The sequence below is a fragment of the Sus scrofa genome, chromosome 8 (assembly GCF_054392235.1).
Source record: "Sus scrofa isolate SSC_HxYL_T2T_F1_AM1 chromosome 8, Sscrofa_HxYL_maternal_Yorkshire_Landrace_v2.0, whole genome shotgun sequence".
NCBI classification, from domain to species: domain Eukaryota; kingdom Metazoa; phylum Chordata; class Mammalia; order Artiodactyla; family Suidae; genus Sus; species Sus scrofa.
In genome coordinates this window covers 74,050,739-74,112,365 of record NC_139390.1, presented here as the reverse complement: position 1 = coordinate 74,112,365, position 61,627 = coordinate 74,050,739, and the positions used below count along the sequence as shown (strand labels likewise).

At 40.2% G+C, this 61,627-nt stretch overlaps 1 protein-coding gene across 3 annotated transcripts; it reads right to left on the bottom strand.

The window, feature by feature from the left end:
* Window positions 1–4,276: 4,276 nt before the first annotated feature.
* MOB1B (MOB kinase activator 1B) lies at window positions 4,277–58,893 on the bottom strand. 3 transcript variants are annotated; one of them, XM_021100593.2, is made up of 7 exons: window positions 58,698–58,893; window positions 46,983–47,111; window positions 32,389–32,555; window positions 26,026–26,119; window positions 18,169–18,302; window positions 14,109–14,272; window positions 4,277–10,716 (listed from the first exon to the last, which is right to left on the bottom strand). In XM_021100593.2, the coding sequence occupies exons 3-7, from the start codon at window positions 32,441–32,443 to the stop codon at window positions 10,639–10,641; spliced, it is 525 nt and encodes a 174-aa protein (XP_020956252.1). In that variant the 5' UTR covers window positions 32,444–32,555; window positions 46,983–47,111; window positions 58,698–58,893; the 3' UTR covers window positions 4,277–10,638. The 3 variants fall into 3 exon arrangements, with proteins under 3 accessions (XP_020956252.1, XP_003129121.1, XP_084828581.1); XM_003129073.5 differs by lacking the exon at window positions 46,983–47,111; XM_084972455.1 differs by lacking the exons at window positions 14,109–14,272; window positions 46,983–47,111.
* Window positions 58,894–61,627: the final 2,734 nt, after the last annotated feature.

Here is a 61,627-nt window from a genome sequence, read left to right as displayed (position 1 = left end):
CACCTGGAGTGGGCTGGGTTTCGGAGAACTCCCCTCCCCTGTGGGGCCTGTGGACTCAGAGCATCTGGACCGAATTGGTTGGGCTTTTTTGTCTTTTTTTTTTTTTTTTTTTTGGTCTTTTTGCCTTTTCTAGGGCCGCTCTGGGGTCATATGGAGGTTTCCAGGAGTCTAATCAGAGCTGTAGCCGCCAGCCTACGCCACAGCAACGCCAGATCCGAGCCAGGTCTGCGACCTAGACCACAGCTCATGGCAACACCAGATCCTTAACCTGCTGAGCAAGGCCACGGATGGAACCCGCAACCTCATGGTTCCTAGTCGGGTTCTTTAACACTGAGCCATGATGGGAACTCCGAGTCAGCTGGACTTTAAACTTGTCAGAGGGAAGCAATGAGTAGTAGAAAAACGGAGTCCCAGGAATTCTCAGCCAGGAGGACTGTCGCAGGCTAGATGGCGCTAGGCACCCCAGCCCTCAGGGAATGTAATTGCATTCTTGCGTGTAGACGGTATTTCCAGCGTTTTTCTTGAATTAACTAGCAATCAGGTGCCACAGATCTCACCATGAGCTCCTTTATCAGTGAGGAGCCAGGCACTGAGGGGCTACTGTTAAGTCTCCAAGTCAGTGAGTGGAAATGGGATAGAAAGTTAGGTTTTCAGATGCCACCTCCTGATCTCTCATATCCTGATATGGATGGCGCTTTGCGTTGAAGGGGTTGGAATATGCCACCCTGAATATGCCACTCTGGCATATTATTTTGGATTAAATAAGAACCTCTGACCCTTTGTTCCTACCTGAAAGCAGGAAATAAATCTCTCATGTAAAAGGTACCCTCCCTGTACCAAGAGGGTAGAAAGCATCCTTATTATCAGAGATTGGGAATTCAGGGCAGAGAAGGCTGGATAAATAAACCTTGTTACTGTTTCATCAATTTACTACAACTGGCCCAAACCCTTCCTCTTGTGGCTTCTTCACAAATTTATTATTTGTCTAAAAGGTATAAAAGCTTCCCGCTTTGGTCATTTCATTGATTCTCATATTTTTAAGGGGACTTTATATGTAATTAAATGCTTTTCTGCTATTAATCTGTCTTACATCAATGATTAGGTCAGCCAAAGAGCCTGAGAGGAAAAAAATTCTACACTCCTACAGTGATGAGAATAAGTCACCACACTGAGTAGGTTTCTTTTCAGCATACTATAAAACTAATTAACTTTGCTTGCCCTACACCTGGTGGTTAACAAATGTATGTTGAATATTTGAGTGCTTCCTTATATGCCATGTCCTCTGCTGGATGACTCATCTAATTGGGGACAAATGCAGACACACCCAGAGGAATTCATTTTCAGTCATGGTAAAGACCTAGTAAACAGGTCACTGCCCGGGCTGGAAGTGCCCAAGTTCAAATTGTCTACAGAAACCAAAGGCCCTGTTACTCTTTTCTACCTTACAACTGTCAATCAGATCTGAAATGAATCTAAAGGTGGAATCACAACAAGGAAGATAAATGAAGCTGTTCTGAAATAAAGGGCAGAAATCAAAATGTGACTCGAGGATGAAAACAGCAAAAATCATTTTTTGTAACTTTCCAATATTGTGTTGTTATGCTATTATTTATGTATATTGCCTTTGTTTATCCCTATAGTGCTTAATAGCAGGATTCTTAAAATGAAAAAGGCCTGAATAGTCATTTGTATGGCAAGGAAGCCAGAGAAGCTACTGGGTGTTATATTCTACATCCCAGCTTGAGGGAAAAAACCCTGAGATAAATAAGGCGGGGTCCCAGAGACCTTCAAATAGGAAGAAAGTGGAACTGAATAAATCCCATATGGATCTGATGTTTGAGGTTGAGAAGCACAAATCTCTGAATATGGTTCCCCCTCCCCCCAAAAAACCCAACAAAAACAAAAACCACAAAAAAAGTACTTGTACAGTGATTAAGAGTTTAAGCACTGGAAATTTAAAGACTGGTTTCGAATTCCAGTTCTGCCAGTTTCTGCTGTGAGGACTTGAGTTCCTCCGAGCTTAAAGAGTGTACCTCAAAAATACAAATGAAGTAAATGTGGAAACAAGGAACCTAACTCATTTAACATCAAGTTCAGGTCAATTTCCCATTTTCCTACATAACCAGTGGATAACACAAGGAAGAGACAAGAGAAAAGCACATTCAAAATCACCTCCCTGATTTTTGTCCCCAATGCCCTATCTAAAACCCATGTAGTCAACTGTTTCCGAATTTTAAAAAATTTAGGTCACATACTAGCATATGCTATATATATACATAACCATTCTTTATCCTCCTGCAGAAGTGCTAAGTCAAATACACTAATATTTTGCAGTGGGGCATTAAAGTGTTCACATTAATTGGGACAGACTATTAACCTCAGTTTGAAACCTCTGGTTTAACTGATTTTACATTAAAAAGTATTGGTCTAGGAGTTTCCATTGCAGTGCAGCAGAAATGAACCCAACTGGGAACCATGAGGTTTCAGGTTCGATCCCAGGCCTCACTCAGTGGGTTAAGGATCTGGCATTGCCGTGAGCTGTGGTGTAGGTTGCAGACATGGCTTGGATCTGGGGTTGCTGTGGCTGTGGTGTAGTCCAGCGCCTATGGCTCCGATTCGAACCCTAGCCTGGGAACCTCCATATGCCGCAGGAGTAGCCCAAGAAATGGCAAAAAGACAAAAAAAAAAAAAAAGAAGAAGAAGAAGAATTAAAGGAATAATATTTAGGTTTTTTTTGTTTTTTTGGGGGTTGTCTTTTTTTTTTTTTTTTTTACTTGTCCTTTCTAGGGCTGCACTTGAGGCACATGGAGATTCCCAGGCTAGGGGTCTAATCGGAGCTGTAGCCACTGGCCTATGCCACAACCGCAGCAATGCAGGACCCGAGCCACATCTGCGACCTACCCCACAGCTCAGGGCAATGCCGGATCCTTAACCCACTGAGCAAGGCCAGGGGTCGAACCAACAACCTCATGGTTCCTAGTTGGATTGGTTAACCACTGAGCCATGATGGGAACTCCTAAAGGAATAATTATTTAGAACTCTTACCAAAATGCATCATTCCACACAATACTGTGTAATAATTAACTATTTAAATTTAGTACACTAGAGGCCAATGAACCTAATTATCAAAATAGTTAATTTTTATTTTTCTTTACACACAGTAGATGCTTTGTACATACTATGTATGCAGTATAACAAGGTGTTTTATTAAAGCACACAAACATAGTCCACATCAGCATGGACTAACATTTTCTACTCCTAGTCTTTATCTCAGTAACTGACAAGTGACACTGGGCTACTGTAGCTACTATCATCAAAATATTCTTGACCTAATGGTCCAAACATAAATGCCTCTAAACATAAATACCTCTAAATAATGATACTTTAACAATACTCTAAAACACATATTTCCTTTTGGAACTTTGGTGTCTGGATAAAATGAAGATTATCTCATACTGTTTATTAATACCCCTTAATAGTCTATAATGAAGACAAAATACGAGAAAAAATCTTAGCTTGATGGAAAAACAATTATTCTGCTAACTGTTCTCATGGTAATAATATATTTAAAGAAAATAAACAAAATCATTGGCTTCAAGGTCAAGCATTTTTGTTCTGCCATACCTGCAGCATATGGAAGTTCCTGGGCCAGGGAATCCTAGCTGCAGCTGCAACCTATGCCACACCTGTGGCAATGCTGGATCCTTAACCTGCTGTGCCACAGTGGGAACTCCCAAGGTCAAGAATATCTGGATTTTTAAATCCTAGTCCTAATCAGTGACTTACACAATTTCTGAACTTTAGTTTTCTAGTATGGAAGACACTGAAATACTAACTTCTAGGGTTGTTGTGAACATCAAAAAAATTATGCCTAACAAGTTTTTTTGGGGGTTTTGTTTGTTTTTTTGTTTCGTTTTGTTTTTTTGTCTTTTCTAGGGCTGCACTTGAGGCACATGGAGATTCCCAGGCTAGGGGTCTGATCCAAGCTGTAGCTGCTGACCTACGCCACAGCCGCAGCAACGCAGGATCTGAGCTAATCTGCAACCGACACCACAGCTCATAGCAATGCCGGATCCTTAACACATTGAGCAAGGCCAGGGATCAAACCGGCAACCTCATGGCTCCTAGTCAGATTCATTAACCATTGAGCCATGACAGGAACTCCAACCTAACAAGTTTTAAATGTTCAACATAGTTCATACACCTTAATAATTCTCAGAGTGTGTTCAGTGTGGGAATATCCATAGCAAAAATAAACAGTAACACAAAGTCAGGATTCATGGCCAAATGAAACTATTTATTATTTTTTTAAATAAACATTGTTTCTCCCTTTAAAAAAAACCCTAGAATTTAAATATTTCCAATGCCATCACATAGAAGTCTGTATACATTATTTACATCTCTCAATTAAAACATATTGCAGATTTTCTAACATTCAGTATCCCCTGTTAAAACAAAAATGATGAAGTGTGATCAATAATAATTACAATTCGAGTCATCTCGGCACAGTTTACAATGTAGCGCCCATGTTGCATCTCATGTCTCAGACCATTTTTCCCTCTTTCAGCTACTCTGATATAGCGGGAAGCTGTCTGTCTCCATAAGAGCAGGAGCCTGTCTTTACTCGTCCTCCACAGCACGTGGCCAGTGTGAACTCGGCCTCACGCTTCCGTTTACGGCACTGGCAGTATTCTTCAGGTTTTGTCCTCAGAAATGATTCTACTAAAACCTGAAGTAGTCCCATGTATACTGTATTCTCTCTCAACCTAGATTTCATGATGCTGTTTCTAGATAATTTTAAGTTGTAATGTATAGGAAAAGTTCAAATGAAAGAAAAGTTAAGTTTTCCTTACAAGCTTGGTGCCCTGACCACCCTAGTTATGTGTGTACAAAAATAACAAATACAATTTAGTGCCTGTAAAAAAAAACCACTTCCCCTAAAAATAGTTATCTCTGCAGAGTAGTTTTAAGGAGAAAAGTGTTCTTAGAATGAAAATGCGCCAATCTATTTTACAACCTGCACAATTAAGTAAACGAAATAAAAATGAAAACATGTGCAAACCTCTAAGAAACACACAATTAAGAATATATAACAAATTAAATATTAATAAAAAATTTAAACATATCACTAATAACCTTAGCTTCAGTGACACAGCTTAAAGGAAGCTGTCAACTGACACAAACCAAAAATGCTTTTGTAAGTTATATCTTTCCAACACTTCAGCTGCAACCTATGTATTGACAACAATTACTTTACAATCACTAACAGTGAGGACCTACATAATCAACCTGTTTTATTTTCCACCTATTGGGGGGATGGGAGGTTGGGGGGAGGGAGAGGTCGGGAAAGTCATTACTGAAAGGAAGTAATTTATGGAGAAGGAGATGACAGGTAAATATACAGCTTGGAAAGGCTAGGGATTTCACTATCTTTGAGAATTCTTCAATTTTTCTATTATATGCAGAAAAGGAAATCCATATCACACTTGCAAAACTGAGAATACTCAGTATTTCAGTCTGTATTTTCTCTTTTGTCAAAATTTAAGTATCCGTTCAGCTACAAGTGGCGGACACAGAGCACAGTTTTACACCTTCAAAATGAATTTTTCTCTATGATAACCTCATTAGGAGAGCCTCAAAAATTCAAACTGTCTGCAGTCACAATTGTTACTACATCTTAAAATTAAATTTTTCCATTAAATCTTGAAATAGCTTTACCTCTAAACAGCTTAAACGGATAGCTGAAAAATAGTAATTCCTATGATAAAACTTAACATTATGACAAAACTCTGATATTTAAATTATTTTAGGAGTGGTCCTTAAAGTACAGATCTAGAGTAGTGTTTCTAGGAAATGGTATATTCTTTAATATCCCAGATAAGTTTTAAAATAAGTTTTCCTCTTGGTATGCAGTGACATTTTCAAATACACTTCTTGTCTATATCTTTTAAAAAAAGATTGAAAATGTTAAAGTTATAAATGACCTATGAAATGATTATACAATTTGAAATATTTTATCTGTGATACACAGACTTAAATTCAGCATAGTTAATATAAAAGTTATTCTAATTTCTTTGTACAATGATCTCCAGTATTTAAATTCAAATTGTTCATTTGAGTAAAAATAAGTTTAAAAAAAAAAGGATGGAGATAAAAGGCTGTTTTTTTAAGCTACTTCTATCTTAAATATTGGATCCATTAATTTTTTTTAAATTACCCCTTCAATCAAAACTACCCTACAGCAGTCAAAATATAATCCAAAAGTTATCAGGGAAAGGAACCAAAATTAGAAAATAAGAAAAAGACTTTGATTTTTTTAAATTATTAAATATAGCTGTAAGATAAACTATATTTAAAAAATAAAATAAAATAACACATCCAAATGATACTGTCTACTTCAAAGTAGTCACATCAGGAAACTATTCCTTTATTAAATGATGCTACAGGAATTCCCTTGTGGCTCAGCAAGTTAAAGATCTGGCTTGTCACTGCTGAGGCGCAGGTTCCATCCATGGCTATGGAACTTCATGCCGCTGGTATGGTCAAAAAAAAGATGTTACAAATCAATGCTCAAAACATTCTTTTCTGCAAATTCAGAGCCTATGGCATATTCTTTTGAACTTCTTTAATAGTTTAGTTCTAAGAAAACAACCAAAGTCATTTTGATGAATAATCTAGGTCATTATTTTATTTCATTTTTTGGCTTTTGTCTTTTTAGGCCACAACCACGGCATATGGAGGTTCCCAGGCTAGGGGATGAATAGGAGCTGTAGCTGCCAGTCTACGCCACAGACACAGCAACATGGGATCCAAGCCGTATCTGAAACCTATACCACAGCTCACAGCAACGCCAGATCCTCAACCCACTGAGCAAGGCCAGGGATCGAGCCTGCATCCTCATGGATAATAGATTTGTTTCCACCGAGCCATGACGGGAACTCCAATGATATAGGTCAGATTAAGCTTCCAGAGAAATTTTTCAGTGCAACTAAAATGATGAAATAGATTTTCTTGCATAGTCACCCACTGATTCTCAAGCATCTCTGAAAGCATCCCAGGAACATCAAACCTTTGCGGCACAGCTGGAATAAGTAGTGCTCCCAAAGAAACCACTCTGAAGATCACTTCTCAATTGGATGTTTAAGGTATGACAAATTTATTTTAAAAGAAAGTCCTACAACTTAATAATTGTATCTCACATATGTTACCATTTCAGTGGTTAGTAAAACCTCTCTTGGAGAGGGTGTAGACAAAGGTATAAAAGAAGTCTGTCGTTTTTCTATTTTCCCATAAGCAAGGAAAATGCTAATACATAAAATGGAGTGCGGTGATCATGTGTAAAATATAAATATCCACATTATCTGTAATTCCTGAATATAAGAGATTATAGTGTTTTATCTTTCCTGATAAGCCAGGCAGAAACTCAGGTTTCAACATACTTATTATACACTAAATATGTCCTTTCCTACCTAATTTTATGTTCACCATTTAGCATTTACAAATGACAAAGGTAGGAAGAGATAGTAATCTAAAAATCTTTCAATTTAAGATAAAATGACCTCCAAAGCCTCTACCAGCTAACACATACTTACTATTTCAGTGCAGCCTGATGCTATGGTTTTTATGGGAAACAGAATAATCAAGCCAGCAGATAAAAGCCAGTAGCACCATCTACAGCCAATGAAAAGATTTTCACTCTTTCTATAATTAATTTCTCTCTACACCCATTACTCCATCATTTCAATTCCTAAAACATGCTTCACATCAACACTTAACCAAAGCATTGTGACAATAAAACTATGTTAACTTACTACTTTATATTCCATGCTTTCACCAGTGGATGAGAAAACCAGTTCTACTTTATATCTCTGCATGAAGAGCAGGGGGGTGGGGAGGGGATGACCATTATCCTGGTTATTTATAATTAAGAGATGTAGAAAGAATCCAATAGACTTTTTTTTTTTTTTGTCTTCTGTCTTTTTAGGGCCATGCCCATGGCATATGGAGGTTCCCAGGCTAGGGGTCTAATCGGAGCTGCAGCTGCTGACCTACACCACAGCTCATGGCAACGCCGGATCCTTAACCCACTGAGCAAGGCCAAGGATCAAACCCACCACCTCATGGTTCCTAGTCAGATTCGTTTCCGCCGTGCCATGACAGGAACTCCTCCAATAGACATTTATAAGCAAACTCTAATGCAAAACTAAGATTTTTGATCCTTATTTTATAAAAGGCATTTTACTAACACCTGCTCACAGGAACCAACTGAAGCAAAGCAACTTTTTACTCTATCAGTTATTTCTCACGTGCTCTGGTGTTTCCTTACTTGCAGCCATGTAACACTGTGTACAATGCCAGGCCTCTCCCTGGGAGAATGTCTCTACTTTGTTACTACCGTATATACACAAACATATCTCCTTACTTCCCAATACCTCTGTTTAAAGGAATATTTAGAAGCAGGCACCTGAGATTCTGGCACAGTGACAAGAAACTTCTATCTACAAAGAGTGGAAAAGAAAGCGCTATGACTAAACCTTAATTTAAAATAATTTTAATTAACATTGGTACAGTGTACTACTGTATAAGGCTTAAATAAACAAAAACAATTTTTCACTTTTCTCTCCACACTTGGCTATTGCAACCCCTCTGTTACTAGGTTGGTATGAAGTCAAATAAAGTATATGGAAGACTACTGGAATAGTTACATGCTTCACTTTGCTAAGTAGACAGGACCCCAAATCACTAAACACCAAAATTCATTTCTGAATCAACTCACAGTGGCTGAATTATATATCTGAATACTAAAAGATTTCTTCTAAGGAAATCAGCTAGTTCTCACTGCAGTTTACAAATAAGTATTACCAATGAATGTCCAACATATTTGCCTCTACTAGGCTCTCCTTTTACTTCCCCCATTCGTACTTGGAGACTGATTGCGAGAAATGAAATGGAGAAAAAGGCAGTTCCTAGTGATCATAATTATAACGGCATTAAACTGTATCACTAATCTACTTGCTAATGGCCAAAACAAATTGATTTCATTCTAGATTTTCTACTATGTTTTTAGTCTATACAATTTCAGAGCAAGATTTCTATTCTACAAGGAAAAAGGCATACATTTCTTAGTGAAGGAAGAATATATACTTCTAACAGAAGGAAACATTTACCAGATATGACAAAATTAAAACTGGAAGTCTAAAAAGGATATTTCTCAAGAATAGAACTGAGGTGGAAAATGTTAATGTTTTAAAAAATTAAGTTTCTGAATTTTTTACTTATGGGAATAGTTTGCTAGAATGTCATAAAAAAAGTAAAAGTTAATAACTACTAATTTAGCACTTTCATTGTTTGATACCGCCATAAAGAGAAAGATTTCCTTTCACAGTGGAAAAAATCAGAAGTCAGAATGCTTCAAGTTGGGCTTATAATAAGCAAAGAAGGTACTGCATCATTTTAAAATGACAGGCAAACACCAGCTCCATTCACTGAATGGAAATGCTGAAAAGTGATCAATTTCCCCAAATAGTTCTTAAATTCAAAGTTTAAGTCTATATCTAAAATTAATAATTTATTTTTAACTTCTCATGGAAGTTCATTTCTAAAAGGAGAGTCTCTAAGACTGTGTTTATAAGATATTGATTAAAATCTTCATGCCATTCAAGGGTTTTGAGACAAGACTTTCTTGAACTTGACTCCCCATACTTAACACCCCATACAAACTAACCCCCCCACCCCCAACCAAACACACACTCCTATCCCCTCCTCTTCAAAGTAGAAGGGGATTCTGCAGACTTATGGCTCATTTGGCAATTGCTAAGAAACCTCACAGTTCAGCATCACCTCTGAAGATGGCAAGCCTATATATAACCTGAATTTTTACACCTACAGTGCAGTTAACATGTAGAAAGAAGCCAAAATGTAAAAGGTATTACATTTCAACATCTTCAAGTTTCAATATCACAGATATCAAGAGATGGAAAAGACCTGCTTGTAGAACTTTAAGCATCTGTTGAACAGAACTACTATCAATATCAAAAATAATTAAGAAATACTAATTTTTTGTGCTCTACATGCAAACCTTTACAAACTGTGTTTCTTTAATGTTGTAAAAGCTGGAGATCACCAATTTAGGTAAGCTATGGCTTTTATCAATAGGTATTTTAAAACATGCACCAGTAAGTGCCCTGGAGAGTAATCCTAATATTGTTTCAAGCCCTGTTCAGTTCCATGTCTGTGCTTTGCACCTCAGAAGTGAGCCTGCCAAGGCACTTAAAAACATAACATTTTTGGGGACTTCAAAAATCAGCCACAATTTACACAATGGAGAACCGCCATCCATCAGCAGTCCAATTAATAAGCATTTTCTCTCTGCCTCTAATATTATCAAAAATTCCCCAAATTAAAAAAAAAAAATACTGTATGCCACTAAGACAAAATTTACCCTATCAAGTGTACGGAGAATGGTTCTTGGCTTCCTCTAGCAATAGGATATGGTTTCATTTATTCAGAATAAAGAAAAAGGAACCCAAACAAGCCCCCCAAACCTAAGACAAAAGCAACCAAGATAAATATAAACAAAATCCAAATGCACTCCACACAGCCTCATTTAAGGAACAATTTGCGCAAGTCTGCATCCTTTTATCTGTCCTTTGAAGTGAGTTTTTCAATCAGTTCTTGGAGGGGTGCAAGTTCTCTTCTATCAATAAGGTTGAATTCCTATGCATGACAAAGGCAGAAGAAAGAGCAAAAACATATTATTTACATCTCATTCCAAAACAGATTCCTATTAACATTTGTTAGAAATTAGCTTTTGAAATAAACAAAAGTCAAATCTTTTTTCAAAAAAATTTTTTTCTATTCCCTAGTTCTGTGTTTTAGGCAAATTAGTTAACCACTTCTGATGTATGTTTTACATCTTTAATAATATTAGGGTAATAAATCCTCCTACATCATAAGGTTATTGTGGGATCTAAATGTGATACTATGTGTTAACCACTTGATGTAATCCCTGGTTCAAAGTAAATGCTCAGTAAATGGGAATTGCTGCTTCCTATTGAAAGGAGTACAGTCAACCTAGTAGGGACCAAAAAAATCTAGTATCTCAGGCAAATTTCAGCATTATATGAAGAATAAAGGAGTTAGTTCAGCATAGCTGCAAGCTACCATAAGATGTGGTATGAGAATGACATGAATAATGTGGAGTCCACAAATGATAAATAAAATCCTGTAAAGAATAGGAAAGCCTGGATTTATTTGTGCTTCTGCACCACTGTCATTCTGAAATTCAATTCTGAATAGATTTCCCCTGAATAGTAAGTTATAAGCCTAATAAATACAGGCTGTCAATACTTCTGACCTTTCGATATTGTCACAATGGGGCATTCAGAGCTACTAATCTCATTGATTTATTAGCATCCATCATGTGCCAAGTACTATAGTAAGTACAGGGGAAAATAAGGCATATTTAATAGCAAGCCTACCACTAAGATTTGGGGCATCCAGAATTCCCACTGCAGCTCAGGAGTGGTGAACCTGACTAATATCCTAGCCTTGCTCAGTGGGTTGAAGCTGTGGTGTGGCTGTGAGCTGTGGTGTAGGTCACAGATGTGGCTTGATCCAGCAATGCTGTGGCTGTGGTGTAGGCTGACAGCCTTAGCTCTGATTCGACCACTAGCCTGGGAACTTCCATATGCCACAAGTGCAGCCCTAAAAACCAAAAAAAAAAAAAAAAAAGATTTGTAGTATCTGGACCAATAACACAAATGGATGTATATCATGTGACTAAATTATAATATTTTACATTAAACTAATTTATTGTTATATATGTTCAATGCTCCTACCTTGACAAAAACACTTTCATAGTAGCCAGGAAAGCAGATTCAAATTTAGAATTTTAGATTCCTCAGGATTCTGTACTGGAAGGTAGTAACATGAGGAGAGACAGGCCCTGGTCCCTAGTAAACTTACCTACCCTATCAAACCCCAGCTCCATCCTGTACTTCAGAGGGTTTCACATGAAGGAATATGGACACACTGATTAGCTTATAAAGGCACTGTCCTCAGACACTCATGAAGAGCTGCCATCTGGTTATCCTTTGGGTCCAGAGACATGACCTTCCTTTAAAAGCTGGACCAAAGGAAAAGATCCATGCAAACCCAGGAATACACTTAGGACCATGTCAGCAGGAGATTCTGCATCTCAGGTGCCCAAGCACCTATGGGAAGGGATCTAGCTGGGTATGTTCTTAGCCCTGTGGATTCCTCCTTCTGTAGTGATAAGTACCACTGGAGAAGGGCCAGAGCAAAACCTCTCAACTGGGAGGCCCGGGGCAGAAGCCACTCTCATTCAAATAAGAGGTGACACTGAATAATTAATAGACCCACCTTTTTTTTTTTTTTTTTGCTTTTTAGGGCTCCTCCCATGGCATATGTAAGTTCCCAGGCTAGGAGTCGAATCGGAGCTACAGCTGCCAGCCTACGCCACAGCCACAGCAATTCGGGATCCAAGCCAAGTCTGCGACCTACACCACAGCTCATGGCAATACCAGATCCTTAACCCACTGAGCGAGGCCAGGGATCGAACCCACTTCCTCATGGATACTAGTAGGGTTTGTTACCCCGAAGCACAACAGGAACTCCCTAGACCCAATTTAAGAAGGTGACAGTGTCCTGCGATGTAACTAGGCTCAGCTGTGGTAAATGCCACATACACGGTACAGTAAGATAAAAATGCCACATACCATCTCTTACTATTGGCTAGGTGTTCTTTAAGATCACACGGTACAGTAAGATAAAATCTTCTGGTGGCAGAATATCCTCTCCCAAACCACTAAAACCTCAAGCAAACATGTTCTGCCTAAACCGCAGCATAGATGCAAATTTTAGGATAACACTTTCTTTGCTTCTACTGGTGTCCGCAGAAGGAATACACTGTAAAATAACTGCCCAAAGCAACAGTTTTGGCAAGTTATTAGATCCTAAAATTTGTTTACATAGGTGAAATTAAGACACAAAACATGGAGTTCCCATCATGGCTCAGTGGCAATGAACCCAAGTAGGATCCATGAGAATTCGGGTTCAATCTCTGTCCTCAGCTCAGTGGGTTAAGGATCCGGCGTTGCTATGAGTTGTGGAGTAGATCACAGACGAGGCTCAGATCCTGTGATGCTGTGGCTGTGGTATAGGCCGGCAGCTGCAGCTCCAATTCGACCCCTGGCCTGGGAACTTTCATATGCCTTGGGTATAGCCCTAAAAAGCAAAACAAAGAGATACAGAATGTGTGCCCTCAGTGTACAGAGGGAAAATAAACACGTTCTTCTTTATGGAGGGGGCTGTGGGGAAGGCATTTATAAGTTCATGTCCACAGCTACACAAAAACAACACGGATCTCAGCCTTGGACTTTTGCCTACCATCTCCCTTCTCTAACCACCACTGAAAAATGGCTGGTCAGCTTATGCACGTCTATCTCTTTTTCATTCCTGCCTGTCAGTTCTCTAATTATTATAGCAGGGCAAGAACAGCCTCACTCCTCTTAGTCTACATCCCTAAGGCCAATTCTCTGAGAACTAAAGAGAGAAAGAGGAGGAGGTCAACTGAGGAGTCAGATTAAAGATTAATGGACCTCTGAAGTATCAACACTCTTTGGGACATTCCTCCCCCTTTGGAATAACAGCCCCTAATGCAAAAATTACTCAGAAAATGGTTTTTAAAAGGAGGGGGAAAAGGTATGATATTTAAAGTCCATTTCCATGTCAGAGTTTGCTGAAAAAATATCCAGAGTGGAAAGATCCAGGAATTGAGGGTTAAGAGGAATAGGAGAAGTGCTCAGAGACCAAGTTCATCTATATGTCCACCAAATTAGCCAGGTTCCTTACTCAGCTCCTCCATTACGATCTGTTAATTGAACCAAATCCCAGGTAAGACCTCTCAGATTCACTGTAGGCTTGCAATGGAATTCAGACACTGAAGACCAGTGGCAAGTATTAAGGAGGATGAAGACTAGCGAGACAGGGCAAATTTTATCCCGACAGTACGGATGCAGTATTCACTCATAACTCTGTACATAACTGCCTTTACTGAGCAAAAACGACCTCCTTATCCAACTTACCTGGACAAAAAAAATAAAGTGCTTGAAAGATGTATTGAGATGCGCTTCCTCCTGAAGTTGGATCACAGGGTCAAAATGCTGATGATAAATGTGAGCATAAACCCTAAAGAGGCGTTTGAGTATAGTTTTTGCCACAGACATGAAATTCTTCGGGAATGGGACACCTAGTAAATAGATAAACAACCCTCTCTATTAACAAGAAGAGAACAAGGCAGTATCAGTTAGTTAGCAAATGGAAACATAACTTACCAAGACAAGGCTGAAAAGAAGTACTGATGAATTACTACTGATATACCCACTGTACTTTTCAGAAGCTCTCAACATATCATGAATGAAACTAAACTTCAATGCTTCTATAGAATAAGAACTTGTCTTCAATTTAGCCCTTTGGCCTCTAACACACCACCATTTTACCAAAACGAGGCAAATGCCTAAGATGGTAATGGAGCTAAAACACATACTCTGATCCTCAGAGTTCTTATGCTGAACACAAAATCACCATGTTCAGTTTTGTTTAAAATGCCTGTGATAGGAGTTCCCATTGTGGCACAGAGGGAAAGAATCCGACTAGGAACAATGAAGTTGCAGGTTTGATCCCTGGCCTCGCTCAGTGAATAAAGGATCCGGCATTGCCCTGAGTGTGGTGTAGGTTGAAGACGTAGCTCAGATCTGGCGTTGCTGTGGCTGTGGTGTGGGCTGGCAGCTGTAGCTCCGATTAGACTCCTGGCCTGGGAACCTCCATATGCCGGTGTGGCCCTAAAAAAAAAAGAGATGTATCTTTAAAAAATAAAATAAAATGCCTGTGATATATTTTCACATTTTTTTCTACACAAATTATTTCTTTACTACTGCAGGTCTACATGTATCATGAAATCAGCTGTGGTCTCTGCTCAATTAGAGATACTTATTTCATGAATTAGAGCACTTTTACAGCATTAAATAAATAGAAAACTAGAAAAATACAAAATTCTACATCCTTTGTTAAACTGACCACATGAACCAGGTTGGCAAAACCTAAGCCAAATACTGGTCCTACTGGGTTCAATATCACCACAGTGCCTACTGCACATTTAAAAATATCACAGGTCACAAGAAGACGTAAACAAACCAAAATAAAGGGACATTATATAAAACAGTATGCCAGAGTTCCCATAGTGGCTCAGTGTCTAACGAACCCAACTAGTATCCATGAGGATTCAGATTCAACCCCTGGCCTTGCTCAGTAGGTTAAGGATCCAGCATTGCCATGAGCTATGGTGTAGATCAAAGACGGGGCTCAGATTCCGAGTTGCTGTGGCTGTGGTGTAGGCTGGTAGCTGCAGCTCTGATACCACCCCTAGCCTGGGAACCTCCATGTGCTGGGGGTGTGGCCCTAAAAAGACAAAAGACAAAAAAACCCAAAAAAACAGTATGCCTACACTCTTCAAATATGACACTATCATGAGTTCCCTGGTGGTCTAGTGGTTAAGACTTGACACTTTCATCTCTGCAGCCCAGGTATAATTCCTGGTCTGGGAACTGAGATCCCACATCAAGCTGCTGCATACCATGGCCAAAAAAAAAAAAGTCAGTGTTATGAAAGACTAAAAAAGACTCAAGTACATATATTTTGCATTAAAGAGGCTAAAGAGACACAACACTGAATGAAAACAAATGCCAAAGACTTTCTTATGCTTTAAAGGATATGACTGGGAAATTTTGAAAAACTGGAAAAATTAGACAAGAGTATTGTATCGGTGTTAATCTCCTGGTTTGACAATTTTCCTGTGATTTTCTAGGGAAATACACATTGAAGCACATATAGATAAAGAAAGGGGTTTCATCTATGCAACTTACTCTCACAGACAGACTGTGAGGAGGGGAGAAGAGAGGGAGAGAGAGCAAATGTGTTAAAATGTTGGCAACTAAAGAACTCAGAAGAAGGAAATAGAGGGATGCTGTGCATGATTCTTACAAATTTTCTAAGTCTGAAATTGATTAAAATAAAAAGTTAGGAGTTCCCGTCGTGGCGCAGTGGTTAATGAACCCGACTAGGAACCATGAGGTTGCAGGTTCTGTCCCTGGCCTTGCTCAGTGGGTTAAGGATCCAGCGTTGCCATGAGCTGTGGTGCAGGTCACAGACAAAATCGGATCTGGCATTGCTGTGGCTCTGGCGTAGGCTGGCGGCTACAGCTCCGATTAGCCCCTTAGCCTGGGAACCTGCATATGCTGAGGGAGCAGCCCTGGAAATGGCAAAAAAAACCCAGTTAATAACAGCAACTATTTACACTGCTGTCTCCTGCTATCTCCTCTACCACATCCTTCTCTCCAAAACTAAAAAAGCATAAAGTATAGTCAAAAAGTTGAAAAAGGAATTCCCGTCGTGGTCAGTGGTTAACGAATCCGACTAGGAACCATGAGGTTTCGGGTTCAGTCCCTGGCCTTGCTCAGTGGGTGAAGGTTGGGCATTGCCGTGAGCTGTGGTGTATGTTGCAGACGCAGCTCGGGTCCCGCGTTGCTGTGGCTCTGGCGTGGGCCGGTGGCTACAGCTCCGATTAGACCCCTAGCCTGGGAACCTCCATATGCCACGGGAAGCGGCCATCGAAAAGGCAAAAAGACAAAAAAAAAAAAAAAAAAAAAAAAAAGTTGAAAAAGAGCAAATTCTTAAGTTTTTTAGGAAACACAGTTGTAAGGAGTTAATACACAGTAAAATCATATAAACTATCTAAATGTAAACAATTTCCACTTGAAAGGTCAGCCCTTCCTAAGGTCAGCAAATAAAAAAAAGCAAAAGTCACTCAGCTGATAACAGAGCAAGTCTTCAAATCTTGTTTTCTTCTCACCTAGTTTGATCTCACAGTCTATTAAGGTTCACACTGTGGGTCTCTTTGCCACAAATATAATTGGTTTTAAGCCATATAAATTGGTTTTAAAGCCATATAAATTCCCTTCCTAAAAAAGAAATGGATATGACTGCGGCAAATAATACCACCTACCTACCAAATGTCCAGTCTCTTTTTTTTCCCTAACACAGGCCAGATTTGCTCTATCCGAGATACACTGATCTTAACTGTTTAAAATTATGAGGAGGAGTTCCTGTTGTGGCTCAGTGGAAATGAATCCGACTAGTAACCATGAGGTTGCAGATTCAATTCCTGGCCTCGCTCAGTAGGTTAAGGATCGGCATTGCCATGAGTTGTACTGTAAGTCACAGATGCGGCTTGAATTCTGTGTTGCTATGGCTGTGGTGTAGGCTGGCGGCTATAGCTCTGATTTGAACCCTAGCCTGGGAATTTCCATATGCCGTGGGTGCGGCCCTAAAAAGCAAATAATAATAATAATAATAAAATAAAATTATAAGGAGGCCGTGAGCTGTGGTGTAGGTCACAGATGTGACTCAGATCTGGCATTGCTGTGGCTGTGATGTAGGCCGGCAGCTACAACTCCAATTTGACTCATAGTTTGGGAACCTCCATATACCGCAGGTAGGGCCCTAAAAAGACAAAAAAAGAAAAAATAAAATAAAATTATAATGAGGTTTACCTTAATGTTCCTAATAAATTTGGTATGAAAAAGAAACTTTTATGTATATAAGACTAGAAATATTTTAAAAAAAAAAAAATAAAAAAAAAAAAAAAGGAGTTCCCGTCGTGGCGCAGTGGTTAACGAATCCGACTAGGAACCATGAGGTTGCGGGTTCGGTCCCTGCCCTTGCTCAGTGGGTTAAAGATCCGGCGTTGCCGTGAGCTGTGGTGTAGGTTGCAGACGCGGCTCGGATCCCGCGTTGCTGTGGCTCTGGCGTAGGCTGGTGGCTACAGCTCCGATTCGACCCCTAGCCTGGGAACCTCCATATGCCGCGGAAGCGGCCCAAGAAATAGCAACAATAACAACAACAACAACAAAAAAAAAAAAAAAAGACAAAAGACAAAAAAAAAAAAAAAAAAAAAAAAAAAAAAAAAAAGAAATATTTTGATAGGTATGGTAATCTAAGATGGTTGTTGGAATACAGAGCAAATAAGCCTTAAAAACAAGAGAAATTAGATAAATGATGATGGGTCGCAGTTATACAAAACAATTATACCAATTTTTGACGGAAATAATGTCTCATCATCCAACTGGTCCTGAACCCACGTCATCAGATAATCAATATACTTTGGTGCAGAGCACTTAATAGGCTTCTTTATGTTTGTTCCATCTGCCCAATGATATTCATATCTGCATTGGAAACATAAAAAGCACACAGAATATCAGTATATACCTATGCATAACGTGCATATTTTTTATATTACATATGTATGTTTATTGTGAATGTATTCAGGACATATTTTAAATAATCTCCTCCAAAGAAGGATTTTTTGCCTTTAGTACTTCAATTCAGCATTGTTTTTCCTTTTTTTTTTTTTTTTCTTTCTTTTTAGGGCCTCACCTGTGGTGTAGGGAAGTTCCCAGGCTAGAGGCTAAATCAGACCTGCAGCTGTCAGCCTACACCACAGCACAGCAATGCCAGATCCAAGCCACATCTGTGACCTACACCACAGTTCATGGCAATGTCAGGTCCGTAACCCACTGAGCGAGGCCAGGGATCAAGCCAACAAACTCATGGATACTGGTTGGGTTCTTAACCGGTGCAGCTACAAGAGGAACACCAAATTTAGCATTTTAAAATTACTATTGGACTATTTTGCATTTATCAGGATCCAAACTAAGCAGATCCTACCAAACTCATTTTTTGTGAGCTTTCCTTCATCTATAGCATTTATATTTTAGAATAACACACATTAATAAATTTTCATTAATTTTCATTACTTCTCACATCTATAATAACCATAGTTAATCTTTACAACTATTTTTCTTCCTCAAAAAACATTTATCCTTAAGCACTACAATTCTTTTTAACTTGAGGCTTTAAGTTTTGGGTTAAGGAGAGACAATGACACAGAAATGCCAAAGTAAGATGAAGGAAGAAGAGAATGGTTCAATATTTGAGTATATTTGGTTGAGGAAATAAACATGCCCTTTGAGAAAAACTGGCCACCCAAATAAAGATGCCTATAGTATCCAGGTATTAACAAGGCACTATCCTTTGGTACAATACATGTTTAATATGCACCTACCATGTGAGAAATACTGTGTCAAGGAATACTACCCTTGAATAAGGAACACTAATATGAAAGACACTTTATTCTCAAGGAACAAAGACTAATAGAAAAGACAGATTTGTTAAAAACTGTACAAAAGATCACTAATACAGTTAATTACATACACATGCACAAAACCTGATTTTAAAGATAAGGAATAAGCATGGAGCTGAAACTCCAATGTATACAAATGTCTAAACTGTACTAGCATTTAGTTTTTTAGTTTCCAACAGGTTACTTCTGCCACTTAGCCTCTCTCTTTTAATCAATTTTGTTTTTTTAATTGTGTCCCAGAGTTTGGACTGACAAAATGATAGGTGGGTAGCCTAGCAAAGGAGCTGAAAGAAAATATACTGGAAAAATACGAAAGGGTATTTCAAAAAATGAAAATTTCCTTGAGATAGGATAAATAAGGATGCCTTCTATTTCATCATAGCCTAAATTACATTTGAACAGTAAATCTTAAACAGGATATACCTGAACAAATATTCTGACAGCATACCTTACTGCCAACCCTGAGCAAGAGGGAGGAATGTCAAAAGCCTACTTTGAAGGTCTCCAAGAGGAGATTCCCCAACATTTCTTGGCATCCTTTCCCACTATTAATCTTTCACAGTCAAGAAAGCTTCCCTACTATAAAACTAAAGTCTCAAGTGTGACTTAAGCCTATTCTTGTTTGATCCTCTTAGGAGAGAGAGAATATGAATGGTAGGACATTTAGCCATTATTACTTAGTCTTCACTTAAAGACAAGAACTTATCCATGTTTTCTCCCTATGTTAAGAAACCTTAACATTTTGCCTTTCTCTCACAATCATGTTTTTTATTTGGTTAATGATTCTTAGCTGTCTATATTCATTTTTATTTATTTATTTATTTTTGTCTTTTTGCCTTTTTCTAGGGCCACTCCCACGGCATATGGAGGTTCCCGGGCTAGGGGTCTAATCAGAGCTGTAGCTGCCGGCCTATGCCAGAGCAACAGCAACTCGGGATCCGAGCCATGTCTGCACCACAGCTCACGGCAACACTGGATCCTTAACCTGCTGAGCAAGGCCAGGGATGGAACCTGCAACCGCATGGTTCCTAGTCGGATTCGTTAACCACTGAGCCAAGACGGGAACTCCCCCACCAACCTTTTTATTCCACCTTTGACAGTCCACTGTTTTTGAAATTTATTTCCATCATGATGGTATGAAGTTATAAACTACAAATTCCACAATATTCATTTCTTGGTTAATGATAAAAATAAATAGTAACGTAGAAAGAACTCAAAAAAAAATCTACCAAATTACCAACAGGTGGAGTCTAAACAGCAATTACCCAATAACCAATGGGTCACTGAAGAAATCAAAGAAGAAATCAAAAAATACCTGGAGACTAATGAAAATGAAGATATAATATCCAAAATAAATGGGGTGCAGCAAAAGCAGTTCTAAGAGGAGATTTTATAGCAATACAAGCCTTCCTCAGGAAATAAGAAAAACCTCAAATACTCTAAGCTCACACCCAAAGTACTAGAAAAATGAAACAAAATCCAAAGTTAGAACATGATATAATTAAATAGAAACCAAAAAAAAAAAAAAAAAATAGAGTTCCCACTGTGGTGCAATGGGTGAAGAATCTTACCACAGCAGCTGAGGTCACTGAAGAGGCATGGGTTCAATCCCTGGCTCAAAGCAGTGGGATAAAGGATCCAGCATTACCACAGCTGTGGCTTAAATTCAATACCTGGCCCAGGGAACTTCCATATGCCACAGGTGGCCATAAAAATTAAACAAACAAACAAACAGGGAGTTCCCATCATGACTCAGTGGTAACGAACCCGACTAGTATCCATGAAGACATGGGTTCGATCCCTGGCCTTGCTCAGTGGGTTGGGGATCCAGCTATGAGCTGTGGTGTAGGTTGCAGATGTGGCTTGGATCCTGCACTGCTGTGGCCTTAGTGTGAGTGGGCAGCTGCAGCTCTGATTTGACCCCTAGCCTGGGAACTTCCATAGGCCGAGGGTACAGCCCTAAAAAGACTAAATATATAAATATTAAATAAATAAATAAATAAATACTAAAAAAAAACCAACCACTATGGAAAACAGTATGGAGGTTCCTCAGAAAACTAAATCTAGAACTACCATATGATTCAGCCATCCCACTCCTGGGTATATATCCAGACAAAACTTTCATTCGAAAAGATACATGTACCCCTATGCTCACTGCAGTGCTATTCACAATAGCTGACACATGGAAACAACCTAAATGTTCACAGACAGATGAATGGATTAAGAAGATGTAGTACACATATGCAAAGGAATACTACTCAGCCATTAAAAAAGAACAAAATAATGCCATTTACAACATGCATGCAACTAGAAATGCTCATACTAAATGAAGTAAGCCAGAAAGAGAAAGACAAATACTATATGATATCACTTACATGCGGAATCTAAAATGTGGCGCAATGAACCCACCTACAAAACAGAAAGAGACGCACAGACATAGATAACAGACTTGTGGTTGCCAAGGGGATGGACTTGAAGTTTGGGGCTAGGAGATGCAAACTATTACATCTAGGGAGTTCCTACTGTGGCTCAGCGGTAACAAACCTGACCAGTATCCATGAGGATGCAGGTTTGATCCCTGGCCTTGCTCAAAGGGTTAAGGATCCAGCATTGCCTTGAGTTGTGGTGTAGGTCACAGACTCAGCTCAGATCCCATGTTGCTATGGCTGTGGTGTAGGCCAGCAGATGCAGCTCCAATTCAACTCCTAGCCTGGGAACCTCCATATGCCATAGGTGCAGCCCTGAAAAGCAAAACAAACAAACAAAAAAAGCAAAAAAAAAACCCTGTTACTTTTAGAATGGATAAGCAATGAGGTCCTACTGTTTAGCACAGGGAACTATATCCAATCTCCTGGAATAGACCATGATGGAAGATAATAAAAGAAAAGGAATGTAGGTTACTTTTCTGTACAGCAGAAATTGATATGATCTTGTAAATCAACTACACTTCACATTAAAAAATTGGAAAAAAAAGCCAGTAGAAAAGATCAAGGAAACCAAGAGCTGGTTCTTTGAAAAGAATAAACAAAATTAACCCAAATAAAGAAAATCAAAGGTGAAAAAGTTACAAACAATATCAGAGAAGCAGAAACGATCATAAGAGATTACGATGAACAATTACAGCCAATCACATGAACAACCTAGAAGGAACAGATAAATTTCTAGAAACATAAGATCTCTCAAGACTGAATCAGGAAGATATAGAAAATATGAACGAACTACTATTAATGAAACTGAATCAGATAAAAAAAAAACCTCCCAACAAACAGAAGTTCAGGACCAGATGGCTTTTTTTTTCTTTTTAGGGCTACAGCTGCCGGCCTAAGCCACAGCCACATCAACACAGGATCTGAACCTTGATTGTGATCTACACTGCAGCTCACAGCAACGCTGAATCCCTGACCCAGTGAGCGAGGCCAGGGATTGAACCCACATCCTCATGGATACTAGTCAGATTTGTTTCTGTTGTACCAAAATAGGAACTTCCAGGACCAGATAGATTTAAAGGTAAATTCTACCTTAAAGAATTAATACTTGTCCTTCCCAAACTATTCTGAAAAATTAAAGAGGAATGAAAACTTCCTATCTCATTCTATGAGGCCAGCATCATTCTGACCCAAACCAGACAAATCATTATATAAAAAGAAAATTTGAGGCTAGTATCACCAGCAAACATAGATGCAAAAATCCTTAATGAAATATTAGTAAATCAAATCAAACAATACTTTAAAAAGATCATACACCATGATCAAGCAGTATTTAATTTCAGGGATGCAAGGTTGCTAAGTATCTACAAATCAATTAGTGTGATACACTAACTGAAAAATAAAAATCATATGATCATCTCAACAGATGCAGAAAAACTTTTTGACAAAATTCAACATCCATTAATGATAAAAACTCTTAAACAGTGGATTTAGAGGGAACATATCTCACCATAATAAGGGCCATTTGTGACAAACCTACAGTTAACATCATACTCAATGGTGAAAAGCTGAAAGCATTACATCTAAGATTAGGAATAAGATGAGGATGCTTATTCTGGCAATTTTTATTCAACATAGTATTGGAAGTTCTAGTCAAAGCAATCAGACAATAAAACTAAATAAAATGAATCCAGATCAGAAAGGGATAAGTGAAAGTGTCACTGTTTGCAGATAACATGATACTAAACAGAAAATCCTGGAGTTCCCTTTGCACCTCAGCAGTTAACGAACCCGACTAGGAAACATGAGGATGCGGGTTTGATCGATCCCTGGCCCTGGCCTCGCTCATTGGGTTAAGGATCTAACGTTGCCATGAGCTGTGGTGTAGGCCACAGATGTGGCTTGGATCCTGCATTGCTGTGGCTGTGGTGTAGGCTGGCAGCTTTAGCTCTGATTCAACCCTGGGAACTTCCATATGCCACAAGTGCAGCCCTAAAAAGCAAAAAAAGAAAAGAAAGAAAGAAAAAAGAAAATCCTAAGGACACTACCAGAAAACTACTAGAGATCATCAATGAATTCGGTAAAGCTGCAAGACAGAAATTTAATACACAGAAATCTGTTGCACTGTAATACACTAATAATGAACTATCCCAAAGAGAAATTTTTTAAAATCCCATTTACAATTGTATCAAAAAGAATAAAATATGTAGGAGTAAATCCAATCAAAAAAGTAAAGACTTGTTCTCTGAAAACTATAAGATATTTATTGAAAAAACTGAAGAATATACTAACATATGGAAAGATATACATTGGTTACAGATTGGAAGAATCTTGTCTTTTTTTTCGGCCACACCCACAGCGTGCAGAAGTAACTAGGCCCGAAATTGAACCTGAGCCACAGCAATGACAATACCAAGTCCTTAACTGCCAGGCCACCACAGAATACCAAGAATTATTACTTTTGTTTTTATTTTATTTTTTATTTATTTTTTTTGCTGTATCCACAGCATATGGAAGTTCCTAAGCCAGGGATTCTTAATCTACTGTGCTGGGCTGGGGATTGAATCTGTGCATCTACAGCAACCCAAGCTGCTGCAGTTAGATTCTTAACCCACTGTGTCATAGCAGGAACTCCCTAAGAATCATTACTTTTAAAATGACCATATTACCCAAAGCTATCTACAGATTCAGTACAATCTGTATCAAAATACCAATGGCATTATCTCACAGAACTAGAAAAAGTAACTCGAAAATGTGTAAGGAAATACAAAAAAAATTCCAATTAGTCACAGCAATCTTGAAAAAGAGGAACAAAGCTAGAGATATCATACTCCCTATTTCAAACCATACTACAAAGCTATAGTAGGAGTTCCCTTCGTGGCCCAGCAGTTAACGAACCCAACTAGGATCCATGAGTATTCGAGTTCAATCCCTGGCTTTGCTCAGTGTGTTAAGGATCCAGCGTTGCCATAAGCTGTAGTGTAGGTCACAGATGTAGCTCAGGTCCCTTGTTCCTGTGGCTGTGGTGTAGGTGGTGTAGGATAGCAGTTGCAGCTCCAATGTGACCCCTAGCCTAGGAACCTCCACATGCTGCAGGTGTGGCTCTAAAAAGCAAAAAAAATGAAATAAAAAAGCTATAGTAATCAAAACAAGCAGCATAGGAGTTCCTGTCGTGGCTCAGTGGTTAACGAATCCTACCAGGAAGCATGAGGTTTTGGGTTTGATCCCTGTCCTCGCTCAGTGGGTTAAGGATCCGGCATTGCCAAGAGCTGTGATGTAGGTCACAGATGCAGCTCAGATCTAGCGTTGCTATGGCTCTGGCATAGGCTGGCAGCCTCAGCTCTGATTAGACCCCTAGCCTGGAAACCTCTATATGCACAGGTGTGGCCCTAGAAAAGACAAAAAAAAAAAAAAAAAAAAAAACAGGAAGAATAATAAAAATACCATATGATCTCATTTATATGTGAACTCTAAAAAATAAACAATGGGGAGTTCCCTGGCAGCTCAGTAGGTTAAGGATCTGGCAATATCACTGCTGTGGCTTGGGTCACTGCTATGGTGCAGGTTCAATCCCTGACCCAGGAATTTCTGCATTCTGCAGGTGTGGCCCAAAAAAACAAAGAAAAAACAAGCAACAACAACAACAAAAAAAACCAATGAAAACAAACTTATGGATACAGTGAACAAAAGGCCAGAGGGAAGCAGGGTGGGAATGGAACAAAACAGGTGAAGGGATTCAATGTATAAACCTCCAGCTGTAAAATAAACAAGGCATAGGGATATAACATTCAACATAAGGAGTATGATCAATAACACTGTAATAACTCTGGGTACAGATGGTAACTAGACTTATGATAATCATGTCATAATGTATGGAAGTGTCAATTCATTATGAGACATACCTGAACTTAATATTGTATATCAACCATATTTCAATTTTGAAAAAACAAAGGAATTTCCTGGTGGCCTAGAGGTTAAGGATGCAGTATTGTTACTGCCATGGCTCAGGTTTGATCCTTGGCCCGGAAACTTGTGCATGCCAAGGGCACAGCCAAAAAAAAAAAAGAAATAGAGGCATTTCCAATAATCTAGTTTGGAGAGACTAGAAGCATAAGCATACAGAAGAAAGGCAGGATGCAGGACAATACAATAGGGAGCACCATAAAGCTCAGGCTAAGGAATCTGATCTTACCATATTAGTCTTTAGTCTATCACTGAAGAAAATGCTAAGTACAGAAATTATAAGGTCAGAAATTTTCTTCTTATCTAAGAACTATAAGATAAATCAAAAAAGAGAATTGATCATGAACCATGTCTTACTTTGGGCCAGCTGACATCACTGGACAACTTTCTTCTGTGCAAAAATCTGTGATTGTTCCATAAAGCATGTTGATCTGATTGAAGAAATCCACAGCTGCAAAGCAAATAACAGTTATAAGTAAACAGTTAAATTTTATTTTTTATTTTTATTTGTTTTAGGGCCACACCCATGGCATATGGAGGTTCCCAGGCTAGGGGTCCATTCGGAGCTACAACTGTCGTCCTACACCACAGCCACAGCAACACAGGATCCAAGCTGCGCCTGCAACCTAAGCCACATCTCACAGCAATGCCGGATCCTTAACCACTGATCGAGGCCAGGGATTGAACCCACAACCTCAAGGTTCCTAGTCAGATTTGTTTCTGCTGCACCATGATGGGAACTCCTAAAAATTTTAATTTTAATTTTACTCCAACAGAATATTTTATTCCAGTAGAATGTTAGATCTATCAGTGTTTTTTCCACTACAAAGAACAGGGGAAAAGTATACAAACAAATAATTTTCGGCTCACTGAATTTAGGAGCTTCTGTTTATTAAGTGACTCTCTTAAGAGAATAAAAAGGCAAATAGAGAGTGGGAGAAATTATCTGCAACACATACAATCAATATAAGGAACTCTTACAGATCACTAAGAAAAAGACAACAGAGTAAAACATGTTAGATGGTTTTAAGCTGGCACTTCACAAAAGAAGTTTCCAGGGTGTTTCCATTGTGGCTCAGCAGTAACAAATCCGACTAGTATCCATGAAGATGAGGGTTCAATCCCTGACCTGGCTCAGTGGGTTAAGGATGTTCGTCACAGACATGGCTCAGATCTGCAATTACTGTGGCATAGGCTATCAGCTACAGTTCCAATTCGACCCCTAGCCTGGGAACTTCTGTATGTCACGGGTGCAGCCCTAAAAAGCCAAAAAAAAGAAGTTTCCAGATGGTCAAAAAGCCTATAAGAAGATGTTGCCAAACATTTCCCACCATGTTGCAGTGGTTAAGGATCTAGCATTGTCTCCGCAGTGGCTTGTATATATATGTGCTTTTTCGATTTTACCAGCATAAACTTGGAACTTTTTCATAATATTCTCTTACAACTTTTTTTTTTGGCAGCACCTGAAACATGCAGAAGTTCCTGGGCCAGGGATCGAACCCATGTAACCAGAGCCACAAGGGAACTTCTCTTATGACTTTTAATGCTGTATAAAATCTGTAGTGATAATTACTTTGTCATTCCTGATACTGGCTGTCTTTTCTCTCACTTTCTCTTGATCAGTCTTACCAAGGGTTGTTAATTTTATTAGAGTTCCCAAAGATCTATCATTTTTTATTTTATTTTTTGTTAATTTTCTTTATTATATTTGTTTTCTATTTTATTAACTTCTACTCTTATCATTACTGATACTTTTTTAAATTTTGTACTTAATTTGCTGTTGTTTTTCTCAACTCTGGAAAGTGATGTTGATCATTTTTAATACTTTTTATTTTTCTAATATACATAAGTAAGGCTCTTAATTTCCCTCTAACAGCATTAGCCACATCCCACAAGTTTTCACATATAATATTTTTATTATCTTTTTTTAGTTCAAAATATTTTCCAATTTCCATTGAGATTTACTATTTTTAAACATATACAGACAGATTTCCTCATTTTTTGCTGTTTTCTGGCTGAATTTCACTACTGTCAAAGAACTACATTAAATAATTGCAATCCTTTCAGTTTCTGAAAGTGTGTATTTTATAATCTGAGGTGCTTAGGTCATACATCCCTCAGGTGAAGTCTGTTAATCGAGCTGCTTTAATTTTTCAAATTCCTTATTGATTTTTTTTCCTCTACACTTTTTATACATTGTTGAGAGAGGAATAATTAAATCTCCCATCACAATGGACTTTCTATTTCTTATTTTCATTTAGGCAATTGATTTTACTATATTTCTGATGTAATATGTATTATTAAAGACATATTCAGAACTTTACATATTCTCTGTGAACTGAGCCATTTTTCATTTTAAAATCTCCTTCTTAGAGTTCTTATTGTGGCTCATCAGGTTAAGGACCCAATCTTGTCTGTAAGGAAGATGGGTTAGGGATCGGCGTAGGTCACAGATGTGGCTCAGATCTGGCACTGTTGTGGCTGTGGCATAGGCCAGCAGTTGCAGCTCCAATTCGACCCCTAGCCCAGGAACTTTCATATGCCAAAGGTGCAACCTTAAAAAGGAAAAAAAATAATAAAAATTACAAACAATAAAATCTCCTTCTTTATTAATGTTTTTCTGCCTTGATGTCTACTCTCTTATATTAACATGACATATCATCTTTCTTTAAATTAGTGTTCACATCTATTTAAAGCATAGGTAGTAGACAGTAAACATTTTAGGCTTTGCTGGCCATAGGGATTTTATTGTGCCTATTCACCTCTGCTGCTATAGCACAGAAGCTGCCATAGACAACAGAGCAGCTTAATGTGTCTCTTAGAAATAAGAAGTTCCCGTCATGGCTCAGTGGGTTAATGATCCAGCTTGTCTCTGTGGCATTGCCAGTTCAACCCCAGCTCAGTGAAGTGGGTTGGGGCTCCGGTGTTGCTGCAGCTGTGGTATAGGTCACAGATGCAGCTTGGGTTCAATCCCTGGCCCAGGAACTTCCATATGCTGTGGGTGCGGCCAAAAAAATAAAATAAAATAAAATGTCTCTAAAAATTTAGATTTGTTTTGTTTATAACCATCCTGACACAATCATTCCCCCCCCCCTTTTTTTTTTGCTGTTTTAGGGCTACATCTGTGGCATATGGAAGTTTCCAGGTTAGGGGTCTACTCAGAGCTACAGCTGCCGGCCTACACCACAGCCACAGTACGCAGATCCCCGACCCACTTAGCAAGGCCAGGGGTCGAACCTGCATCCTCATGGACACTAGTCAGATTCATTTCCACTATGCCACAACGGGAATTCCACAATCATTGTCTTTTTTATTGAAGCATTTTGTTCAATAAAAGTTATTTAATACAATAACTAATACTTGGACATCGATTTACTATCTTACTATTTGCTATCTATTTATTCTACCTATTACATGATTCTCTTTATTTTCTTTCTTACGTTCTTCAGGATTATTTTTCTTAGTCTATTTTTCTCCTCTACTAGAAAAATAATTGTACATTCATATACTATAATCTCAGTCCCACCCACCCCAGATCAGGGTTTAGCCAACTATGACCATAGGCCAAATCTGGTGCATCACCTGTCTTTTTTTTTTTTTTTTTTTTTGTCTTTTGTCTTTTGTCTTTACAGGGCCGCACCTGTGGCATATGGAGGTTCCCAGGCTAGGGGATCTAATCGGAGCTGTGGCTGCCGGCCTACACCACAGCCACAGCAACACCAGATCTGAGCCGCGTCTGCAACCTACACCACAGTTCACGGCAACACCGAATCCTTAACCCATTGAGCAAGGCCAGGGATCGAACCCGCAACTTCATGGTTCCTAGTCAGATTTGTTAACCACTGTGCCACAACAGGAACTCCCACCTGTTCTTATAAATAGTTTTTTTTGTTTTTTGTTTTGTTTTTATCTCTTTGTTTGTTTGTTTTGATTTTGTTTTTATCTCTCTTTCTTATCTTTTTCTTGTAAATAGTTTTATTGGAATAGAAAGATTTATTTGGGAAAATATTGTCTATGGCAACTTCCGTGCTATAGCAGCAGAGGTGAAAAGACACAATAAAATCCCTATGGCCAGCAAAGCCTAAAATGTTTACTATCTGGCCCTTTATAAAAAAGATTCATGGAGTTCCCATTGTGGCTCAGTGGGTTGAGAACCCGACATAGTGTCTGTGAGGATGCAGGTCCAACCCCTGCCCTTGCTCAGTGGGTTAAGGATCTGGCATCGCCACAAGCTTCAGTGTAGGCCACTGATGCAGCTCAGATCCAGCGATGCTGTGGCTGTGGCATTAGGCCCCAGCTGCAGCTGATTTGACCCGTAGCCTGGGAACTTCCCTCTGCTGCAGGTGTGGCCATAAAAAGAAAAAAAAAAAAAAAATTAAATCATATCCTAGAGTATAGCATAAGCATGCTTCACATAACTAGGCCCCAAACAAAGAATACTTGTACCTATTCCCAAACAGTGTATGGGTACAACCTTTAGATGTGTGAGAAACCATGCTAGCCTCTAAGGATAAGTAACAAAACTGACTCAATCCCATATCCTCATTGAGTTTACAGGGTAATAGGGAAAATATCACTTAAGGTTTTGTTTTTACAAAGGGAATTATAAATTGTGGAAGCAAACGGCTTCCCCTCAATGTAGCTTTCTGTCACTATAAAGCAAAAAGTCAATAAGAACTTTGTACAAATTAACTCAAGAAACATACAAGAAGTACTGCAGATTCACTGATGTCTATCCAGCCAGAGTCTCACACCCTATTGCCTATGCTCCCTAGGGAAAATATATCTTTTTAAGTTTCTCAGGCAGAATGAATATATTTATCCACATATTTAAGAACAAACACCACATATGGTTACTTCCAGCTAAGTTTCTGTTCCTTCCTATTTAATACCTTCTTATTTAATACCTTATTTAATACCTTCTTTCATTCCATTAACTACCCATAAGCTGCACTTTATTTTTTTAATTCAGACTTTCTAGAGCAAAGAATTTTAAAAATTGATTTAAAGGAGTCAAAGTTAATTACAGATGAAAGTAGAGCAGTAATAAGCATTACACTAAATTTGATCCTATAAATTTTCCTCTGCCCTCTTACTTCTCCATGAGTCAAGACTTACTAAGCAATGACTCTGCAACTTAGTAAATCTTGCCTTACCCACCACGTGAGTAGAAGATAGCCTATGGCTTTGAACCCCAACTCCTACACTTAATGGTTCAGTTACTTAACATCCCTGCATCTCAGCTTCCTCCCTTTAAAGCTGGGTTTATTGCAGAGCGCTTAAAAAAAAAAAAAAAGTATCTACTGTAAAGCAGGCACTTAATAACTGCTGGGTTTTTTCTACAAAGATAGGGCCTCAAGATTCTGTGCCACATAAATTAATTATAAGTCATCCATCTGGCTCTTTCCAAAACCTAGAACTGTCTATCTTCTTTAAGCTAACACTCTTTCTAGCAGCAGAACGTTCAAAACCAGGCTCTGATGTCTGGCTGTAAGACTAGTTGTTGATTTTGTAAAATTTCTCATCTTCTACCATTTATCTTCATCTGGCAAGTAAACTGAAGCCAAAAGGCCATTAAGATGCCAATCTTATCAACAAATCCCCTTCACTCTTTTAAGTACCCAAAATGTTTACTTAATCACTGTCAGTGGACAAAAATATCTGTCTAGCCTCAACCTATTCCCTTCCTCAAGTATCACTTGGGAAGATTACTATAAATAAGAAAAAAATTATAATCCAATACTTCAAAGTCAAATGCTAACAGTACCTACATCATTAAGTTGTAAAGATGAAATAAAATAATCCACATGGAAGAAAATCGAAAGCACTAATTTGAAAAGATACATGCACCTCAATGTTCACAGTAGCATATGGAAGAGCCAAGATACAGAAGCAACCTAAGTGTCCATAAACAGATGAAGGATAAAGAAGATATGGTATGTACACACACACACACACACACACACACTGGAATATCATTCAGCCATAACAAAAAATGAAATATTGCCATTGCAACAACAATGGATGAATGGACCTGGAGGGCATTCTGCTTGGTAAAAGGTAAGTCAGACACAGGAAGACAAATACTGCATAATATCAGTTATACACAGAATCGAAAAAATAAAACAAATGAATGAATATAACAAAACAGAAACAGACTCAAAGATATAGAGAACAAACAAACTCTTCCAGTTGGGAGAGGGGCAAAATAGGGATGGGGATTAAGAGGTACAAACCATGTATAAAATAAATAAGCTACAAAGAGATATTGTACAGCACAGGAAATATACCCATTATTTTATAATAACTTTAAATGGAGGATAATCTATAAAAAACTGAATCACTATGTTATATACATGAATATTGTAAATCAACTAAACTTCAATAAAAAATTAAATAAACAAATACAAATAATCCAGGTAGAAAGAACAGCAGAGTGCTAAACAGTGTTTCATAAATATTAATTGCTGCTATTACCATTTTTTTCCAATGAAGATGGTTATATCTATGCTTTGTATTGAACAGGAGATAAGAATTTCACTAACTCCATATTCAGAAATAAATTACTATAAAGGTTAAAGTGGATTGAGTTATCACTATATTCTCATATTAGGTTACTAGCTAAATTCTAGAATACATAGCTCCCCAATACTCACCTACAATGAGGCTACTAACCTAATTTAAAATCGAGAGTCTACTGAGAAACAGAAGGCTACTTACTGTTCACTGCAACCCATTCATTTAGATCTTCCCCCTCAGGAAGCATGACAGCCATCCGCAGGTTTCCGCTGCCAAGGGTAGCCTCTGCATGCTTTAAGAGCTCATACTGGTGAGAACCCTCTGGAATGTTCTTCTTTGGTTTAAACGTTTTAGAGGAGCGACTACCACTATGAATAGAATAGAAAAAAGGCACCTCAGTGTTGAAGGCATGACATTCAACAAAGTCTGCTACCCTATATTACTGGATAGAGTAACAGAAACGTGATCCTAAACCTGCACAAAGAGCCCTAAATTGTACCAGCTACATTAAATCCTGGCAGTATCATTGTGTTTGGTTACCCCAAATGCCTTCGAACCTTCTCTACATTCCCTACTGTCATTCCCAACAAGAAAAAGAACTTTAAGCTATGACTAATCCAACTAATCAAACAATAAATTAGCAATTCAGGATTATACGTTGTAATCTATAGAAACAAAAAAGTGCTTCTGTAATAATTTTTAGTCATTGTGTTCCTTCTCACCCCTTACTGTAAGTCTCTCATCCTAATACAAATAATTTGTTTCCTTTGTATAAATAGCATAAAGATATAATTCTCATCAATGAAGCACAAAATCCTACAGCAAGAAAGAAAAACTACATGTTCTTCTATCCAATTATAGGAAGTAGCAGCAATCTTAATCCAAAATTCCAGATAATGCAGCTAAGTAGCTAACAGTAACAGAGTTGTTCAAATTCCTAAATGTGTGTCTATATAGACACATACAAATATATTTTCAAATGGGTCAAATGAAACTAGTCTTAGAAATGGTTTTAAGAATTTTTGAGAGATGGATTCTTCTGTAAACACTGGCAAATTCTTATCAAATTATATTACATTCATCCATTCTCAATACTCCCCTTCTCTTTTTATAAAAAGGAAGATAGGGAAAGAATGAATTAGAAGAGTCTGGGTAAATGGAAATTACATAAAATTTAATGTTACTAAATTCATACGACCATAACATTCAGACATTTGAACATATGAATTTGAAAATAAGATTCCAAAGAGAAGAAACAAGAGTCATATACTTTTCAGGTTCTCCAAAGCTTTTCACTTCTCCCAAGCTTACTCCCAAGATCTCTCTTTTTCCCCAAGATAAGGCGGAAGTTCCCAACCCTGGCTGCATTTTATAATCAGTACTAAAAAATTATTGAGCATCCTCAGATAAACTAAGAATCTACTAGTCCACCCAAATATACAATTCAAATGATAGGTATTTTTCACTCTAAGATATGGCATTTTCATTTAAATGTAAGCCTCTACTCGGGTGATTATTTAGTATAAAATGATGCTTCTCAGCTCTAACACTGGCTCCTCTCCCTGCCAGATATCTCTACTCAAGAGTCAAGAAATCTCTTCACAAACACTAATCAGATGATGTTACTGCTCTGCTTAAAACCATTCAGTGGCTTTCCAGTGCACTCAGAATAAGCCCCAAAGTCAAATATTAGACAGTCAGGCTCTGGACCCACAGTGGAGTGTGAAAACTCTCCTTCAGTTTAATCAGATGATGTATGAACACCAAATTCTCTCCCAGCATCTCTAAAATATAAAAACACAGGAAAGATCATTATGCCTACCGAGTTGAGGCTTATTTCAAGATCCTTATTTCGTGTCCTCTTTATCAAAGTTTCATGTGCGATGGAGTTCCCATTGTGGTGCAGCAGAAACAAATCCGACTAATAACCATGAAGTTGTAGATTCGATCCCTGGCCTCCCTCAGTGGGTTAAGGATTTGGCGTTGCCGTGAGCTGTGGTGTAGGTCACAGATGTGGCCTGGATCCTGCATTGCTGTGGCTGAGGCATAGGCCGGCAGCTATAGCTCCAATTCACCGCTAGCCTGGGAACCTCCATATGCCATGAGTTCGGCCCTAATTAAAAAAAAAAACAAAAAGTTTCATGTGAGAAATAAACCACCAATGTTTTTATAAAAAGGCATTTTACTAATATATACATATATATATATATATATATATATATATGGGTGACTAATTACAAAAACAGCTCTCCTAACATCCATCAGGTGCATGTTAAGTAGACCCCCTTTAACAAACCCGCTGCCCAGACCCCTCTGGCAACTGCAGACATGACAGCTGCTCCAGAAAGGGCTGGCAGAGAACAAGCATCTCCGCTGTGTCTGCACTCAGGCCACTCAGAGCCTCCCCTGCCCCCAGCAAGCCCTCTACTTACGGAAGGAACCACTCTGCCCTGAAGTTTTAGGCTCCTAAATGTTTTCTTGATTGATGACCCACACAGAACTGGTCTTCCACCAAGCTAAATAAATCTACTTCAAAGACCTTATACTTGGGTAGAAATCAAAAAACACATCTGAGTTTGATTTTGTGAAGGCCAGTTTTGACACATCAGCTATGGTATCTCAGGCAAATTACCCAACTTTCCTGAGCCTGTTTTTCCTTTAACAGTGAAAACCTAATAACAATAACAAAATATCACCACTACCTTTCTCATAGAGCTGGAAAATGAAAAAATAATGAATGCGAAAAAAGCGTCTAAAACTGTAAAATTTGGAGTTCCCGTTGTGGCTCAGCGGAAACGAATGTGACTAGCATTCATGAGGACGCAGGTTCAATCCTTGGTCTCATTCAGTGGGTTAAGGATCCGGCATTGCCGTGAACTGTGGTGTAGGTCACAGACGCAGCTCAGATCTGGTGTTGCTGTGGCTGAGGCAGAGGCGGGCAGCTACAGCTCCAATTAGACACCTAGCCTGGGAACCTCCATGTGCTGCGGGTGCAGCCCTAAAAAGACCAAAAAAAAAAAGTAAAATGCTGTGTAAATGTCAGTATCCTTTCTTTTCCTGAACCAGAATGACCCATAATAAAAAAAGAAAAGAAAAGGTAGTGCAATGTCCAAAGCTGGATTCAACCCCTATTCTCCCTCTCACCTCCTACCTAAGACTGATGGGGAAAAATATAGCCTTACTTTGGAAACAAATGCTTTTACACACTAAGTTCCAAGTAGAATTTTTTCTAATGTTTCGTTTTGGGTTTTGGTGCTATTCCCATATGAAGGTTCAGATGATCTCAGAATAATCATGGGGCTGGACAGGAAATCATGAAAACAGGATCCTAGTCCTCATTTTGCTATTTTCTTCTTATGTTACTTAGAAAACTCACATTATCATCTGGGCTTCAATTTCTTTATTTTGTTTTTTGAAAGTCTAAAAAATAACTTTTTACAAAAGGGTATAATCTAGAGATGAGATAATGTTTATAAAATTGTTTTAGTTCCCTAAGCGACTCCTTTTTCAGTTCCTCATTTCCATGTACATTCGTACTTCCAAAATGCTTTCAAGGCCTCCATCAAATTTCCCTTCTCTCTGACCCTTCCACCTGAATAAATAACCATTTCAATATTCTGATTTTTTTGGAGTTTCCATTGTGGCTCAATAGAAACAAATCTGACTAAGATCCATTAAAGATGCCGGTCTGATCCCTGGCCTCATTCAGTGGGTTAAGGATCCGGGATTGCCGTGTGCTGTGGTGTAGGTTGCAGATGTGGCTGGGATCTGGTGTTGCTGTGGCTGTTGTGTAGGCCAGCGGCTATAGCTCCGATTCGTCCCCTAGCCTGGGAACCTCCATATGCCGCAGGTGTGACCCTAAAAAGACCAAAAAAAAAAAAAAATTCTGATTTTTTTAAATACTATTTTTTAAAACTATATTCAGCTTTTTCTTCAACTTTCACCTGAAACTTGAAACTTCAACCAGGATGCACCCTACTCTGGAAGAGATGGTCAATATTGCTCTTCATTCTCAAGTCAAAAGAACAACTGACAAGAGTCCTCAAGTTCAAAAGCACAAATATAAAAGCATGTTCACAAAGGTCCTCATGAATGAGTGCAAGCTCTTATAGTAATAATGTACATGGCAAAATGCATATATCTCAAGACAAGTTAAGATATGTGATGCCAAAATTCAAAGATATTTTCAGTAACAGAAAGTATGTAGCCTTCCTACCCCACCCTCCTCAGAAGAAATCTGTGTATCAGAAGAATCTCAGAAGAAATATCTTATGTATCCAGAGACTGTCTATACAAGCTTGTGCCTGCTGTGGCTGTGGCGTAGGCTGGCTACAATTCGACCCCTAGCCTGGGAACGTCCATATGCAGCAGGTGTGGCCCTAAAAAGCAAAAAAAAAGAATGCTTGTGCCTGTTTTTGTTTATTTTTACACAATTGTTGGATATCATGTTATACTAAACAATGTTTTTCACATAACATATCTAGGAGATTGTTGTATATTAACATAAAAGTAGACCTTACTTTATTCTTTTTAAAGATTAAGTAGTAATTCCTTATAGAGATACATAATTTTTTGTTTGTTTGTTTTTGCTTTTTAGGGCCATACCTGTGGCACATGGAAGTTCCCAGGCTAGGGGTAGAATTGGAGCTGCAGCTGCTGGCCTAACCATAGTCACAGCAATGCCAGATCCAAGCCACATTTGTGACCTACGCCACAGCTCAGAGCAATGCCAGATCCTTAACCCACTGAGCGAGGCAAGGGATAGAACCTGCATCCTCATGGATACTATTTGGGTTCTTAATCCACTTGAGCCACAATGGGAACTCCATAGTATTTTTAACCAGTCACCTATTGGTAATCATTTTCTTCAAACAATGCTTCCGTTAAGTATCCTCATATTATGAAAAATAAAACTATTACAAAATCGCTGTGCCAAACGGCATATACATTTTTTTTGTACATAAGTTCTGATTTCCCGCCAAAATAAGCTGTACCCTTTTGAAATCCCATAAGAAGGTATGAGAGTAGCTATATACTTTTTTGCTCTCAGAGGACAGGGATTCATTTGCCAGTTTCCCTTGTATAGCTCCCAACAGGGCATTGTAACTATATGAGAATTCAAAGCTTTCTGATTAGAACATAAATGTGATTGACAATTCACAGCATTACCCTGAGGTCTTTTCTTTCCAAATAAACATCCAGGATACAGGTTTGTTTATCCCAATCCTCTTACTCATATTTGAAGGCCAATCAATTTCTAGAGAAAGACAGGATGGTTTGACAAGTAAATAACTGAGTTTTTAGGGAAAACTCTGAACACACATCCCTTAGTCATCCAATTTGATCCAACTTTTGTAACTTTCAAAAGCATCATTTAATTCCTCTTTGAGACCCTAAAGAATAATTAGTCCCCATTGTGACCCTATATTTATTCCCATAAACCACTTCTTACCATTTCAACACAGCCACACACACCATGAGCTTTAATTTTAACCCTTTATTGTTCAATCCTACTATCAACAAAATTTCTGATAATTTCTAAGGTGGACTGGAAAATCTGAAGGCTGAAGGAATTAGGGGGGCTTTATAAAGATCTCAAAACAGGAGCACTAGTAAAGATTAGAAGAATATATATATCTGTATATTTCTGACACTGAAGAACATGTAAATACATTCAAAATTAGAAGCAAATTAACATAAATTTCTCTTTGTCAATAACTCCATAGTTCAAAATTAAGTGACTTACTTGGACTACCCAGCTAATTAAATAGCAGAAGCAGGACTCAACAACAGTCCATGATCTTGAACAAGCTACTTAACATCACCAAGCCTCAGCTTCCTCATCTATAAATGGGAATAATACCTGCCCTGCTGCTGAACCCTGTGGTGAGAACTCCACAAGTATTAGTTCTCTCTGTTCTACCTCTAGGTACCACCCTGTCATTCCCAGCAGTAGCTCCTTTTATAGGTCTAAGTCCAATACTAGAGATCAGGTACTTGATAAATACTCATTAACTGATTGTTCCAGTCAACTTCAGGCTGAGAACTCCTACAGGTGGACAGTAATGATGATGATTAGTACTAACTAATATTTACTGCAGGCCTTATATTTGTAAATATTTTACATGTAATATTTCATTTAACCCTCATAACTCTATGATGTACATGCTATTACTTTATTTTATGGGTAACAAAACTAAGACTTAAAGTATTTAAATAATTTGCTCATGCTTACAAAAACCGGTAAAGTAAGGAGCTGGAATTTAAATCTAGGATTTAAATATTTAAAGCCCATTCTTTCATCCATTACCCAACACTATATATGCCTACCTTTTGGTTCTATTCAATTATTTCTAACAATTTTCTTCCTACATCACCACAGTTTAATCAAGTCACTTATGAAACAAGCCTCATTTATACTGAGAGTGTTATTAGCAGGCTATTTTTTTTTTTTTTTTTTTTTGCTTTTTAGGGCCACACTCACAGCATATGGAAGTTCCCAGGCTACCGGTCCAATTGGAGCTATAGCTGCCAGCCGACACCACAGCCACAGAACACAGGATCTGAGACTTGTCTGTGACCCACACCACAGCTCGTGGCAAAGCTGAATCCTAACCCAGTGATCAAGGCCAGGGATGGAACCCACATCCTCATGGATACTAGTCGGGTTCTTAATCCACTGAGCCACAACGGGAACTCCAGCAGGCACATTTTTAAAAACAATCTTCAAACTACTAATTCCATTTCCTCTCCTCACATCTCTTCTAATTTATATGAATAGTTAGTACTGCATTAAGGAAAAATACAATTTCCCCCAAAAGGTTGCCAAACACACTCATACTTTCCGAAAGGCATATATGCACCAGCAAAAGTTAGAAATTGTCAAAATCAAGTAGAATGTATTATATAAATAATAAAGCTAAAGGCTAAAAGTTATGAGTAACAAAAAGTAATCTTGATTCAGAACAAACATATCTCTATTTACACTTCTGCCTTACATCTTTCTAAAATCACTATTATTATTGGTGATTCTATTGCTGTTACTGTTAATGTCAGGAGAGTTAAAAAGAAAAAAAAAAAAAAAAAAAAGGGAGTTCCTGTCATGGCACAGTGGTTAATGAATCCGACTAGGAACCATGAGGTTGCGGGTTCCATCCCTGGCCTTGCTCAGTGGGTTGAGGATCTGGTGTTGCCGTGAGCAGTGGTGTAGGTCACAGACATGGCTTGGATCTGCACTGCTGTGGCTCTGGTGTAGACCAGCGGCTACAGCTCCGATTAGACCCCTAGCCTGGGAACCTTCATATGCGGAGGGAAGTGGCCCTAGTAAAGGCAAAAAGACCAAAAAACAAACAAACAAACAAACAAAAAACACCTCTTAATGTTGCTGGAAAGCAAGAAAGAAGGCCAAAAGCAGATCAGAAATTGAAAAAATCTGATAAGATTAAAAAAATTGATGAGGGAGTTCCCATTGTGGTGCAGCGGGAATGAATCAGACTAGCAACCACAAGGGGTTTGATCCTGGCCTTGTTCAGTGGGTTAAGGATCTGGCGTTGCCGTGAGCTGTGATGTAGGTTGCAGATAAGGCTCCGATCTGGTGTGGCTGTGGCGCAGGCCAGCAGCCGAAACTCTGATTCAACCCCTAGCCTGGGAACCTCCACATGCTGCAAGTAGGGCCCTAAAAAAGAAAAAAAAAACTGATGAGATATAGTGACAGAGAAGGTCTTAAAAAACCTAGCCTAGAACATGCCCACTGGAAGACTCAGTGAAGGTAAGAGTGGTTCCCACTGTGCTACAGGCTCAGCATCTGGACTGCAGGAGAGGGAAAGGACCCTGAGACTCTTTAGGAATCATACAAGACCTTGATTCAGTCTTTGAGCAGGTGAATCCCAGTGCCCTCCTCTGCAGGCCTTCTTCTGAGAAGCAGGCAAGTGGCAGCAAGTATTTAACATTAGGCTAAATAAAGCTCAGCACTTTCAGGGGAGGAGGTTCCTCTATAAGCAATTTATTAAGATTAAAAATTCTGCTCTGTGAAAGACACTGTAAGCCACAGACTGGGAGAAAATATTCACAAATCATATATCTGATAAAGGACTTATTATAAAATATATAAAAGGTTCTTAAAATTCAACAATAAGAAAACAACCCAACAAAGAAATGGGCAAAAGATATGGACAAATCCCACCACAGAAGATATACAGATGGCAAATACACATATGAAAAGATGCTCAACATCATCTGTCATCAGGAAATTACCAATTTAAACAAAGAGATACCACTACCCACCTATGAAAGGGACCACAATCCAAAAAACCAACAATACCAAAAGCTGGTGAGAATGCAGAGCAATATTCATTGCTGGCAGGGATGCAAAATGGCACAGACACTGTGGAAGACAGTCTGGTAATTTGCTACAACATTCAACAGAATCTTTCCATACAATCCATCAATTCCAGTCTCAGGTATATAACCAATTGAGCTGAAAAATCTATGTCCACCCAAAAGCCTGCCTCTGAATGTTTACAGAAACTTCAATCACAAGTGCCAAAGGTGGAAGCAACCCAGATGCCCTTCAATAGGTGAACTGACAAACTGTAATATAGCCATAAAATGGAATATTATGTCCAGGGATTTAAAAGAAATGAACTATGGAGTCAAAAAAATATAAAACAAAAAACACGAGGGAATTCCCGTTATGGTGCAATGGTTAATAAATCCGACTAGGAACCATGAGGTTGCGGGTTCCATCCCTGGCCTTGCTCAGTGGGTTAAGGATCCAGCGTTGCCGTGAGCTGTGGTGTAGGTTGCAGACTCGGCTCAGATCCCGCATTGCTATGGCTGTGGTGTAGGCCGGTGGCGACAGCTCCGATTCAACCCCTAGCCTGGGAACCTCTATATGCCGCAGGAGCGGCCCTATAAAAGCCAGAAAGACAAAAGAAAAAGAGAGAAAAAAAAAAAAAATGAAGACACCTTATGTGAATATTGCTAAGTGAAAGAAGGCAGACTGACAAAGCTACACAGTGTGTGATTTCAAGTACAAGGCCCTCAGGAGAAGCTATAGAGGCAGTAAGATAATCAGTGCTCGCTTGGGGTTTGGAGGAAGAGAAGAGAGATGACTAGGTATACGCCCAAGAAAACAGACACATAGGTCCACAAAAACTTGGTCTTTCACGTTCACACAACCATTAGTCATGAGACAAAAAGTGGAAGCAGCTCAGAAGTCCATCAATTGATGTGTTGATAAATAAAATTTGGTATATCCATACAATGGAATATCATTTGGCCATAAAGAAGTACTTTAACATGGGTAAATCTCTACGATATTATTATGCTAAGTGAAAAAACTCAGAAACAAAATATGTAGTGTCACATATTTCATGATTTCATTTATTGTTTTGTTTTATTTTTCGTTTTTTAGGCTGCCCCGATGCATACAAAATTCATGGGCCAAGGATCAGATCTGAGCCATAGTTGCAACTAAAACCGCAGCTGCGGCAATGCCAGATCCTTAACCCACTGTGCAGGGTCGGAGATCAAACCTGCATCCCAGAGCTCCCAAGACACTGCCGATCCTGTTGCACCACAGCAGGAACTCCATATGATTCCATTTACATGAACTGTCCAGAACAGAAAAATCCACTGAAAGAGAAAGTACACTAGTGGTTGCCAGGAGAAATTGAAGGAGACTACTAATGATACAAAGTTTCTCTTAGGGGTGATGAAAATGTCCTGGAATCAGAGCCTGTGATGGTTGCACACCTTTATGAATATTATACCAAATCCACTGAATTGCACACCTTCAAGGATGAATTTCATAGTATGTGAATTACAGTTCAATTTTTTAAATGTTTAAAGAAAAATCTTTACTATTAAAAAAATAAGGTGGAGTTCTCTTGTAGCACAGCGGGTTAAGGATCTGGCGTTGGGTTGCTGCTGTGGTGCAGGTTTCATCTCTTGCTCAGGAACTTCCACATGTGGCAGGCATGGCCAAAAAAATTAAATAAGTACTTCCCAATAAAGTCCCTCCCCACCTCAATAAGTCAGTTTCTTTCATCCATTTATTCACTCTTGCATTCTTTCATCTGACTAGCATATTCTGACCACCTACTATATTCTAATTAGCTGTTCTAAGCACCGCCCTGGGACACAGCACCAAATAAGAGACAAGATCCCTACTCTAATGGTGGGGAGAGGGGGAACAAAACACGAAACCAACAAAACACTGCTGGGCAGTGGCAAGTGCTATGGTGAAAATAACAGAATGATGTGACAAATAATGTGATATGACAAGGCACTATATTAGATTAGGTGTTTACAGAAGGCCTTCCCAAGACCCAGAAAGCTGAGAAGAAGGAACTGGCCATATGACAATCTGGGGAAGAGGGAAGAACATTCAAAACTTATAGGATAGGAGTTCCCGTCGTGGCACAGTGGTTAACGAATCCGACTAGGAACCATGAGGTTGCGGGTTCGATCCCTGGCCTTGCTCAGTGGGTTAAGGATCCAGCGTTGCCATGAGCTGTGGTGTAGGTTGCAGACGAGGCTCGGATCCCACGTTGCTGTGGCTCTGGTGTAGGCCGGTGGCTACAGCTCCGATTAGACCCCTAGCCTGGGAACCTCCATATGCCATGGGAGCAGCCCAAGAAATGGCAAAAAGACAAAAAAAACTTATAGGATAAAACAGCACAAAAGTGACTTTCTCAGGAAAAGTAGTAAAAAGGTATTTTAGGACATCAGGAATAATGCTAACAATGGTATAAGAAATCAGAAAGGCCTGTAGGACCACACTAGCTAAGATTTTAGAGGCCAGAGCATGGAATTTAGATTATCATTTTAAGTGTAAATGGGCAGCCATTGGAGTTCTTTTTAAAAAAACAGAAGTAAAACATGACATCATTTAATGTTCTATAAAAGGTCATTCTGGTTGCCATGGGAGAGGCAAAAGTGGAAATAAAGAAGCCAGTTGGGAATTTACTACAAAGAAGAGAGAACAATGGCTTAGACTGATGGGGATGGAAAGATGAGGCCAGATTCCCTCATTTGCAGGTAGATTCAGTAGGGCTCACTTTGGATTTAAGGATTTGTACAGAGTGGTAAAGAAGAGAGAATCAAGGAAGACTCCTAGATGATTTTCAGCCTCAAGCAGGAAGAAAACAGGTCATGTATTGAGATACATTTGGGGAGATGGATTCTGGACATAAACTTGGGATATCTATCAGACATCCAAATGGATAAGTTAGGTAGGCAGCTGTACATACACAGGCTCTGGCTCAGGCTCTGAGGAAGGATCAGACTGAAGGTAACCAATACTCTTGGCATCCTCACTGCTTAGCACAGTGCAAAAGATCCACTGGTAAATTATTAAAATGAGTATTTTATAAGTTATAAGAAATCCTGTAATAAAGAAAATTGTTTGTAGTTTAGATTTCCTAAACAACTTCAATCATGGAAACTTTTCTTCCCCATGTTAACATCTTGTTCTTTAATACATATTAGAGACCACTGCACTAGCACATTAAACCAAGTGGGTAACTTCCCAATTTACAGCATACGTGTAGCACTTCAATTTTATAAAGTGCAACTCCATGACTACATAAAAGAACAGGTCAAGGGTTGATCAATTCACTATTTATGTAATACTCCATAAAATGTTATAATCTAATCCTTAGAAAATAATAAAGCACTTTACAAGAAAAGGCCAATTAGTTTCTACATCTGTGAAGTAACATGAAGTATCATCTCAGCTATAGATGAAGGCACAAAAGTTTAATCATTCATCTCTGGTCACCCTCTGAGCTTCTGAGTTGTATATAGGTTTCTGTTTCCTTTGCCCAACATTAAATTCATTATTCTAGTCAGTACATAGGAGATTTTAGGAAGTGCCTACAGTCGAATGTCTAGGTGATTTCCATGCAACAGCAGTAACTGCATTTTCTGAATCTTATTTACTGTGCTGGACTGTTAGAAACCAAAAATTTGCATGTGCAGAGCTCAGAATGAGCATCAATCTGCAATTGACTTTGCAGTAATTCCAAATATACTGGTATTTCTACCAAGAAACACCTAGGGAGCTTAAACACCACTTCTTTTATAAAAACTTTTCCTAGGAGTTCTCGTCATGGCTCAGTGGTTAATGAATCTGACTAGGAACCATGAGGTTACAGGTTCGGTCCCTGGCCTTGCTTAGTGGGTTAAAGATCTGGTGTTGCCATGAGCTGTGGTGTAGGTCGCAGACCTGGCTCGGATCTGGCGTTGCTGTGACCGTGGCGTAGGCCGGTGGCTACAGCTCCGATTAGACCCCTAGCCTGGGAACCTCCATATGCCGAGGGAGTGGCCCTAGAAAAGGCAAAAAGATTAAAAAAAATTTTTTTTAATTAAAAAAAAACTTTTCCTAACCTTCCATTAAAAATTCTCCATTCTCTCTTGTGTCTCATTGTAGCTTAAAGTACCTGTATAACACTTAACATATTTGTGCTTGTTCTCGTTCAAGATAGCTCTTTAAAATGAGAGGCTGTGTCCTCTTCATTTTTTTTTTTTTTTTTTTTTTTTTTGTCTTTTTGCCATTTCTTGGGCCGCTCCCGCTACATATGGAGGTTCCCAGGCTAGGGGTCCAATCGGAGCTGTAGCTGCCAGCCTACGCCAGAGCCACAGCAATGCGGGATCCGAGCCGCGTCTGCAACCTACACCACAGCTCACAGCAACACCGGATCGTTAACCCACTGAGCAAGGCAAGGGACTGAACCCGCAACCTCATGGTTCCTAGTCGGATTCGTTAACCACTGCGCCATGACAGGAACTCCTCCTCTTCATTTTTGTATCTGCAGTGCCTATTATGATCTCTGGCATAAAGGCAAAGAATCTGGAGTAAAGATCCAGCTTCTGATCTTGTCTCTGTAACTTACTAGCTATGAAATCAGCCTGGACATGATATCACAGTTCTGCAGGACCATACACAATACAGGAAATGACACTTAAAAATGTTCAGTGGGGGAGTTCCCGTCGTGGCGCAGTGGTTAACGAATCCGACTAGGAACCATGAGGTTGCGGGTTCGGTCCCTGCCCTTGCTCAGTGGGTTAACGATCCGGCGTTGCCGTGAGCTGTGGTGTAGGTTGCAGACGCAGCTCGGATCCCGCGTTGCTCTGGCTCTGGCGTAGGCCAGTGGCTACAGCTCCGATTGGACCCCTAGCCTGGGAACTTCCATATGCCGTGGGAGCGGCCCAAGAAATAGCAAAAAAAAAAAAAAAAAAGAAATGAAAAAAATGCTCAGTGGGGAGTTCCAGTTGTAGCTCAGGAGGTTAAGGACACAATGTTGACTCTGTGAGGAGGCGGGTTCAATCCCTGGCCTGGCTCAGTGAACCTGCTGAGACTCTGGGATCTTGTGATTCCCCAAGGCTACACGTAGTTATATAAACAAATTCTAATGAGACTAATCTTTTTTTCTTTTAATTTTTTTTTTTTCTTTATACGGCTGCACCTGTGGCATATGGAGGTTCCCAGGCTAGGGGGTCCAATCGGAACTGTAGCCACCGATCTACACCACAGCCACAGCAATGCCAGATTCTAGCTATGTCTGCAACCTACACCACAGCTCGTGGCAACGCCAGATCCTTAACCCACTGATCGAGGCCAGGGATCAAACCTGTGTCCTCATGGCTCCTAGTCGGATTCGTTTCCGCTGTGCTACGACGGGATCTCTAATAAGTCATATCATATAAAATTTTTGTTTCCAAGTATGTAATATATTATAGGCATATGCTAGATGGTAGAGATTTAAAAATAGTTTTTAAAACTGTTGCATCTTCAAAGAGGTCGCATTCTCTGCTAAGGAAGAAAGGCCTGAAAACTGACAATACAGTATCTTTTTGATATGGGCTACATTAAGGACTAGAGAGGACAGTGAAATGGTAGCTAACAAATTGGGAAGTGGCACAGGTCAGGAAAAAAGAGGTGGCTTCTAAACTAAAGAAACGGGGGTGGAATGGAGAAGGGCAGTCTAGCCAGAACAGCAGAATAGCATTTACAAAGGCAGGCAGAGGGGGAGAAAGGCATTGTAAGAAATACTAATAAAATAGCTAAAGGCTGCTGTGAGGGGAAAGAAGAGAGGAGGGAGCAGATGAGGCTGGAGTGGTAAGCAAACACCACTGTTAGGGGGGTTCTCTGTGCCTTGGGTCTTTGCCAGCCACCTCCCGCCCATCCAGTTGCTCCCTGAGAAGCCCAAGGGAACTGGAGGAAGAAAGTGGGCCAAGAGATTCTGGCCACCTCCTTTCCCTATTCAAAACCACAATGCTGAAGTGTAGTAAGAGAGACAGCAGTGCCAAAATCAAGCAGGGCAGGCCCCCAAATCCATCCAAAAAGAAATAGCCTCTGCCTAAAAATACAGTAGCACATATCTGCAAAACTCCTGCTGTTGTGCATACATGAACATACTAGACACATCTTATCACTTTTATAAATACCAAATGCAACTACTTCACACATATACCCAAAGAAATGTGTATACTCAATGGGATATCAATAATCTTTAACCTTCATTAACCAGTGGACTTAAAACTAATGAATTCAAAACTGTTGAAAAGTACATCCATATAACATGCTGGTCTCCAATTTAAAGACTCTTGAGGACAGAAACTACATCCTATTTATTTCTGAACCCTCACCTCTCTCCTCCTACCACCAGCACCTAACATTTTGCTTATACACAGAAGATTACAATAAATATGTACTGTCATTATGCAGCAATACCATGCATTTGTTAAAATAGTTAAACAAAATTTGGATGCAGAAAAAGTTTACATACTGGACTTGGGAATTTCACGAGCAAGGATAATCATAGTGTTTGTACAGGGCTCTCCGGTTGTTGAAAACCTCCGTTTACATTCTCTCATTCAATTTTCACATCTACCCAATGGAATAGGAATTTCTTTCCCTGGTAAAGAGAGTAAATAGAGAAGAAACTAAGTGATGTGCCCAAGGTCGTGTGGCTAGTGACAGACCAAAAACTCTGAAACCCAGGTCTCCTTACTCAAAGGCTGTTCTTTCCATGACAACCTTCAGTCAATCAAAAATATTTATATATTGAGGACATATTCTCCAAGCAATGTACTAACATGCTGGGAAATACAACAGTGAACAAATGTTACAACACAGTCCAGGAAGGGGGGAAAGACCTTAAATAGTAATAAATAATTACAATGTGCAAAGACGACCAGAGAATCTAAACTTGAGGCCTACTAAGGAAAATATATATATGTTCACTGAGATTTGTTAAAGATGGTAAGACAGACTTTATTCAGGAGTGAGATAGGCATAGGGACCACTGCAGTGGTACTTCTCAGCAGGGGACAGAGACTGGGTTCAGCTCCAAATACAGCGTGGGCAAGTGGGAATTTATAACCAAGGAGCAAGGTCCAGGGGTGAGTGGACATAAAATTACTAAGAGGAAATTACCAGGGTAAAAGGGACTCTGGTTAAACTGACCTAACAAGATTCTTGCTAAAGACAGGCCGAGACTGATTATAATCACCTGGGCATGGTGGTGGAGGAGGAAGCTGATCAGATACTGAGGGTAGCAGGGGATTCTAGTTAAACTTACTAGAGCGTTCCTGCTAAAACTACACTCTACAATTAAGAGCACAGATGGGCCTAGGAGAAGGTTTAAGAAAGTGTCGTCAAGCAAAGAATCTTCATCAGGGCCTCAGAGTCTCTCCAGGACAGAAGTAGTATTATGTTGAATCCCAAGGATTTTTCCTCACTTTATTTTATATCATACACAGGCATCCACTCTACTAACTATTGCCTAAGGCTTCTCCAACTTGAAGGTGCTTTTCACCTAAGGACCTTATGAAAAATGTATTCGAATTCAAGGATTAGAGCCTGAAAGCTTGCATTTCTAAGATACTCCCAGGTGATGCCAAAACTCCACACTTTAAGAGTCTAAAGTAGACTTCTTGGAGTTCCTGCTGTGGCACAATGGGTTCAACAGTATCTCTGCAGCACCAGGTTGCAGGTTCGATCCCTGGTGCTTCAGGATCTGGCATTGCCACGACTGTGGTGTAGGTTGCAACTGCAGCTCAGATCTGTTTCCTGGCCCAGGAACTCCATATGCTGCAGAGCAGCCAAAAAAAAGAAAATAAATGAATAAATTATAAAGTAGACTTCTCAAGAGTTATAGTTATGCATAGATATTGGTCTCCTAGGTCCTGGGGATGACCTTCTGTCACCACAGGGTCAAGAGTAGCCTTTCTTCCCAACAGTGCTAAATAAAATGACAGTGGTACTTTCCTTTTCTAAATATTGAATGACCAAAAAAAAAAAGTAAAGATATCTCTAGAACCTATAGTTATCACTAAACAACATAGTCCCAACACCTTATAAATATGTTACCACTTGAGCAAAAGCTAAAATTAATGCAGCACAACTGAGGAACATTTTGGTTCCCAAAACTCTAGCCACCTAGAATACACTTTTGGGGGAAGTTCCCGCAGTGGCTCAGTGGTTAATGAATCTGACTAGGAACCATAAGGTTTCGGGTTTGATCCCTGGCCTTGCTCAGTGGGTTAAGGATCCACCGTTGCCATGAGCTGTGGATATGGCATTGCTGTGGCTCCAGCATAGGCCAGCAGCTGCAGTTCCGATTGGACCCCTCATCTGAGAACCTCCATATGCCACCGGTGCATCCCTAGAAAAAGACAAAAAGAAAAAAAAAAAATATATATATATATATATACTTTTTGGTATAGTTCAGCTCTAACTATAACTGAAGAAAAAATAAATTTATTTCAGTCCTTGATAACTTGCCATTTCCCAAATTAAAAATTGAGAAGGTTAACAAAGGACTGATTAAAAGAATGAACATCTGGCAGAGAAGACAGCTTGGGGAGTCCTTAACCATGGGGTACAGACACAAGCATCAGTCCTCCAAACCACACTGTGCTCTGGTCTGGAGGCTTCAGTTTTGACAAATCAGTTTGTTGTTCATGGACTCAAACATGTAATTTTTAAGGATTGAAAATAAGAGAACCAGCTGAACATTCAGCAGAAAGTGGGGAGAATGAAACCAGGCATATGTGAGTAAAACCTATAACCAGCAGGGAGTTTTTAAACAAAGAGCTATTTCAGTAGTTAAATCCAATGCTACAGGGCACCAGCAAACAGATTCTCCAAAGAGGAGGTCACACTGCTGCCCATCTGTCTGGAACATGATCTGGGCACCAAGATACCAGCAAAGTTCCCATAAAAGACTTTTATCCCACTGCTTCCACTTTAGTCTATATTTACACTGAACTGCTAAGAAAATAAGTTAAACCGTTAACTATTTCTACAAAGAAACACACAAAAATTAATACTACAATTATTGAATTAGTCTCATCAAATTTCAATGTGAGAACAACAAAAGAACTTAGGAGGAAAAAAAAACAATAATGGTGTTCCCACTGTGGTGCAACAGAATTGGTGGCATCTTGGCAGTGCTGGGACACAGGTTCAACCCTCGGCCAGGCCCAGTAGGTTAAGAATCCTGCATTGCCAAAGCTGCGGCTCGGATCTGATCCCTGACCTAAGAACTCCATATGCCTCAGTGCGGCCAAAAAAGGAAAAAGAAAAAGAAAATAAAACAATACTATCAATAAAAGAAGATCCGATCTTTTCATTACAAAGAACAATTAGGTTACTATTGCCCAAATAATGTTTGTTTACCTTCAAACTCTTGCTTTTAAATTCTAGCTTTAGAAAATCAAAGTAGCGCTGATACATATAACAATAAACCTACAGAAACTGGCTATGATTTAGTAATCAGAAAAAATGACTGTGTTTATAAAAAATAACAGCTACAAGCAACCATCACACTGTTGAGATACTGACAGTATCACTGCTGCACACAATTACAATTTACTGAGCAAGGCCTTTTACATTCAGTGTCTCTAATCCTCCCAACATCTCTGAGATAAACACAGGATCTATGGAGGAAACATAAGATACTATCACACTCATACCACACACAGTGGCATCTCTGACTGCTTTCATCCTTAGTATGACTGAAGCAGGGGCCCACACCTGCTCTGGAGAGGAATTATGTTGGCTGGATGACAGCTGGAGGAGAACAGCTACATATACAGAGGTCTGAACAAAAAGGTATATTGTGGATAACAGGAGCCAGGTTTCCCTGACAAAGGAGAAAGTGAAAAATTCATAAAGGGATAAGACTAGAATGAGCCTGTGCTCAGAATTACAGGCATTAATGTGAATTTAATTGATATACATGGATAGGTATAGGAAAAAATAGCTCAAAGCAGCAAAACATCTACAGTAAGAAGCACACCTGTCACCTAAATTCTGGTTTCCAAATACTATTCTCACTGGCCAGAACTAAGGCCCTTAGAGAAATGGCCAGTTACAGGGCTGGGGCAGAGGCTGTTCACGATAAACCTGGAACATCCGGTTATGCCAGAAGATAAGGGGCTGCTCAGGGAAAGACAGGAGCAAATCAAAGGCACCCAGAAGCCAGTCCGAACAGGACTCCCACTAGCCAAAACTGAGACAATCTAGGCACCAAAATAAATAATAGTACTTACACATCATAACTCATTAAATAAAACAGGAAACCATGAGCCCACACTGATATTAAAGAAATAAATAAATGGGAAGAATAAGTGTTCCTTTATAGAAAGAATGTCAAATAATGTAAAAGCTATGACAGAATTAGAACATTGGCATGCATCACAATCATAATACAGTGAAAAAATATCAATGGACAGTAAAACCAGTAGGTGAAAATGGAATGAGGAATAGGATAGTTGGATAGTCTCAAATACTTCCCAACAAAATATTAACTACAAAGAGAAAAAGTATATAATAACTTCATGGTGGAGAATCTTTATAGACAATCTAATCAAATGAATCACCTCCAATAATGGACACACATTATGCACACCTGATAAGATACTGTAAACACACATCACTTCTGGGAGTTCCCACCGTGGCTCAGTGGTTAACGAATCCAACCAGGAACCATGAGGTTGCGGGTTCGATCCCTGGCCTTGCTCAGTGGGTTAAGGATCTGGCTTTGCCATGAGCTGTGGTGTAGGTTGCGGATGCGGCTTGGATTCCGTGTTGCTGTGGCTCTGGCATAGGCCAGCAGCTGCATCTCTGATTCAACCCCTAGCCTGGGAACCTCCATATGCCTCAGGAGCAGCCCAAGAAATAGCAAAAAGACCAAAAAAAAAAAAAAAACAACAACAACAACAACAAAAAAAACCCACACATCACTTCCGTGACTTTTTTTTGCTTTTTAGGGCCACACCAAGGCATATGGAAGTTCCCAGGCTAGGGTTCGAATCAGAGCAACAGCTGCCAGTCTATACCGCAGCCACAGCAACTTGGGATCTGAGCCATGTCTGCAACCGACACTATAGCTCGAGGCAACGTCAGATTCTCAACCCACTGAGTGAGGCCGGGGATCAAACCCACAACCTCATGGTTACTAGTCAGATGCGTTTCCACTGCACCACACTGGGAACTCCTACTTCTGTGATATTTTCACCTCAAGTGCATAATCAGGTCTAACCACACAGAAACATCAGACACTTTCAAACTCAGAGATGTTCTACAACATGACTAGTGTGTAATCCTCAGAAATATACAAAACTCTGGGAGTTCCCGTCATGGCACAGCAGAAACGAATCCGACTAGGAACCATGAGGTTGCAGGTTCGATCCCTGGCCTCACTCAGTGGGTTAAGGATCTGGCGTTGCTGTGAGGTGTGGTACAGACCAGTGGCTACAGTTCTGATTAGACCCCCTAGCCTGGGACCCTCCATATGCTGACAGGTGCAGCCCTAAAAAGACAAAAGACATATACACACAAACACACACACACTTCTGCAGCATATGGATCCCAGGCTAGGCGTCCAATCAGATCTGTAGCTGCTGGCCTACACCACAGCCACAGCAATGTGGGATCCAAGCCGCGTCTGCAACCTATACCACAGCTCAGGCAACACCAGATCCTTAACCCACTGAGTGAAGCCAGGGATCAAACCCAAATCTTCATGGATACTGGTTGGGTTCGTTAACTGCTGAGCCATGATGGAACTCCCAGAAGTATACATTGACATACAGAATTCACAAATGAAAAATCTGGTCTATGTGCAGTAGGGATCCATTTATATATTTTTATTTATTTATTTATTTATTTATTTAATTTTTTTTTTTTGTCTTTTTGTCTTTTGTTGTTGTTGTTGCTATTTCTTGGGCCGCTCCCGCGGCATATGGAGGTTCCCAGGCTAGGGGTTGAATCGGAGCTGTAGCCGCCGGCCTACGCCAGAGCCACAGCAACGCGGGATCCGAGCCACATCTACAACCTACACCACAGCTCACGGCAACGCCGGATCGTTAACCCACTGAGCAAGGCCAGGGACCGAACCCGCAACCTCATGGTTCCTAGTCGGATTCGTTAACCACTGCGCCACGACGGGAACTCCCATTTATATATTTTTAAATACATACAAACAAAACTGAGAACAGATTAGAAAGTGATATCACAAAATATGGTAACTATCTCTGAAGATGTGATTATGAGTGTTTATTTCTTTTTATTATCAGTATTTTGTGATTTCTCCAACATGTGCATGATTTTTATGCTAAGAATGAAAGTCAAAATGATTTTTAACTATTATTTGAGTTTAAAGATTTCTATTTTTTCTTTCACTGTTATATTTTTTTTATGTATGATTCCATAAGAAATGTCCAAATGATTCTCAAAAATCCATAGAGAGAGAAAGCAAAAAATGTTATGAGGACACTGTTATATTCTTTTTTTTTTTTTGGTCTTTTGAGGGCTGCACCTGCGGCATATGGACGTTCCCAAGCTAGGGATCTAATTGGAACTGTTGCTGCCGGCCTAGGTAGGTCTGTGACCTACACCACAGCTCAACGCTGCATACTTAACCCACTGAGCGAGGCCAGGGATGGAACCCACAACCCCATAGTTCCTAGTCAGACTCGTTTCAGCTGTACCACAACGGGAACTCCATATTCTTGATGACCCTTAGAAAACAGTCCTGGAGTTCCCATATGGCTCAGCAAGTTAAAGATCTGGCATTGTCACTGCAGCATCTTGGGTTACTGCAGTGGTGCAGGTTTGATCCCTGGCCCAGGCACAACCAAAAAAGAAAAACAGTCCTAACAATATGGTATTAATACTGGTCATGAAGGACTTCTCTGTTTAAAAACAAGGCCTATCTGAATATCAGTCCTTTTTATAGAATTTATCAGTTATAAATAAGGCAATATGAGGCAGGTTCTCTGGATTTAGACTGCCAGGATTCAAATCCCAGCTACCCCACTGACTGGCTACATAATTTTGAACAAATTATTTAACCTCTCTTTGCCAGTTGCTTTATCTGTAAAAACAGTGTTGCTGCTAGCTATTAAACTGAGTTACTTATTTAAAGCATTTAGTGCCTGGCACATAGTAAGCACTAGCAAGCTATTCTTTTACAGGTGAAGATGCTGGAGCACTAAAATCAGTTAAATCATCTGCCTGAAAACAAAGATGCTGGGATCTGGGGGTGTAGGAGGGCAGTGTTTGGAGGAAAGAAGATAGGAAGAGAGAAGAGAAAAGAGGGAGACAGAGAGAGACACATGTAAACACAGCTAAAACCCTGGGTCTCCTTTCCTAAATTGCTATTGTCTTGAAAATATAAATGGAAACTGCCTAGCATAATGCTCAATACATATTTCCTTCCTTTCTTCCTTCCTTTCCCAACCTCTTTGTTTCTTCCTATACGGAAGCAGACCTGGTTTGTATTCATTCACGTTCCCAAACCACCTTTCCTACAGACTTCTATTTTAAAGTTAACTATATTTGTTTTAACTCTGTTCCAACCAGCTAGCCTTTATTAGGAACTTACAGCTTAGTCTTTTCCTAATCAGATGTTTTTGGAGAATTCCATCAGTCAGAAGAGACTTACAAAGACTTGTAATCTAAAAATGCTAGAAACATAGAGAACACTCTATATACTTTTTTTTTTTTTTTTTTTTGGCAACATGTGGAAGTTCCTGGGGCCAGGGATGGAGCCTTAACTACAGCAGTAACCCAAGCCAAAGCAGTGACAATACAGAGTTCTTAACTGCTAGGCCACCGGGAAACTCCTCAATGTACTTTTTGAGTGTTATTAAGGATCACTCTGATCATTAATTTCCCTGAATTTTATATGCAAAAAAATGTCAGGAGAGGAAAAACTCCGTGTTCTAATTTTACCAAGGCCAAAATCAGGCCAGAAACCTGAAGTTGGTGATTTTACCACTGTAGCAAAAGAGGAGAGTAAGCTATGTTACTGATAGGTCCCATCTAGCTCTCAAATTCTACACCCTCTTGAAGAACCTGAAAATGGACAATTCACAGGCAATTCCATGCCTCCATGATGTTTCCTCTGACTGAAATCTCCCACTTCCCCTTACCCTTTTAGAGAACTCTTATTATACCATCCATTAATTATCCATCACACCTTACACAATGCCTTGCACGCAGCAGGTGCTAAGGATGTGTTTAAAGATCTGAGTCTACAAAGTTAAATTAGGTTCTGTAAAGTTTTTGGATGTACCATCCGGGAATTTAGCTTAATTTGAAGATGCACAGAGGTCAAACTGCAGCACAAACAAAGCTTTGTCCCAGTCAGATTCACACACACAGTGCAAATGTATTCTGAGCCATTTGTACAAAAGCTACACAAAGGTATGGAAATCCTGTGAAATTGGATTGTGATGATAATTATACAACTACAGATGTGAGAAAAAAATAAATAAAAACAAAACAAAACAAAAAAGCTACGCAAAGGTATCACTGCTGCAGATTATCTAAATACCATCTGAGGATTACCTAACCTACCTCACCTTCCTACCTAAAGCCTCTTTATCCTGATCTACTTTGTTCCATGGCATTGACAACCTCCAACCATACTATGTAACATACTGATGTTCAGTGTTCATGGTCATTTACCAGAACATAAGCTTTACTAATGTAGGAATTGTTGTCTGTTTTATTCATAAATGATATCAGTGCCTACACCAGTGCCTGCACAATGAATGATTTTTTTGGGGTGCCGTACCTGTGGCATATGGACATCCCCAGGCTAGGGGTCGAATCAGAGCTGCAAATGCCGGCCTTCACCACAGCCACAGGAATGCCAGGTCCCAGCCAAGTCTTCTACCTACATCACAGTGTGAGGCAACACCGGATCCTTAACCCACTGAGCAAGGCCCGGGATGAAACTTCGTCCTCATGGATGCTAGTCAGGTTCTTAACCCATTGAGCCACAATGGGAACTCCTCGTTGGTTTTGTTTGTTGGGAGTATTTTGTTTGTTTGTTTTGTCTTTTTGCTTTTTCTTGGGCTGCTCCTGTGGCATATGGAGATTCCCAGGCTAGGGGTCTAATCGGAGCCAAGCCGTAGCCACCGGCCCTACGCCAGAGTCACAGCAACGCTGGATCAGAACCAAGTCTGCAACCTACACCACAGCTCACGACAACGCCGGATCCTTAACCCACTGAGCAAGGCCAGGGATTGAACCCACAACCTCATGGTTCCTAGTCAGATTCGTTAACCACTGAACCACGATGGGAACTCCTGTTGGGGTGCTTTTTGTTGTTGTTGTTGTTTGTCTTTTTAGAGCCATACCCGTGGCATATGGAGGTTCCCAGGCTAGGGGTCCAATCGGAGCTGAAACCCCCAGGGTACACCAGAGCCACAGAAACACAGGATCCAAGCGTCTGCAGCCTACACCACAACTCACGGCAACGCCGGGTCCTTAATCCACTGGTCGAGGGCAGGGATCAAACCCATATCCTCATGGATACTAGTCAGGTTCGCTGACTGCCAAGCCATGACAGGAACTCCTTTTTGTTTTTTAAAAGGCTGAACTCATGGCATATGGAAGTTCCTGGGCTAGTGACTGAATCTCAGCCACAGCTGTGGCAACAAAGGATCCTTTAATCCACTGCATGAGGCCAGGAATCAAACCCATGCCTCTGCAGTCACCCAAGCTACTGCAGTCAGCTTCTTTTCTTTTTTTTTTAGGGCCACACCCATGGCACATGGAGGTTCCTGGGCTGGGGGTTGAATTAGAGCTGTAGCTGCCAGCCTACATCACAGCCACGCAAGATCCTCAACCCACTGAGCCGGCCAGGGATCAAACCTGCAACGTCATGGTTACTAGTCGGGTTCGTTAACCACCAAGCCATGATGGGAACTCCCTGCAGTCAGATTCTTAACCCACTGCACCACAGTGGGAACTCCTGAATGATTTTTTTAAATCAATAATTCTTCTATCTTAAAGCCCTCAGGAGTTATGAATCATCACCTTCATAACCCTATCTCACACTGCCCTTATTTCCTCAGCTTCATCCACTTATAACAGCCTTACAAGTAAGCTCCCAAGAACTGGAGGAAAGTGTTTGTATTTAACTCCTAAACTGCAGCTCTTTTTTTTTCTTTGCTTATCTGTTGGTACAGAAATACTATTCAGGAAAGTAACTACACCAGCAAGGAGATAATAACCAAAACTTTGTTCTTTCACTTCTGATAATAAATATACCTATGTATAAGGTCTTCACTTCTGTTTCTAAACTGCTGGTGGAAAAATCAAAACCAAAAAAATGTTAGATTAAATTTTTGGACTGTCAAGCCCACCAGCAAAATATGTTGAGAATTTACTAATTGTTACATGTGACCTGACCGAAAAATTGTGTTCCAAATAGTACAGACCCACTAATGTGCTTATATACAGTAGTTATGGGAAGATTTTTCTTATGTAGCTAATATGCTTCAGGAGAAATGAACTTAAACCACCACATTTCTGTAAGTATTAAATACTGAGCCATGGAAAAGTAGGGTACTATTGTATTTTTATTCAGAAAATACCACCAAAACTTTCTCTATTGCCTAGTTTCAGCTAAATACAGTTCTTCCCTGCTTCAATCAATTTTACCTAGGAGTTCCAAGAAACACAGGCCCTTCAGAAGCAGCCAACGACCGCATCTACATTGCTATTTCAAAGACAGCTTCTAACTTTATGAAGAAACCTAACATGGGTAATGTAAAAACTACTCAAGGTGAGAAGAAGCTGCAAGCCCAAATGCCTGGATATCTTGAGTCAAACTAAAATAGGAAACAAAGACTTCCAAGTTGCTCAGTCATCTCATCTAGCACTATCTATCTGACAAACTCAGAATCCACTTCTAGGATGAGCCTAAGAGAGAGGTTTCACAAGCTCAAACGTGTTAGGCAGGTTGACACAAGCCAGATGTCTCTGTGCTCACTAGAAATATTGGCAAGCTCGCCTGCGGGTTAGCCTTCTGTGATCACTCAGTTTTGCTTAAACACCCTAAAAAGGATTAACATTGGAGATATCAGCTTGTGAAAATAAGGGTTAAATTCTCAAAATTCAGGTATCAATGTGATGACAAAAAATTATGGGATGTGGGGGAAAAAAGAAAACTGGAACAGAAAATATAAATGCTAATTTTCTCCACAACAGTAAAAGACATATAGGGTGGGTTTTAATTCCAATTTTTTATTAGCTTTCTAAGCACAGAAGAAACAGAGATGAATCACAACAAAGCCTTCAAAAAAGTAATTCCCCGGGGTGTGAGGTCCTGTTTTATGAGGACCTGAGGCTTGCCTGCTGCCACCAAACTCCCATCCAGCCACCCTATCTTTCTGCCCATCCACCCTCAACTCGTCTGCAATAAACGATAAGGGAAATAATGACCAGCACTAAATGTGACGTTGAGTTGCTATTTACAAATGATTTGCAAAACAACTCCCCAGTGGACCTAAGCAACCCAGGGCACACACCCAGACCCTACTTGGTGGTTGTCTAAAAGGATAAAGCCTTACTCTTCAGGGGAGCACACCGGCAGGAGGGGGCACCTCGAGAAAGCAAGGCGCTCCAGCCCCCAAGACCCCAGGCTGTCACCAGGGGATCCTGGCCCACAAGCAGCCTCGTTAAAGTGTTACCTTCACAAGACTTATCACCCCAACTTTCCACTCCTAAAACCTAAGTGGGAGTGAAAGGGTCCTGGGGTGAAAGGAGCAAGTAGAAAGCTCTATCTTCTGTGCTCAGAACCTAGAAAAAAGCAATGGGCAGGGCAGACGGAGACGGCAACCGGCACGCGTCGGAAACAGGCCGTGCAGGAGAGTGGGAGGTCTCTAAGCGTGCAAACACACGCAAGAGAGGAACACGAGCAAAGGCTGTGGTGATGCAGAAATGCGGGAGCAGAAATCGGATGTGTCGAGTTTGGGGTCGAGGTAGAGAGAGGGGGCTGGAGGAGTCCCTGCGTGCTCGAAGCGGGTTCGGGAGGCGGCGGCCATCAGGCTCCGCGAGCTCTTGGGTCAGGTTCCCGGAGACCTGCGCGGTGGGGACGCCCGGCGCGAGCAGCGAGAGACAAGGCAGGCGGTGGGGGCCGCGGCCCAGGTCGCCTGAACAAAGCCGGCGCGCGCGGGGTCCGGCTACTCACAACAAGAAGCTCATGTCGGCCGCGGGGCGGGCTGCGGGCTCGGCGGTCGCGAGGCCTCTGGGCGGCGGCGGCGGCCAGGCCAGGCCAGGAGAGGAAGAGAAGGACGAGGACGAAGAGGAGGCGGGGAGCGCCGGCTGCTCGGCGGCCGCAACTTCTTCGGCTCTGCTAGTTCCAATGGCAGGCAGAGGGGGCGGAAGTGGGAAGCGCACGGCTTGAATCACTCAATGGGAGGGGAAGCGAAGGGAGGCGGGGAAAGGGAGGCTCGCCTGCTCCCGGGAGAACAGCGTCGCAGCCGCCGAGCTATTCCCCACCTCCTGGTCCCCAGCCCCTCTCGGCCTCCACCAGCGAGCTCTCGCGAGAGAGGCGCGCGCCCACCCCACCCCTCCCGTTATGGTCCCGGGTCTCTCTTGGTCTGGACACCTTCGCAGCCCTGGACCACGCCCCACGAGTACGCAAGGGCCAGCCCGTGGGTCAGTCCAGTCTACCCGGGTGGGGGTCGTGGCAAAGCACTCGGAGCTGCCTAGAGGTCAGGAAGGAAATGGGCTTCAGCGCCCGCATGTCAGGGTCCTGCAGTGAGGGATGGAATTGCCACCAGAGTTCTGCCCACTGAGTGCCCAGATGAAAGGTTACGGAGTCTCTCTGCTAAGTGTATAAAAAACAGGAGAGAGTTTCATCTGGTTGGAATGGTTAGGGTGTGGTTCCGCCAGATGAGAGGAAAGGATCTAAGTTTTTGGGTTTTTTTTTTGTTTTTTTTTGTCTTTTTGCTATTTCTTTGGGCCGCTCCTGCGGCATATGGAGGTTCCCAGGCTAGGGGTCGAATCGGAGCTGTAGCCACCGGCCTAGCCAGAGCCACAGCAACGCGGGATCCGAGCCGCGTCTGCAACCTACACCACAGGTCACAGCAACGCCCAATCCTTCACCCACTGAACAAGGCCAGGGACCGAACCCGCAACCTCATGGTTCCTAGTCGGATTCGTTAACCACTGCGCCACGACGGGAACTCCCCAAGTTGTCATTTTATGGGCATATTTTAAAACCCTGAACTAGGAGATGGTCAAAGTCCATCACTAACAGGCAAGTGAGGCCGTCGTCAGCAGCTGGGAAAATTGATGTGATGGCATATTCAAGATACGTGGAGCATTCTTAAATGGATTATAAAGCCTTGCCCTGGGTCCCTTCAGTGTGTGAAATGCAAGTCCCTCAGTAAGGGGGACTAATCTTTTCTAACTGCTAGAATGTTTTGTGTATCATGTGCCAAATGGCTATAATGGACTTTAACCTCGGAAATGCTTTATCAGAATTGCCACCGATGACCAGCCCACCACAGCTTTATCGTTTTGGGTAACCGTTTATATTGCAAAGAGACGTCCATCTTCTTTAAAACACCCACTAAATCTACAAGTAACTTTTCAAAGAATCTAAACAAAGCATAAATTATGTGCGGCTAGTAAACCACCCTCGGCTAATGGACCTGAAGGAGGTGCCAATATGAAAGGTATTCTGTTGCGTTTACATACTAGTAGTTTGGCATGTCGGTAAATCAAACCATTTTTAAAAACAGAAAAAAATATTGAAGCCTTGATACTATCTCAGGAATAGCAGAGGTCACTGGAATAATTTGAAAAGACTTAAAGGTTCCAAAGATGTTGGAAACGAGGGGAAAAGAGGAGTTATCTTACTAAAATGAAAATAGTTCCCGTCGTGGTGCAGCAGAAATGAATCTGACTAGGAACCATGAGGTTGCGGGTTTGAACCCTGGCCTTGCTCAGTGGGTTAAGGATCTGTCATTGCAGTGAGCTGTGGTGTAGGTTGCATTACGTGTCTCAGATCCTGCGTTGCTGTGGCTGTGGTGTAGGCCAGCAGCTTTAGCTCTGATTGGACCTCTAGCCTCGGGTGCGACCCTAAAAAGCAAAAAAAAAAAAAAAAAAATGGATATATGATATAGAGGCCCTGTGTTCCAGATCTTGATATGACACTGATAGACTATACAATTCCTTAAGAGTCTTCTAAAAGTAAGACTTGAGTTACCAGATTGGGATATTATCTTTTACTTTGGCAAAAGTAAGTCTGTTAACCTGTTAGTACAACAGTTTCACCCCTTTAAAATAAGGGCTTTGGGAGTTCCCATCATCGCGGAGTGAAACGAATCCAACTAGTATCCATGAGGACTCGAGTTGGATCCCTAGCCTAGCTCAGTGGGTCGGGGATCCAGCGTTACCGTGAGCTGTGGTGTAGGTCACAGACTCAGCTCGGATCTGGCATTGCTGTGGCTGTGGTGTAGGCCAGCAGCTGTGGCACCAATTCGACCCCTAGCCTGGGAACTTCCATATGCCATGGATGCGGTCCTAAAAAGCAAAATAGTAATAATAATAATAATAATAAAATGAGGGCTTTGGATAATTACATGATTTCTAAGTTATCTTACTTTTCTAAAATTCTGTCATGCTTCAAATGACTGGCAGACAGTTTCCGTCTGCTCCCTAGTTTGTAGGCTGGCTTAGGTAGCCTTGCATTTGGTCTAACTAAATTTGAATGAATCCTATGACTCTGAGTCAGGACAATGATTGGCAGAGGATAGAATCCGCAGAGATACCTGCTGAGTTCTTCTTTATCATACCATTAGAAAAACTGTTTGAAATTAACAACTGATAAAACTTAAATATATTGGTCCTAAAAATGAGAGAGGTGTTCTGTTAACAATACAAATTATAATTCCAGAGAGTCAACATTTAAATCAATGAATGTCCCTTAAAATTAATCAGCACAAGGAGTTCCCGTCCTGGTGCAACAGAAACAAATCCAACTAGGAACGATGAGGTTTTGGGTTTGAACCCTGGCCTTGCTCAGTGGGTTAAGGATCTGGCATTTCCATGAGCTGTGGTGTAGGTTGAAGACACAGCTCGGATCCTGCATTGCCATGGCTGTGATGT

Excerpts from the sequence above, each read along its gene's own strand:
- MOB1B (XM_003129073.5), bottom strand. Across the intron at positions 14,273-18,168 it reads ATTATTTCCGTCAAAAATTG|GTGTCCCATTCCCGAAGAAT; the intron begins GTATAATTGTTT and ends TCTATTTACTAG. Across the intron at positions 10,717-14,108 it reads ACTTTATTTTTTTTGTCCAG|GAATTCAACCTTATTGATAG; the intron begins GTAAGTTGGATA and ends TGTCATGCATAG.